The 71,443-nt window shown below is 42.4% G+C and overlaps 3 protein-coding genes, 1 non-coding gene and 1 pseudogene across 4 annotated transcripts; 3 read left to right on the top strand and 2 right to left on the bottom strand.

The window, feature by feature from the left end:
• Nucleotides 1–2,346: 2,346 nt before the first annotated feature.
• LOC115894634 lies at nucleotides 2,347–2,418 on the bottom strand. The gene has a single exon (XR_004054779.1). It is a non-coding gene; the product is annotated as a small nucleolar RNA SNORD27 (small nucleolar RNA).
• A 553-nt stretch (nucleotides 2,419–2,971) lies between these two features.
• SAP18 (Sin3A associated protein 18) lies at nucleotides 2,972–10,676 on the top strand. The gene is made up of 4 exons (XM_010361259.2): nucleotides 2,972–3,139; nucleotides 3,342–3,451; nucleotides 9,689–9,811; nucleotides 10,258–10,676. The coding sequence occupies exons 1-4, from the start codon at nucleotides 3,011–3,013 to the stop codon at nucleotides 10,412–10,414; spliced, it is 519 nt and encodes a 172-aa protein (XP_010359561.1). The 5' UTR covers nucleotides 2,972–3,010; the 3' UTR covers nucleotides 10,415–10,676.
• A 6,886-nt stretch (nucleotides 10,677–17,562) lies between these two features.
• On the bottom strand, nucleotides 17,563–43,568 carry SKA3 (spindle and kinetochore associated complex subunit 3). Its single transcript, XM_030922402.1, has 9 exons — nucleotides 43,266–43,568; nucleotides 36,794–36,855; nucleotides 36,512–36,677; nucleotides 32,203–32,614; nucleotides 26,078–26,163; nucleotides 24,222–24,307; nucleotides 21,879–22,082; nucleotides 19,985–20,103; nucleotides 17,563–19,451 (listed from the first exon to the last, which is right to left on the bottom strand). Coding segments are annotated over exons 1-9 (1,239 nt in total). The 5' UTR covers nucleotides 43,369–43,568; the 3' UTR covers nucleotides 17,563–19,450.
• On the top strand, nucleotides 43,504–44,886 carry MRPL57 (mitochondrial ribosomal protein L57). Its single transcript, XM_010361261.2, has 2 exons — nucleotides 43,504–43,597; nucleotides 43,792–44,886. Exon 2 carries the CDS (start codon nucleotides 43,797–43,799, stop codon nucleotides 44,103–44,105), a length of 309 nt encoding a protein of 102 aa, XP_010359563.1. The 5' UTR covers nucleotides 43,504–43,597; nucleotides 43,792–43,796; the 3' UTR covers nucleotides 44,106–44,886.
• A 25,608-nt stretch (nucleotides 44,887–70,494) lies between these two features.
• On the top strand, nucleotides 70,495–70,961 carry LOC104672412 (annotated as a pseudogene).
• The last annotated feature ends 482 nt before the right edge of the window (nucleotides 70,962–71,443 follow it).

Raw genomic sequence — 71,443 nt, 5'->3', positions numbered from 1 at the left:
CCCAGCTACCCAGGAGGCTAAGGTGGGAGGATCGCTGAGCCGGGACGTCAGGGTTGCAGTGAGTCATGATTGCATCACTGGACTCCAACCTGGGTGACAGAGCAAGACCATCTCAATAATAATAACATAAATGTACTCTTTGAAAGAGTAATTTTAATTCAGGCCAGGTGTGGTGGCTCATGCCTGTAATCTCAGCACTTTGGGAGGCTGAGGCAGGTGGATCACGAAGTCAGGAGTTCAATACCAGCCTGGCCAAGAGAGGGAAACCCCATCTCTACTAAAAATACAAAAAAATTAGCTGGGCATGGTGGTGGGCGCCTGTAATCCCAGCTACTGGGGAGGCTGAGGCAGAGAATTGCTTGAACCCAGGAGATAGAGGTTGCAGTGAGCCGAGATTGTGCCACTGCACTGCACTCCAGCCTGGCGACAGAGCGAGACTGTCTCAAAAAAAAAAAAAAATAGTATTTTAATTCAAACAGCTATGTAACCACCACCCAAGTTAAAAAAAAAAAATGGAACGTTGCCAACACTCTAGAAGCGTTCCATTTTCCCCTGCCTTATTACAATTCCCTTCTATACTCAGAGGTCATTACTACTCAGACTTTTTGGTAATTATAATTCTCCATTTTCTTTATAATTTTGTCACCTGAATTCTCCTGAACAATATATTTTAGTATTGCCTGCTTTTGAATGTTTCGAAAATGAATTCACACAGTAAATACGTTGTCATCTTTGGTTTCTTATACTTACCATCATGTTTGTGAGATTCACATTGTTTCATATGACTGTAGTTTGTAAATTTGTGTTGCTTTATAGTATCCCATTGTTGATTGTTAGTGTTATTGCTGTCTAGTACAACACAATTCACTGAAGTGTCCTACTGTTGATGGACACGTGGGCTGTTTCCAGCTTTTTGTTATAGCTAAGAACATTCTTGTAATGTCTCTGGATACACTTGAGCAAGATTTTCTCTAGGGTAGGTACTACTTTCCAAAGCAGGTGTTCCAGTTTACATTCTTACCAGCAGTATATCAGAATTCCCAGTAGCCTACAAACACTTGCTACTGTCAGAGATCCTAGATTTTTTGTTTTAAGATGGAGTTTCGCTATTGCCCAGACTGGAGTACAATGGCGTGATCTTGGCTCACTATAGCCTCTGCCTCCGGGTTCAAGCAATTGTCCTGCCTCAGCCTCCCAAGTAGCTGGGATTACAGGCTTGCGACACCACGAGTGGTTAGTATTTTTTAGTAGAGACGGGGCTTCACCATGTTGGTTAGGCTGGTCTCAAACTTCTGACTTCAAGTGATCCACCTGTCTTGGCCTCCCAAAGTGCTGGGATTACTGGGGTGAGCCACTGTGCCCGGCCGTATTTTTTTTTTTTTTTTGAGATGGAGTCTTACTCTGTGGCCTAGGTTGCTGGACTGCAGTGGCACAATTTCCACTCACTGTAACCTGTAACCTCTGCCTCCCCGTTCAAGCAGTTCTCCTGCCTCCGCCTTCCCAGTAGCTGGGATCACAGGCGCTTGCCACCACTCTTGGCTAATATATATATTTTTGGATTTATTTATTTCTTCATTTATTTATTGAGACGGAGTCTCGCTCTGTAGCCCAGACTGGAGTGCAGTTGTGCGATCTCGGCCCACTGCAACCTCCGCCTCCCGCCTCCCGGGTTCACACCATTCTCCTGCCTCAGCCTCCCGAGTAGCTGGGACTACAGGACCCCACCACCATGCCTGGCTAATTTTTTTTTTTTTTTTTTGTATTTTTAGTAGAGACGGGGTTTCACCGTGTTAGCCAGGATGGTCTGGATCTCCTGACCTCGTGATCCGCCCCCCTCGGCCTCCCAAAGTGCTGGGATTACAGCCATGAGCCACCGCGCCTGGCCGTTTTTTTTTTTTTTTTTTTTGTATTTATAGTGGAGCCGGGCTCTCATCCTGTTGGCCAGGCTTGTTTCAAACTCCTGACCTCAAGTTGGGAGTCAGGAGGTCAGGTGATCCGCCTGATCCTTCCAAAATGCTGGGATTACAGGCGTGAGCCACCACCACGCCTGGCCAGAGTTCCTAATTTTTGCCAATCTAGTGGGTGTGGCTTAAAAACCAATCAACTGAAACTCATCATGGTTTTAATGCATTGCCCTGATTTGTAATGCGCTTGTGCACCTTACATGTTCGTTGACTCTGGATTTTGTCATTTCCAAAGCACCTGTTCAGTAATTTCATCCATTTTTCGATTGGGTTGTCTGTTTAGATCCTATATATTCTGGATAATTGCCTTTGTCAATCATATGTGTAACAAATTTCTCCCACTCTGTGGCTTTTTTCTCTCTTATGATGTATTTTTTTTTCCACTTTTCAGTCGTAAGATGATATCACTTTTAAGTTCAGTCATATACTTGGCATTTTGGGTTCATCATGGAGTTCTGTATTTTGAAGGTCAGATTATTTTTGTCCTAACCCAGTCGAATCAATTGCTTCTCGTTAGTTCTTTTTCTATTATATATTCCCACCCATAGGTCCTGAAGATATTCTAGAACGTTATTTCCTACAAGTTCTGGGTTTGCTGTTCGCAATTTAGGTCTCTAGGCCGCCGTGTGTGCGGCTGAAAGGATCGCTCCATGACCAAGTACGCTGGCGGCGCCTCTTCCGGCTTACCTCAGGGGCGGGTATGGCGGACCTGTTCTTTTATCAGAAAGATCTATATTTTGCTAATAAAGGAACGTTTTGTGTCCAATAAGATTTTCGTCATTACGCGTGAAAACGCCACCTTAAGCTTATTTCGCCTGTGAATATTTAAGGAAAAAAAAACACCCCGGCAACCAACTGCCAGACGACGGAGGCTAAGCCGCTCCTCCTCGCGGAGGCCAGCACCCGCCTTTTCCCGAAGTCGCAACACGCAGGCGCGCCCGGCTCTCACGCCACGAACGGAAGTGCGCCTGCGCCAGGAGACGCCCCGCCCAGCCCCTGGCCGACTATAAAGTGTCGAGCTTCTCCTCGCGAGAGACTTCGTGCTCATGCTCGCTGCAGGGGTCGGAGGTCAGGGCGAGCGTCTCGCGGGCCGTAGGAGGAAGATGGCGGTGGAGTCGCGCGTTACCCAGGAGGAAATTAAGAAGGAGCCAGAGAAACCGATCGACCGCGAGAAGGTGAAGGTCCCCTCCGCTTTGGGGTCCGGGAAGAGATTGGGGGTGGGCCCGGCAGGGTGCAGAGGCGCGGCCTGTGTGCGGGAGGAGACGGCGTTTTTGGTATCCGGGCGGCTCGGAGGCCTCAACGCCTCGGGAAGAGAGGTGAGGTCCGGGGCTCGCAGCTGGTGTCTTTAACTTCTGCCCTTCCGTTTTTCTCTCTCAGACATGCCCACTGTTGCTGCGGGTCTTCACCACCAATAACGGCCGCCACCACCGAATGGACGAGTTCTCCCGGGGAAATGTACCGTCCAGCGAGTTGCAGATCTACACTTGGTGAGGAGGGCGGGGGCGGGCTCGAACCTGGGCTGGGAACCTGGAACAACAGTTAATTGCCTTTGCCAGTGTAGGGTTATTCTCCTTGATTTAAATTTCATTCCTCCACTTGGGGCCTTCGGGCTCGGCTTTCGGGAAGTTAGAAGTTTTTGTTGTTAGGTGAAAGGAGATTTGCCTGTATTGTAACGCTTTTGTGATTAATGTTGCAACTTTTGGGCGGTTAAGAATGCACAGACCCAAGATTGCTAGCACTGTTGTGGCTGCTAGGTACAAAAGTGATAGATAATTAAGTGGTAGTATCCTCCTTAAAGGGACTCATAGTCAAATAAATTGCACTAGGACAGCATGGTAAGGGAGAGTGATGCTGTCGAGTGGTGTTTGTTTTTCTCAAAGAGCATTTAGGTACCAAAGCACCAAAAGTGAAAAATAAACTACCAAAACCCGAGTTATTATTTAAGGGTTAATGGAAAAGCTTTTGGTATGTGTTTAGTGAAGATTGTTCCTGAGTGTTCATCTCTTGGGTGTATCTCCCTACAAACTACTGCCGGCTTGTCTTTAGCACTGCACATAACTCCTTGGATTGACACCATAATGGGTTTTTAATATAAGTAAAAGGTGTGTAACTGAAAAATACATGTATATGCTATATATGTGTATGTGTATATATATATATATTTTTTCAGACGGAATCTTGCTCTGTCGTCCAGGCTGGAGTGCAGTGGCGCCATCTCCACTCACTGCAGGCTCCGCCTCCTGGGTTCACGCCATTCTCCTGCCTCAGCCTCCCGAGTAGGTTGGATTACAGGTGCCCACCACCACACCTGGCTAATTTTTGTATTTTTAGTAGAGATGGGGTTTCACCATATTGACCAGGCTGGTCTCGAACTCCTGACCTCAGGTTATCTGCCTGCCTCGGCCTCCCAAAGTGCTGGGATTACAGGTGTGTGAGCTACCGCGCCTGGCCTAAAATAAATTTTTTATTGTGATAAAAAATTATATAACAAGCCATGCACGGTGGCTCATGCCTGCAGTCCCAGCACTTTGGGAAACTGAGGCTGGCGGATCACTTTAGGTCAGGAGTTCAAGACCAGTCTGGCCAGCGTGATGAAACTCTGTGTCTACCAAAAATGCAAAAATTAGCCTTGTGTGGTGGCACAGAATTGTGATCACAGCTACTTGGGAGACTGAGGCAGGAGGATCACTTGAACCTGGAAAGTGGAGGTTGCATTGAGCTGAGGTCGCGCCACTGTACTCCAGCCTGGGCGACAGAGCGAGATTCCGTCTCAAAATATATATGTGTGTGCATATGTAACAAAATTTGCCATGGTAACCATTTCTTATTTCTTGAGTCTCACTCTGTCGCCCAGGCTGGAGTGCAGTGGCACCGATCTCGGCTCACTGCAGCCGCTGCCTCCCGGGTTCAAGGGATTCTCACGCCTCAGCCTCCCCAGTAGTTGGGATTACAGGCGCCCACCGCCACACCTGGCTAATTTTTGTATTTTTAGTAGAGACAGTGTTTCACCATGTTGGCCAGGCTGGTCTCGAACTCCTGACCTCAAGTGATCCGCCTGCCTCGGCCTCCCAAAGTGGTAGGATTACGGTGTGAGCCAGCACGCGGTCATTAGCCTTTTTTTTTTTTTTTTTTTTTTTTGAGACGGAGTCTGGCTCTGTCGCCCAGGCTGGAGTGCCGTGGCCGGATCTCAGCTCACTGCAAGCTCCGCCTCTCAGGTTTACGCCATTCTCCTGCCTCCGCCTCCCAAGTAGCTGGGACTACAAGCGCCCGCCTCGTCGCCCGGCTAGTTTTTTGTATTCTTTAGTAGAGACGGGGTTTCACCGTATTAGCCAGGATGGTCTCAATCTCCTGACCTTGTGATCCGCTCGTCTCGGCCTCCCAAAGTGCTGGGATTACAGGCTTGAGCCACCGCGCCCGGCCCCTTTTTTTAATTTTTAAAGAGACGGAGTCTTGCACTGTTTCCCAAGCTGGATTCAGTGTGCTGGTACCCTTTTAAGGACACACCGTGCCTATTAAACAATAATTTCCCATTCCTCCATCCCCTGGTAGCCTCTAATGTATTATCTGTCTATATATGAATTTGTCTATTCTGGATATTTCATTTCAGTGAACTCATTACAGTGTTTGTCATTTTGTGACTGGCTTATTTCATGGTGTTTTCAGCATTGAGGTAGCATCCATTCAGCCTTGTCAAGACTGAATAATATTTCATTGTATGTGTGCATCACATATATACTCATCTGTTGATGGACACTTGGATTGTTTCCCCTTTTTTGCCATTGTGAATAATGCTGCTGTGAACATTGGCATACAAATGTGTTTGTGTTCCTGCTTTCAGTTATTTTGGGTATGTACCTAGGAGTGGATTACTGGGTCATATGTTAATTTTGTTTAAGTTGTGAGGAACCATCAAACTTTTTCACAGCAGCTGCACTATTTTATATTCCCCAGAATGTGTATTATTTTATTTTATTTTATTTTATTTTATTTTTGAGACAGAGCCTTGCTCTGTCGCCCAGGCTGGAGTGCAGTGGCCGGATCTCAGCTCACTGCAAGCTCCGCCTCCGGGTTTACGCCGTTCTCCTGCCTTAGCCTCCCGAGTAGCTGGGACTACAGGCGCCGCTGGGACTACAGGCGCCGCCACCTCGCCCGGCTAGTTTTTTGTATTTTTAGTAGAGACGGGGTTTCGCCGTGTTAGCCAGGATGGTCTCGATCTCCTGATCTCGTGATCCGCCCGTCTCGGCCTCCCAAAGTGCTGGGATTACAGGCTTGAGCCACCGCGCCCGGCCTGAATGTGTATAATTTTAAACTGTTTAAGCCCTGTACACTAGAGCTAATCCCTTGAATATTGGGACCTTATTTATCTTATTTGGAGGTGCTTGTTAAATTTATGTAGTAGTATGATACTTGTATTTAAGCATCACTCAAGGGTAAGTGTTCCAGGAAGGTTGATTTAGCTTATATGGAAGAACTGTTGAATGACTTGATGAAAATTTCTTTTCAGAAATTGAAGTGTATGTTTCTTCCAACAAATAAGAGTTCCTATTTGCCGGGTGCTGTGTGTGCTTAGATCCTGAGGGTATAAAGTCAAGAAGGTACTGCTCCTCCCTGTAGTCCTTTTATCAGGGAAAGCGGATGAATAGAGTGATTTTTAGGGTTAAGATGGCAGGGTGAGGTTGTTCCACAGACCTTCTCCTCTGAATCAAGAAAAAAAAATTACAAAAAAAATCCTGTCCTGAACTGCCTGTCCATAAATTGCAACCAAACAAAGAAGGAACAACCTTAAGTTATATCTCAAAATGGTGGCCAAAGAAGAGATTCTGAAAGACTGGATGATTGGTAATGGGGGTAACACAAAGGCCTGCCCTCACTCCCAGAAATAGTAATGAGGGAAAATTAGTTAACATATGCTGGAAATTCTCAATAGAAGTAGACTGTGAGGTTAAAGTAGGCAGCCCCGACAAGCTATGGAAAAAGGAGTGGGATTCCAGAGGAGCCCAGTGGAGGCAGGCTGTGCTTGCCAAAGTCAGTCATGGCTCAGCCAGAAAAACAGAATTGGGAGAGATGTGTTAAGAGATTGATTTCCGCTGGGCGCGGTGGCACTTTGGGAGGCAGAGGTGGGCAGATCATGAGGTCAGGAGTTGGAGACCAGCCTGGTCAACATGGCAAAACCCTGTCTCTACTAAAAATACAAAAATTAGCCAAGTGTGGTGGTGGGTGCCTGTAATCCCAACTACGTGGGAGGCTGAGGCAGGAGAATTGCTTGAATCCAGGTGGCAGAGGTTGCAGTGAGCCGAGATCGGCGCCACGTCCTCCAGCCTGGGCGACAGAGCAGACTCCATCCCCCCCCAAAAAAGAGAGCTTTATTGCAAAGAATTGGCCTACGTGATTGTGGGGGCTGTCTAGGTACTTTAATTGTCAAATCTGTAGGGCAGGTTCTCAGGAAGGAAAGGCTGCTCTTAGGGCCTTTCAACTAATAGAATCAGGCCTACCCAGATTATATAGGATAGCGCCTTGAATTTAATGTCAATTGGTGGTTGACTTTAATCACATCTATAAAGTATCTCACAGCAATACCTAGGTTAGTGTTTGGTTGAATATCTGGGGGCTGTAGCTTCGTCAAGCTGACACAAGTACTGAACCCCACCCTGTCCTCAAGCTTCTGACTAGTGATGAAAAAGCAACACTTGGCACTCCAATTGTTGGTCTGGAAAGTTAGTCCTTAGAAGGTGGGAAGCTTGTGTAGGTTTCACACTGTCAGAACTGATAAAAGGTGTGATATAAATCCCCCAAATTCATTAAGAGCAAGACAATATTGAAAATATTTTTAGAAGGAAAAAATTATTTCTGGTATATATCATCATAAGTATGTACTGTGTATCAGAATATAGATTGAGCATTGCAAATGCAAAATCTGAAATGCCACAAAATCTGAAACTTTGAGAGCTGACATGACACCGGTGGAAAATTGCACACATAAGTTCTTGACACAAACTTTTTTTTTTTTTGAGAGAGAGACTTGCTCTGTCCCCCAGGCTGGAGGGCAGTGGTGCAATCTTGGCTCACTGCAACTTCTGCCTCCCAGGTTCAAGCGATTCTCCTGCCTCAGCCTCCTGAATAGCTAGGATTACAGGCGTGCACCAAACTTCCTTTCATGCACAAAATTACTTAAAATGATGTATAAAATTATATTCCGGCCGTGTATAAGGTATGTTTGAAACATAAATGAGTTTCTTACTTAAACTGGGGTCACAACCCCAAGATACCTTACGTATCTGCAGAAATTCTAAAATCTGAAAAAACCCAAAGCACTTCTAGTCCCATGTATTTTGGTTAAGGGATACTCAATCTGTAATTGACACAGAATAACATCAAAATATCAGGTTAAAAAAAAAAAAACTCACCTCTGAGACAGATAAACCAGTGTGACCTCAGGTTTTTTTGTTTTTGTTTTTGAGACAGTCTCACTGTCGCCCAGGCTGGAATACAGTGGCACAATCTTGGCTCACTGCAGCCTCTGCCTCCCAGGTCAAGCGATTCTCTTGCCTCAGCCTCTCGAGTAGCTGGGATTATAGGCTACAGATGTGTGCCACCACGCCTGGCTAATTTTTGTAATTTTAGTAAACGGGGTTTCACCATGTTGGCCAGGCTGGTCTCAAACTTCAGCTCCTGGCCTCAGGTGATCCACCCACCTTGGCCTCCCAAAGTGCTGGGATGACAGGCATGAGCCACCGCACCTGGCAAAAAAATGTATACTAGGTTATTTCTAAGATGCTTATATTTTAAAATATTTTTTCAGATTGTGCCCTATTAGCTCAGGGGACTATATGAAAGTTGCATTCAAATCAGTATTTGCAGGGTAAGAGACTTTATTGTGACAAGAGCCTGTGCTTCATCCTAAGAAAAATTTGTATATTTCATTGGCTCTAGGACTCTTATTTGTCGTAAAACTTAAGATTCCATCTAAGAAAGAAGAAACACATCTGGCGGGGCACAGTGGCTCACGCCTGTAATCAATCCCAGCACTTTGGGAGGCCAAGATAGGTGGATCAGTTGAAGTCAGGAGTTCGAGACCAGCATGGCCAACATGGTGAAACCCTGTCTCTACTAAAAATACGAAAAAAAAGCTGGGCGTGGTGCCGCGCACCTGTCATCCCGGCTACTCAGGAGGCTGAGGCAGGAGAATTGCTTGAACCTAGGAGGCGGAGGTTGCAGTGAGCCAAGGTCAGGCCACTGCACTGCAACCTGGGCGACAGAGCGAGATTCTCAAAAACAAAACGTGTCAGTATGAAAATGCTTTCCTAGTACATTGATTCTAAGATACACTCCAATTTCAGAGATGCTAAAATGTGGAAGAGTACATGTCTTAGAACTAATGGGATACATGTATTTTGCATATTTGGGTTTATTTGGACTAGTTACCTTTAGGTAAATCACTGGGCCATAGGGTGTTGTGTAGCAACAGAAGATAGCATATAGAATCTCTGAAGTCCCTTTTAGCACTAAGAGTCTAATTAATTGAAATTTCCAGCAGTAAGGCTGGTACACGGAGTTTTTGGAGGCAAATAGTATTTTTAGCTGCTTTAAAATTCAACTCTAGTATAAGACCCTGGCAGTTTCTAACGTAAGTCACAACTCATATGTGTGATTAACTCATTGTCAGTATCCTTTTAATAATATTGCTGATTAAACAAATGTAAATGTCTTCTTTTAAAAAAATCCAGGATGGATGCAACCTTGAAAGAACTGACAAGCTTAGTAAAGGAAGTCTACCCAGAAGCTAGAAAGAAGGGCACTCACTTCAATTTTGCAATTGTTTTTACTGATGTGAAAAGACCCGGCTATCGGTAGGTAACTTCTCATTTGTAAGTCCTGTTAATCTCTGTGTTTTTAGTATGTTTTAACTGATAGAGATCACTCCTTCAGTGAGTCTTTTTTTTTTTTTTTTTTTTTTTTTGTGACGGAGTCTCACTCTGTCCACCAGGCTGGAGTGCAGTGGCGCGATCTCGGCCCAGTGCAAGCTCCGCCTCCTGGGTTCACGCCGTTCTCCTGCCTCAGCCTCCCTAGTAGCTGGGACTACAGGCGCCCGCCACCGCGCCAGGCTAATTTTTCAGTGAGTCTTATTAGTGGGAGAACAGGGTTTATACTCAGACCTGGTTTGGCTTAATAAAGTTCTTAAGTTTTGGAGCCGTGTTATAAAGTGATGGAGCAGATCCGGTGCCGGATTCACTTCGTAGCACATGCTGGGATTCCCTGGTTTTGATCCATTAACAGTTGATTTTCCTTCTTGCAGAGTTAAGGAGATTGGCAGCACCATGTCTGGCAGAAAGGGGACTGATGATTCCATGACCCTGCAGTCGCAGAAGTTCCAGATAGGAGATTACTTGGACATAGCAATTACCCCTCCAAATCGGGCACCACCTCCTTCAGGGCGCATGAGACCATATTAAATTCTATTTACAATTTCTTGAATTTATTTTTCCGTCAGTTATGTAAAATAAACTTACTCTTTTTCCTCCCCTGATTATTGCCATTAAGCCTTTAAATTCTAAAATTATAATGCATCATCTATTTAGGAATTAGATTCAGATGTGCTATTGTATGATTACTAATGGAAAGTCTGTATGTTTCAAGCCCTTCTGTAAAATATGAAGAAAAGTGCTCTTAGCATTCTGTGTAAAACTGTACTGTTAAATATATGTGTGTAATCAGCCTGAGTGTGAAAGTTAATGGAGGCCTGGGTACAGGGTTTATACTAAGTAGTGGAGGAGGGTATGGTTAAGCCCAAAGGGGCAGAACAAGAAAGCCACGGGATTGTATGAAATCAAACGTGTTTGTGTAGACGGCTGTATGCAGTTGGAAAGGACGTGAGATTGAGCTCAAGTGGCAGCAGAGGCAGTTTGGAATAGTATAAGCTGAGGCAAGGTGAAGAAGCTGTGTTGGAAGAGATTGCCCTGCCTTGATCAGGGTACCATGACATAAAAGGCTGAAGAACAGGCACCACAATGAGGACTTATATATATATATATATATTTTTTTTTTTTTTTTTTTTTTTGAGACGGAGTCTTGCTCTGTCGCCCAGGCTGGAGTGCGGTGGCCGGATCTCAGCTCACTGCAAGCTCCGCCTCCCAGGTTCACGCCATTCTCCTGCCTCCGCCTCCCAAGTAGCTGGGACTACAGGCGCCCGCCTCGTCGCCCGGCTAGTTTTTTGTATTTTTTAGTGGAGACGGGGTTTCACCATGTTAGCCAGGATGGTCTCGATCTCCTGACCTCGGGATCCGCCCATCTTGGCCTCCCAAAGTGCTGGGATTACAGGCTTGAGCCACCGCGCCCAGCCGAGGACTTATATTTTTAACGTGGGGAATAGGGCATTTTGAAGGCTGGAAAACGAGTTCAGAGGAAACAAGGGTTTCGGTAGAGGTAGAAAGGTTTACCCTGGAGATCTGCATATGGAGGGAGGGGTGAAGGAAAAATCTTAAGACCGAGGGAGAAGAGCCAGGGACAAGGTCAGGTTGAGTGAGTAGGAGGTATTCACACATCCTCTTGTGTGCTAGGCACTGGCATGCATCCGATTAGAGAGGCAGTAAAGCAATGATGCAGACCAGTGCAGCAAAACATTTAAATCCTGCCTGCAGCGGTGGCTCTGCAAACTTGGATAAATTATTTGAATCTTTATTTTGTAAAATGGAGATAATGGCCTATAGGATTGTCAAGATTGAATATTTTAAAAGAGCTTAGAATAGTGCCTGGCAAATGAGAAAACAATAAATACTGGTTATCGGCCGTAAAGTGGTGTTAAAACTGGAACTCTTCCATGGCACTATTCTCATTTTGAAGTTTATGAACGGTATGACTATACTGTAAATTCCATTTAGTTTGTTACAGTAGCCAAGTAAAAATGTATATCCCAAAATTTAAAAAAAAGTACTAGCAGCAATTAAATTGCACTAGTTTTATCTGGTACCTAGAAAAACAGCCATTTAAAAATCTAATGATTCTGTGGAACTGGTGTCCCTGTTAGCAGTGGCAGAGACCAACCTGGAGCCGAGATCTGGTGCCTCTTCTGTGCTGGGGTTTACCCCAAACCTTTAGGTTGTTTATTCATTCAGATTAGATAGAGTGGAGCCATAAAGTTAATTTACACCTAGCTTTTTGGAGAATAGCCATGATTAACTTCCTATTCGTGGGGGGAAGATCCCTATGATTTACTATGCAGATGAAGAGGGTAGGAACTAAATAAAGGACTTTGTACGCCAAAGTGGTTGAGCTGGTTTGTCACATTCCACCCTTTGCTTGGTTCCAACATGGAATTTTTCCTTTAAAGATTTCAATATTCCATTAAAAGTACAGTTAGAGAATATCTAGTAGAATTTATTGAATATAATGCTAAGAATCAAAAGACTTCTTTATTTCGGGCTTTGGTAAGTAAGTGTGGCTTTAAGTAATAACTGAGCTGTTTCCCCACATATAAAATAGAAATAGTCGTCATGACAGTGTCTTGCTCAGTGCTTTAGTGTCTGCCCTGGTTGCCTCACTGGCTCATAGGTATTTTGGAATTGATGTTTTCCCTTTGGAATATGTGTTACAGTACATGACATTGCCTATGTCTTTTTAGTTTTTCACGGTATACAAAAACTGGGACGGTTATGCCCAGCTGATCATTGACTCAGGTAATGCTTTAGGTATCGGTTGTATGCATATGAGAGGCAGGTGTGAATGGGGGTAGAAAGAAACATTAGGCTAGGTTTAAGATTCTCCAAAATTGAACATACTAAATAAAGAGCTGAACTCGATATATCTCTTTTTCAATTAAACACATTTCAGACTTGTTTTTGTGAAACTGAGAAAGCAACACTAAATCAAGTTTATGACTTAAGTGTTTACTTGTGCCAAACACAGATGGCTCCCAAGTTATGATAGTTCAACTTTAGATTTTTCAGCTTTGCGATGGAGCGTAAGTGATAAGCCATTCACTACGGTCCTCAGCTCATTATGGCGCTACATCCCGATAAACCCGCTGTGAACTGAACACATTTTAAGTAGAAAGGGCACTTCTGACAGGATATTTTCAACTCATGATGAGTTCATCCAGACATGACCCCGTAAGTAAGGAACACTGATACTGTGCTGAGGAACAACTTTACCAGCATTATCTCATGCAACCACAACTGAGATACAGTGACTACAGTGGTCATTTATAGGTGACAATGAGGCTGAGATTGAGGGGCTACTTTAACAGCTCAAAAATGGGTCATTGGACCTAGGTAGCCAAAAATAGAGGACTAGTTGAAACATTTCCAGAAATAATGTTCTTTCATACTCAGTTTCTTATAGTCTGGCATCCACCCACACTACACTGACACACTATTACTGCAGTAATGTTATCCCCTACAATTAGCAATTTTTGCCTAGTTATCTACAGTAGACCTATTCAGTTTTTATACAAACTCAAAATGCCTCTCTTAAAAAAAAAATGACATGGTCATAGTTTCCACTTTGAATGTGTTAAGAGCAGCCAGATGTCTGCCTGTTCTGGTTTGTCTTCTATTAAATATAGGTTGCTTTTGCAAATAACTAATTTCCTGGAGTCTGCAAGGCACAAGCTTGAAGGAAGTTATGTTTATTGTGTTAGAAAGGATTAATCATGGCTAGGCAACTATTCTGTGAAGACAAAATCATGGATTCTCCCCCTTAAGACATCCTTAGGGGAAATAAGCTAAACATAAAAGTAATTTTAATACTAAAAAGTACTTGTAATAAGCAAAAGTCCTTAGCCTGGGAATGTTAATACAGACTTTATTATAGGAAGGTGTAATGATATCCCTACCTCATAAAACTTGGGAGAAGTCAGTGAAACTAGGGGAGAGCCTGGTGGGCAGTGAATATTCAGTAAAGGTAAGCTATTCTAAAAAGAGGAAAAAGGTATTTCTAGCCTCTTCAATTTGCACCTTCAGCTGTTCAGAATTTCTTGCTCTACCCACGGTAGTATGTCAACCCAGTTACAACCAACTCACAAGAAAATTTAACCAGAATTTGGCCAGGTGCAGTAGCTCACACCTGTAATCTCAGCACTTTGGGAGGCCGAGGTGGGCAGATGACCTGAGGTCAGGAGTTCAAAACCAGCCTGGGTAACACAGTGAAACCCCATATCTACTAAAAATACAAAAATTAGCCAGGCGTGGTGGAGGGCGCCTGTAGTCCCAGCTACTTGGGAGGCTGAGGCAGAATGGTGGGAACCCAGGAGGTGGAGCTTGCAGTGAGCTGAACTAGCACCAATGCACTCCAGCCTGGGCAACAGAACAAGACTCCGTCTCAAAAAAAAAAAAAAAAAAAAAAAAAAAAAAAAATTAATGGAATTTGATGAAATTAGAGCAATTTAAGAATGAAGTGGGCCAGGCTCAGTGGCTCATGCCTGTAATCCCAGCACTTTGGGAGGCTGAGGTGGGCAGATCACGAGGTCAGGAGTTCGAGACCAGCCTGACCAACATGGTGAAACCTAGTCTCCTCTACTAAAAATACAAAAACTAGCCAGATGTGGTAGCAGGCGCCTATAATCCTAGCTACTTGGGAGGCTGAGGCAGGAGAATCGCTTGAACCTGGGAGGCAGAGGTTGCAGTGAGGCAAGATCTTGCTACTGCACTCCAGCCTGGGTGAGAGGGAGGCATTAAAAAAAAAAAAGAAAAAAAGAATGAAGTGAACCTCCTGAGGGATATTCAAAAATCCTTGAAAATTTTAGATGAGTGCCTATTGTATGTACCAGATGCTGTGAACCTGGCAATACCAAGATTTGACACAGATACGGATCCTTCCTCAAAATCTTACAGTCTAGTAAGGAGGAAAAGGTGCAAATATTGATAAAAGGTGGACAGAAAAATGTCACAAGAAAGAACTGCTACTGAAACTGTGGTAGGATAATGGAAGGTTTTCTACAGATGGCATTTAAGCTTGTTCAACTCCTTCAAGGTTTTCTACAGATGGCATTTAAGCTTGTTCAACTCCTTCAAGTGGAGTGCTCCAGTAAAGGGCACAGCACGAACAAGAGGAAATGATGAACTCACATTCAGTAAAGCACTTACCTACTGACCTTTGGCAGGAGTTCCAGACTATTCTAAAGAATTGTAATAATCGGCCGGGCGTGGTGGCTCAAGCCTGTAATCCCAGCACTTTGGGAGGTCGAGATGGGCGGATCACGATGTCAGGAGATCGAGACCATCCTGGCTAACACGGTGAAACCCCGTCTCTACTAAAAACTACAAAAATCTAGCCGGGCGAGGTGGCGGCGCCTGTAGTCCCAGCTACTCGGGAGGCTGAGGCAGGAGAATGGCATGAACCCGGGAGGCGGAGCTTGCAGTGAGCTGAGATCCGGCCACAGCACTCCAGCCTGGGTGACAGAGCGAGACTCCGTCTCAAAAAAAAAAAAAAAAAAGAATTGTAATAATCTAGTTGAGAAACAGGGTAGTGGTAGAAAGATGTTAAAAGACCCTCTGTAGGGCTTGGCAACCAAGACTTGGGATGGGAAATCGGACATGGAAAGTTAATCATTAAAGCCTCAATTTCCTCATTTGAAAAATTGGGTACCTACCTCAAAGAGTTAATTGCACACATTAATAAGTATATATAGCATTTAGAACCATGCCTGGCATTGTAAGATCTCAACTCTTTAATGTAATCACTAATTCACACAATAAACCTTTTAACCCTAGGTGCCTGGGTAATGGACAAAGTAAGCAAACAAGGTCCTTGCCCTCATTGAGCTTTTGTGGTCCAGTGGGGGAGACAAATATTAAATCAATGTATACCCAAATATTTTATTACATCGAATTTGTTAAATTCTACCAAATACTATGAAAGACGAGAATAAGGTGCTGAGAAAGAACTAAGGGGGAAGATCTCTTTTAAACCAGGAAGATAGGTAAAGTCTTTGATAAAATGATACTTAATCGGAGAGCGTATTAGCCAGGGCTCAAAGTCTGAAGTAACAGAAAACTCCAGCTAGCTCAAGGGCAAGGAATTTATGCATCATTTAACAGAAGAGTCCAGGGTGGAGCTAGCTTACTTCAGGCCCAGCTGATCCTTGAGCTCCACCACCACCTCAACTCTGTGGCAAGGGCTCCTCCACTCCGGCCAGCCCTCCCTTCACGGCTCCAGCTGTACCTCTGCATCTCCAGAAGTGTGCTGCTCTCTCTCGGTACTTCCCCGGTCCCAGAATGGGCTTGCATTGACCTACTTGACTGCTGTGGTCGGAAGTTGTGATGCTGCTTGGTTGAGCCTGGAGCTGGCCTGTAAGTTCTTAAGGGCAGTAGTGCGGGGCAGACAAAAACATCAAGTATACACCAATTAAGGATGAGGGAGTGTTAGCAGAGTGGGTGGGAAAAAGTATTCCAGGATGAGAGCAGCCTATGTAAGGCCTGGGGGTAGGAAGAACGGAGGAGTGGAAGAGGGTGGTGTGTGGCTGGAGCACAAGGGGCAGGAGAGAGAAGCAAGCTGCGGTCAAATCACATAGGGTCATGTAAGCCAAAATAAAGATCTTGGATTTCATTTGAACAGCAGTGGGAAGACACACTTGAAAGATCCCAATGTCTGAAGCTTGACAAGCTGGAAGCATCAGTTCTAAGAAACAGAAACTAGGATCATAGGAGGGAGGTGGTAAGGGTTAGGGAAATATGACTTGGACAAACTGAGGAGCCACCACTAAACAAGTGTGCTCCCTTGCAGATAATCAGAAATGCTTAAGTCATTATTGCCCACTGATGTGGTTTGACTGGGTCCTCACCCAAATGTCACCTGAATTGTAGCTCCCATAATTCCCACAAGTCGTGGGAAGGATGCAGTGGGAGGTAACTGAATCATGGGGGTGGGTCTTTCCTATGCTGTTCTCATGATAGTATGTCTCCCGAGAAATGATGGTTTTATAAAGGGGAGTTCCCCTGCACATGCCCTCTTGCCTGCCACCATGTTAAGACGCATCTCGCTTCCCACTTCGCCTTCTGCCATGATTGTGAGGCCTCCCCAGCCATGTGGAACTGTGAGTCCATTAAACCTTTCCTTTATAAATTACCCAGTCTTGGGTGTCTTTATTAGCAGTGTGAGAACAGACTAATACACTCATCTTTAAAAAACCTCTTCACTACATAACCTCTTCTAGCTACTGCCCCTTCTCTTGCCTCCCTTCTTTAGCAAAACTCCTCAAAAGAGCTGTCTACAGCCACTGTTTTACCTCCTCAGCTATTTTCTCTTCCATTCACTACAGACTCCTAATACCAGCACTCCATAAAAATTAATCAATGTTGTCAACATCAACTTTGCCAAACCCAACAGTCAATTCTCAGTCGTCTTTTTACTTGAATTCTCAGCAATACTGACAGAATCGTCACTCTCCTTGAAATACTTTATTCCTACTTCACTGGCCTCTTCTCAGTCTCCTTTGCTAGATGATTTTGCCCCTTTCCATCCTCTAAAGTTGGGAGAACTCCAGGATTTGGTCTGTGGTATACTTTGAATATATTCCCTCCCTAAGCAGCTCATCCGGTTCTGAGGATTTATATACACACGGTACACAGTAAAAGGCTGGTATACATTTCAGAGTCAATGGCATACATAAAGCTGACTAGAGCTTTATTTTGAAAAACAAAACTAAATATCTTAACATTTTATTTTACATTATATTTAACAAAAATTATACTTACAACTACCCAGTAACTTCTAGAACAAGGACAAAATCAAGTTTTGTTTCGGTGACAGTTTTCTGACAAGATTAATAGAGCACAATGGACAGGTCCCCCATTTGACTTTCAAGGAACCATCATACAACAGGGTAATCTTTACTGCATCAAATCCCCAAAACTAAGCCTTTGAAGCACATTGACATAATACTTAATTGTTTCTTCTCAAATTTTTAATGGTTCTCCACAGTATGTTAGGTCCTTATTTTCTCATTGGCTGTAATTTGACAAGTTCTCCAAAAGCACTATCATGAACTTAATGAGATACTACTTTCCAGTTGTACTTAAATCAGAGGCTCGTAGGCTTGATAAGCAGGTCAGCCTGAAGCTACCAGGCAGCTCTAGGGGCTCCCGTGGCCACAGCTAACAGTGCACAGGAAGGCCCCTGGCCTAGGACGAGCCCTCAGAACCTTTTAGAGAGAGTGAGGTTCGGGGTCTACTGGGTGTCCAAGCTCGAGAGTGGAGCCTGAGAGGTCAGCTGCCATGTGATAGAAAGAGCTGACGTGAGAGAAAAGACTCCACCCAGTGAAAAGCCGGGAGAAAAGAGAAACAAACTCACAACCTGACAGCAGAGTTCCTGGTTCCAACTGCCGGGACCTGTCTCCACCTCGAGTTCCTGGTTCCAACTGTCGGGACCTGTCTCCACCTCCAGAGTTCCTGGTTCCAACTGTTGGGACCTGTCTCCACCTCCAGAGTTCCTGGTTCCAACTGTCGGGACCTGTCTCCACCTCGAGTTCCTGGTTCCAACTGTTGGGACCTGTCTCCACCTCCAGAGTTCCTGGTTCCAACTGTTGGGACCTGTCTCCACCTCCAGAGTTCCTGGTTCCAACTGTCGGGACCTGTCTCCACCTCGAGTTCCTGGTTCCAACTGTTGGGACCTGTCTCCACCTCCAGAGTTCCTGGTTCCAACTGTTGGGACCTGTCTCCACCTCGAGTTCCTGGTTCCAACTGCCGGGACCTGTCTCCACCTTGAGTTCCTGGTTCCAACTGCCGGGACCTGTCTCCACCTCGAGTTCCTGGTTCCAACTGTCGGGACCTGTCTCCACCTCCAGAGTTCCTGGTTCCAACTGTCGGGACCTGTCTCCACCTCCAGAGTTCCTGGTTCCAACTGTCGGGACCTGTCTCCACCTCCAGAGTTCCTGGTTCCAACTGTTGGGACCTGTCTCCACCTCCAGAGTTCCTGGTTCCAACTGTCGGGACCTGTCTCCACCTCCAGTGGCCACAGTATATAGTTACCCAGGCCTGGAAATCTCCCTTTTTTCCTTATTAGTTTAACTGGTGTTCATGTTGTTTGCAAACAACAGCCACTGCATCTTCAGACAGCACTGAGGAAGTAAAAGGTGTGGGACGGTCCTGAAAGGAGATGATGGGAAGGCAGAGCTGGCTGGCAGCAATGTCTCCCTGGCCAGGTCAGGGGCAGCCTCATCTGAGTAGCAAACACCTTTATATTTTTAAAATTACTTGTCCTACTTCCTGGTACTACTTAAACCATTCTGTTGATTAAGCTGGGTAATTTAGTATCAATGAAACACTAATAATCCTTAAAGAGTGAATGACCGGACTATATGTCAACAAGACTAAGGTTAAACCTTATCGAAACTTCGTAAAAAGCGTATTATGATGTTAATGTTCATGTTCCTCTTTAAAATGGGTCAATGTTTAAAAAGGGGAAAGAGGCAGGGGAATGTGAATGATAAAATCGGTCCAGCTCTGCTTTAATCTCATTCTGTTCAGTTTCTTGTAATGGATAGATCCACTAGAATTTCTGCAACAGATACAAATAAAAAATATCAATTTAATATAATTAAAAGCCATTAAGACAAATGACACAATACTGTGGCTATATATTTTACACATAAAATAATTGAGGATAGATTCCCACTGATACCATTAAACTGGATAATTTGGGTATCTGAGATTCAGGGATCACAAGTGCTGTATCAAAAGATAGAGACAGGCTATTAAGCTGGCAAATGTCAATTAAAAACCAAATTTTTACTAACATTTAAATGTTTTTTTCTTTTTTTTTTTTGAGATAGAGTCTCACTCTGTTGCCAGGCCGGAGTGAGTGAAGCCATCTCCGCTCACTGCAACCTCCGCTTCCCAGATTCAAGCGATTCTCCTGCCTCAGCCTCCCGAGTAGCTGGGACTACAGGTGTGCACCACCACACCTGGCTAATTTTTGTATTTTTAGTAGAGACAAGGTTTCACTATGTTGGCCAGGATGGTCAAATGTTAATTTTTAAATGTCCTCCTCAAATAACACACGAACTTTCTTTACAAAGGTAACATACTCACCAGTTTTCTTTGTTGCTGACATCTCGGATGTTCTGTCCATGTTTAAGGAACCTTTTACTGGGTGGCACTGCTTTAATTGCTACTGGAGTAGCTAGGTTTGAGTTGTATTTTGATAAAAGCTAAAAAAAAAAAAAAGCCAATTCCTTTTTATTGAGCCATATGAACAACATAACCTAAATTTGGAAGAAGTTATAAAATGTTCAATACAAGCTACGGGCCGGGTGTGGTGGCTCACACCTGTAGTCCTAGCACTTTGGGAGGCCAAGGCAGGTGGATCACTTGAGGTCAGGAGTTTGAGACCAGCCTGGACAACAGGTGAAACCTGTCTCTACTAAAAATACAAAAATTAGCCGGGAGTGGTGGTACACACCTGTAATCCCAGCCACTCGGGAGGCTGAGGCAGGAGAGTCACTTCAACCCTGGAGGCGGAGGCTGCAGTGAGATGAGATCATGCCACTGCACTCCAGCCTGGGAGACAGAGCAAGACTCGTTCTAAAAAAAAAAAAAAAAAAAGAAGACATGCTAACAGCAATGAAAAGATGGGGATATTAGAAATTTAAGTTGGATGTGAAGGACTGATTTTTAAAGCCTAAAATGTATTCTGACTGAGGTTAGTGAAAACAAGTAGCAATATATCCCTGAGAGCAAATTAAGCCTTAACAAAGATGTTAAAATACACAAAGGAAAGATGTAAAATGAATGCTCAAAAGGAAGGTCATCAATTACAAAATTTATGACAGGAGACCATGAAATATTAGCTAGAATGTTTTCATGCATAAAGAGATGATATATTACATATAAGCTTTCCTTCCTTTTACATAGAAATAAGGAGAGATGAAGCAACCGTTGGGAAGTGGAAACTATATAATTTTCATAAAGACAGAAGATGCTCCTTCTTCATGCAATTTATTATTTCTTCCAGAAAAGCAGAAAAGAGAAAAAAGGATAACAAGTACTTTATTGATATCCCAGCATGGGTCAGTTCTAAAGGCATCTGAGTATTTTCCTAAGTGATTCATCCTTCTCATGGGTCTTTGTAAGTCAGGAAGATTTCTAGAATGGTTATTAAGAATTCCATATGTGTAAGTAATAATTGCCAAACACTGTAACCTCTATTAAGGAGGGGGACTGTCAAAGAATCAGACTGGTTATTTAGAATTGGCAGTTGTTTTAAGTCATTAGTAGACTAATGGTAACTGCTGTTAAATACTAAAGAATCGGATACAGTCAGGCATCACTTAACAATAGGGATACATTCTGAGAAATGCATCATGAGGTGATTTCGTCGTGTGTGAACATCACAGTACTTACACAAGCCTAGATGGTATACCCTACTGCACACCCAGGCTATATGGTACAGCCTATTGCTCCTAGGCTACAAACCTCTACAGCATATAACTGTCCTGAATAGTGCAGGCACTTGCTACACAGTGATAAGTACTTGTGTATCTAAACATAGAAAATGTACAGTAAAAATACAGTATATTATCATTGCTGCGGCATATGCAGTCTGTCACTGACCAAAACGTTATGCAGCACATGACTATATTCTAATATACATCAATCAGTGTTTCCTAAACTGAGGTCGAACAAGTCTCAAGTTAAAGAAGCACTGACATGTTATTCATGATACCCTGGTTCTGGGAAATTGTAGGGTAAATGACTTTTCTGACTTTGCCAGCAACACTTCTAATGGAACCATGATCGACATGGAAACCACAGTTGAACAAGTACTAGAAAATAAGGTCCTGACAGCCTAGAATTTAGATTTTCTCATCACCAAAATTAGCACATTAGCTCAATGATAAATAAGACAGTTTACATGCAGTTTCAGGTCTTTAAGTATTTCATTTTGAAAAGAATATCAGAAAAAAAAACAGCCTGGAAAAATAACCTGGAGAATATCTTCTGGAATTTTAGTTACTTCTGGAGGCGTAGGTGTTCTGAGCAGATTCTCATAAGAAGAAATCGTAGGTGAAGAGGGATCTGTTAAATTCTCAAAGCATGTGTCTGAATTTAAAACCAACGAAGTATGATCTTTAACTTCCAAATCATTTGGTGAACTATTTGTTTTTGATAATGGGTAATTTGTGGATACCTATTGAATAAAAATAAACCATTAAATTATGGTAATATAACATAATGTAGTAAACAAAAATGGTTAATCATTTGTTAGTTCTGTTGAGGTCTCTAAGTAGGCCCCCATATGCCCCATCTTCTCTGACCAAGTTCTAAACAAAATCAAGAACAAATGGCATACAGAGGACAAAATATCACCTTCATTACCAATAAAGGCTGAGTTAAAGCTTAATGTCAGCAAGGTGCGGTGGCTCACGCCTGTAATCCCAGCACTTTGGGAGGCCGAGGTGTGCGGATCACGAGGTCAGGAGTTTGAGACCAGCCTCGCCAACATGGTGAAACCCCGTCTCTACTAAAAATATAAAAATTGAGCCAGGTGTGGTGGTGCGTGCCTGTAATCCCAGCTACTCAGGAGACTGAGGTAGGAGAATTGCTTCAACCCAGGAGGTGGAGGTTGCAGTGAGCCAAGATTGCGCCACTGCACTCCAGCCTGGGTGACAGGGTGAGACTCCATCTCACCAACAAAAAAAAAAAAAAAAAAAAAAAAAAAAAGCTTAGTGTCATGTCATAACTAAATAGAATGAACCAAAGATTTAGATGGATGCACCCACCCCATCTCAGGCAACAGTGAGTGTAGTCAGAGGAAAATCACAGCATGAATGAACAAGTGTTACCACACGCCTTCCCAAGAGGAAGACAGCAGATCAGAGGTAAGTTTAGTATGCAGACTATTCATGCTAAACCAGCCAGTTGGGTAAGTCGCTCCATCTCTCTCAGGTCAGAGTTAACAGAGAGAGAGGATAGAGTGTCACCTCAGTAGGGTACCTTCCATGTGAACATAAGGAGTAGATTAATTGTAAATGGCAGGTACTAACAGGCAGATAACCTGATACTTCAATTGCTAACACAGCCCTATGTTCATCCACAGCTGCACTGTACAATATAGTAGCCATAGCCACACGGGACTCTTTAAATTTTAAGTTGATCAAAATTAAATTAAAATTAAAGAATTAAATATTAGTTCTTCAGATATACTAGCCACATTTTCAGTGCTCAATAACGTGATTAGTGGCTACCATACTAGACAGTGCAGATTATAAAACATTTCCATCATTACAGAAAATTCTATTGGATGCCCTAACACAGTATTAGTTTTCTATAGCATTGGTTAAGTGACCATACTGACTAAAGAGGGATATGGTTTTGATTTGATGAAATCTGATTAAATTTATTCACTGGTAAAATTTAGGGGAAAAAAAGCACAAAATCACCCATAATTTTATCACCCAGAGATAACTACACTTTGCTGTTTCTATCCACTCTTTTTCCTTAAAACATATGTGTGTACATATGCATGTGTGTGTACATAGACACACGTCATTTTCCATATGATTAATATTTCTTGAAAACATTCTTTTTATATGCTCTCATCTGTTTTGAAAAACACATGATAGTATACATAACACCTGATCTTATGGATATGCCTTGCTGTGTTTTAGTTCTTCAATATCATTCGATATTTATACCGTTTCCCATGTTTTGTGCTTACAAATAATGCTGTTCCTTACTCTATAACTTGTTGTAAATCTTTGTCCCACTTTGCCTTAGAAAAAATTCTGAGATATGGTTTAAGGGTATGAAAAATATTTTTTAGCCGGGTGTGGTGGCTCACGCCTATAATCCCAGCACTTTGGGAGGCCCAGGCGGGCGGATCACAAGGTCAGTAGATCAAGACCATCCTGGCTAACAAGGTGAAACCCCGTCTCTACTAAAAATAAAAAAAACCAGCCGGGTGTGGTGGCAGGCGCCTGTAGTCCCAGCTACTCGGGAGGGCAAGACAGCTTGATTCTAGACAAGCTAGAATCGCTTGAACCTGGGAGGCGGAGGTTGCAGGGAGCTGAGATTGCGCCACTGCACTCCAGCTTGGGTGATAGAGCGAGACCCGGTCTCAAAAACAAAAACAAAAGAAAAAAAAGAAAAATATTTGTTAGAGCAATTGACTTATGCTGCCAAGCTACCCTCCAGAAATGCACTGTAAATACACTCCTAAAAGCTGGATTCATCCATGTCTTCTAAATAGCCTCTTTGAGTCTGCAAGCAGTAGTGTATCTGAGTCTTTAGGAGAAAGATTGTGGCTTTCAATTTTACGGCAAGTTACCAAAGCTATGCTGTTCTTTGTAGATGGAATTTTCAAACCAGGAGTACAGAATGTAGGCACCAAAGGAGAATTGGTATACTCGGCATCTGAAAGACACATAAAATGGTCACAAAAAATTGTAACTATAGTATACTTAACTGGACAGGAAAAAAATCTCATATTCACATATGTAATTACCATTAGCACTATAGAATTCAGCAAGGATGCAAGAGCAATACACAATAACAAACAGTTGTAATATATACTAAACATAAAAGCAACAAACTATTACACATATAATTTGAAGAAAGATACTTTTCACAGTAGCAACAAAGACAAGATACCTACAAATATATCTATTAAAAATGGTGTAAAACCTTTATGGAGAAAATTATCAAACTTCTGACAAAGGAGGAGGAACAGAGAGAACAGGTCACTTGCCTTCCAAGATGGCAGGACTTACTCCAAAGGTACAGTAGTTAAAAACAGTGTAATATTAACCAGGGATGGAAAAATTAAAGATAAGAACAAGAGAGACCCATGCATATAGAGAAAATTGCTATCTAGGACACATAGTATCATCGAGGCAACCTTAAAAAACAACAAAGAAAAGGTAAATGTTAGAAAAACAATCTAACTGGCAAAATATTTTAAGTCTAAAAATCATCAAGTGCTGAAAAAGATGGAGAAACAGGAACTCAACACCACTAGTGAGAAGATAAATCTTAACAGCCACTCTTAGCTGACTAGTCAGCATTTTCTAGAATCAGTAAAAATGTGCATGCCCTCTGACCTGGCAATTCTACTCCTAGATGAGAAATACATATGCACTATGGAAAATTTCCTTAGGGCACTGCCTATAACAATAAAAAATGAAAACATTACCTCTTAATCAGCAAATGAATATGGCTCATATATACAGTAGAATACTATTTATCAATTAAAAAGGATGAAGTGCTTTGGGAGGTCAAGGTGGGCAGATCACTTGAGTCCAGGAGTTTGAGATTAGCCTGGGTAACATGGTGAAACCCCTCTACCAAAAAAATACAAAAATTAGCTGGGCATGGTGGTGTATGCCTATAGTCCCTGCTACGTTGGGGGCTGAGGTGGGAGGATTGGTTGAGTCCAAGAGGCAGAGGTTGCAATGAGTAGTCTACAACTGTGACCAGCCTGGGCAACATGGCAAATCCCCATCTATACAAAAAATATAAAAATTAGCTGGACGTCGTGGTGTGTGCCTGTAGTCCCAGCTACTTGAGAGGACTGCTTGAGCCTGAGAAGCTGAGGCTGCAGTGAGCCAAGATCATGCCACTACACTCCAGCCTGGGCAAGAGTAAGACCCTATCTCAAAGAAAACAAAACAAAAAAAATCATAAAACTCTAGGATTTTTTAATCTTGCTTTTTCATGAACATCAATGTTTTCATGTTTGTTGGAACAAATATGAAAACAATGTATGAAAAATTTCTTTAAGTTACTGAGCTATTCAAAAGAAACCAAAATTTAAAATGACAGCTGAGGTTTTCTCTGCATGGTTTATATAAGAAAGATAATGTACAACTCTAATCAATAGGTTAAAAGAAAAAGTACCATGGCTCTACATCAAAAGATTGGTGAATAACTATATAGGTTTCAAATTAAAATGTTAAAAACAAGCTGACAAATACTGAATATAATCAATAGTATTAAAAACATACCAGAAAATTTTCTTTCTCTTGGACAAAATCATGCTGAATGAAATGGTACTTAATGTAATCCAACATTAGGAATTAAACAGATGAAGAAAACTATTAGAATGTCTAAGATGATGAAATCAATTTTGTTCAAAGATGGTTTGGGAAAAATGTTCCTGAGAAGTAACTTGATTCTTATACTTACCACTTTTTTCCAGCTGCTGGATAGTGGAGCCGGGAGTGGCAAAAACATTATCATTGGGCCTGGATTCTGTATCTATGGCCTCCTCACTGGTGTGATTCATAGGGAAATTACAAGGTTAAAAAAGTTAATGTTCAATCTCTGGGAAAAAATTTAACCTTACTAAATATCAAGTTTGGACAAACATTCAGTTATGCTTTATGGTATAGAAGTCCCATGAAACAAATTCATATATATCCACGGTATAAAATGGTTAAGGACCATTAACTTCAACTTATTAGTTCAAAAAAGGAACTATGTAGCTCATGGGGCTTCAGAATCTTAAAGTGGAATTTTATAACCGGTATACATATATAGATTAAAAACTTGCCATTTTTTTTAAGACTAAAATGACTGATCCTGTCATCTGATTATCATTGTCCTAGACAATTACACAGATGTCCGTAAAATAGTTATAAAGAGAATATCACTGAATACAAGATAGTTCAGGATTTTCACTTATAAGTTTCCAGTTTTGAATTTAAACATAATGACCCATGCTGTCTTTAACATCTTGTGCAAACATTTTTTTTTTTTCTGAGACAGGGTCTCGATCTGTTCCCAGGCTGAAGTGCAGTGGTGCAATCTCAGCTCATTGCAACCTCCACCTCCCAGTTTCAAGTGATTCTCCCACCTAAGCCTCCCCAGTAGCTGGGACTATAGGCGCACACCACTGTGCCTGGCTAATGTTTTTGTATTTTTTTGGTAGAGACAGGGTTTCACCATGTTGGCCAGGCTGGTCTCAAACTCCTGACCTCAGGTGTTCCACCTACCCTGACCTCCCAAAGTGCTGGGATTACAGGTGTGGATTACAGGTGTGAGCCACCACGCCTGGTCATTGTGTAAACATTTTTTTAAAGTGTATACACAGTATGGCAAAAGAATATATGTTGTATAAAATCTCTAAAAATAAAAGGGCTGGGCATAGTGGCTTATGCATGTTGTGGGGCCAAAGTGGGAGGATCTCTTCAGGCTAGGAGTTGGAGACCAGGCTGCGCAACATAGCAAGACCCCATCTCTACAAAAAATAAAAAATATTAAAATTAGCTGGGAGTTGCAGCACATAACTGTAACCTCAGCTACAAAGGAGGCCCAGGTGGAAGAACCACTCGAACCCAGTTCATGGTTGCGGTGAGCCACCATCCTGCCACTGCACTCTAGCCTGGGTGTTGGGAATGTTTCATGGAAAGAGGTGGTTTCCAAATGTCTAAAACCTTTTACCCAGTCATTTTACCTCTAGGAAAACTCAGCAAACATTTTGGCACAGTAGTATTTATTACAGCTTATTTATAATAGGGGAAAATTTGAAAGAACCAAAATAGGACAGTGAGAACCTGTCTCTAAAAATAAAAGAGAGAAAGAAAAACTACTACTAGTACCTGTGTAGTCCCCTGTGGAAGCTTCCCAACTTGGTACCCATCTCTGCCCTACAGAAGTAAATTTCTGTCTAGATTTGCTTGGTACTTTAACTACTTATTTGTGTACTCTAAATATAATTTTTGTGCTTTTGAACTATAAATGAAATAATAGTGTTTTATATCTATATAACTGCACACTTTGATTATTTTCCTTGAATTTGTTCATTTAAGTAAAATTTCATAGAGGCTTTTATATACACTGGCAACTTTCCCTAAGATTGATTCACCAATGGCCACCAGCATTATAAAAGCATTTTCTTATGTCTTTATCAATACTGAATATAACCTGTCTTTTTTGGTATTCTCTCTCTTAACATTAACAAACCTAGTTAAAACTTGGAAATAAAAACGTGCATCTGGATAGTTGAAAAATGACATCTTATTTTTGTATTTGAATTTCCTTCATTACCTGCAAGGCTAAAAGTGTTCATATGCTTATTGGTCAATTGTATCTTTTTTTTTTTTTTTTTTTTATCTAGAGATGGAGTCTCACTCTGTCACCCAGATTGGAGTGCAGTGGCAGGATCTCGGCTCACTGCAGCCTCTGCCTCCAGAGTTCAAGTGATTCTCCTGCCTCAGTCAACTGAGTATTTGGGACTGCAGGTGCCCAGCTAATTTGTGTATTTTTAGTAGAGCCAGGGTTTCACCATGTTGGCCAGGCTGGTCTCAAACCCCTGACCTCAAGTGATCCACCCACTTCGGCCTCCCAAAGTGTTGGGATTACAGGCGTGAGCCACTGTGCCCGGCCTCTTCTTTTGTTAATTCATGTCTTTGCTCGTTTTAAAAATGGGATGTCTTTCACCAATTACTGCATATGGGTTTTTAAAACGCTATGTATATATATAACATACATATGCACATATATTATATCATGTTATAAAACTTTTCCTGCTTTGTCATTGGTCAAATATTTTATGATACAGTAGTTTAAATTTGTATGTGATCAAATCTATCCATATTCTTTACTATGATTTCCAGCTTTGATGTCATGCCATAATTTAACTACTTCCTACTGTTACCTATTTTGGTTCTTTCCAATTTTCCCCATTTAAAATAAGGCTGTAATAAATACTACTGTGCCAAAATGTTTGTCAAGTTTTCCTAGAGGTAAAATGACTAGGTAAAAGGTTTTAAACACTTAAGAATCAACTCTTTCCATGAAACATTCCTGACAATGATATATGAACACACGTTTCATTGTACTCTTCTAACAGTTAAAACAAATATTCTTTGTACTATTTTGATAGACAAAACTGTTTTTAAAATATTTATTAGTCATATCTATTCCTGTCCATTGCCTAGGTAGCTTTTGGTGTGTTAGTGGTTTCTTATCAGTATGTGTGTAACATAGTCCTCAATGCAATTATTTTCTTGGTTTATTTTTTATGCTTTATATGCTTCATGTTCCAGTCTATTTATTTTATTTTTATTCTTTTAGAGGTGGGATCTAGCTATGTTGCCCAGTCTGGTTTCAAACTCCCAGGCTCATGTGATTCTCCTACCTCAGTCTCCCAAGCAGGTGGGACTAAGGCATGAATCACTATGCCTGACTCATGTTCCCTTCCATATTTCTGAATAGAACAAACAAATATTGTTAAGATGTCTAATCACTACCACTTTCTTGCAATTACAAACATATTGATAGTTGCAGTATACCCTTTCACTGTTTAAACAGCTAATTTATCTATATTTTCTTTTACTTTTTAAATAATTTATCTAAATATTTATCTTTTTTATCTATCTATATTTCATATTTACTCGAGGTAGAGACGACTTGATTTTTTTCCAGTTAACTAATTGTTTCTGTATAATTTACTGAATCATCTTTACTTCAAAAATACCTTCAGGATCACTTGAGGCCAAGACTTAAGAGACTAGCCTAGACAACATAGTGAGACCCTGTCTCTACAGAAAGTTAAAAAAAAAAAATTAGTCAGGCCTGGTGGTCCACACCTGTCATCCCACCTACTACTTGGGAAGCTGAGGCAGGAGGACTGCTTGAATCTAGGAAGTCGAAGCTGCAGTGAGCTATGGCCATGCCTCTGCACTCCAACCTGGGTGACAGACTAAGAACCTATCGAAAGAAAGAAAAGAAAAGAAAACAAAGAAAGAAAAGAAATAGTTGCCTTATGTAATTATATGAAATATATATCTTCTATCAGCCTCTTACTTGAATTTTATTAATTCTATAAGTTTTTCATGTGATTTTCTTGAGTTGCCTAGGTACAAAATGGCCTAGAAGTGCAACACAGAAATATTTCTTATTTCCTATCTCATTACACTGGCCAGAGCATCAAGAATGATGTTAGGCTGTGCATGGTAGCTCACACCTATAATCCCAGCACTCTGGGAAGCTGAGGCAGGTGGATTACTTGAGCCCAGGAGTTCAAGAGCAGCCTGGGCAACATGGCAAAACCCCATCTCTACTAAAAAGAGAAAAATTAGCCAGGCGTGGTGGCTCATGCCTGTAGTCACAGCTACTCGGGTGGCTGAGGCTCAAGAATCACTTGAACTCAGGAGGTGGAGGTTGCAGTGAGCTGAGATTGCCCCAGGGCACTCCAGCCTGGGAACAGAGACCTTATCTCAAAACAATGACAACAGCATGACATGACATGACATAACATTCGAAAGGATTCATCCAGAACACCATCCATGCTCAGAGCTTTTTGGAGCTTGTTATCTGATAACTCTTTTTTTTCTTTTTTCTTTTTGGAGAGAGTTTTGCTCTTGTTGTCTAGGATGGAGTGCAGTGGCTTGATCTCAGCTTACTGCAACCTCCACCTCCTGGGTTCAAACAATTCTCCTGCTTCAGCCTTCCAAGTAGTTGGGATTACAGGTGCCCACCACCAAACCCAGCTATTTTTTTGTATTTTTAATACAGACAGGGTTTCATCCTGTTGGCCAGGCTGGTCTTGAACTCCTAACCTCAAGTGATCCACTGTGCCTGTCCTGTTATCTGATAACTTTTTCAGTTTTCTTCTGTGATTACTGCTCTACGCAGGTTTTCTTTTTCTTTTTTTTTTTTTTTGAGGCGGAGTCTGGCTCTGTCGCCCGGACTGGAGTGCAGTGGCCGGATCTCAGCTCACTGCAAGCTCCGCCTCCTGGGTTTACGCCATTCTCCTGCCTCAGCCTCCCGAGTAGCTGGGACTACAGGCGCCGCCACCTCGCCCGGCTAGTTTTTTTGTATTTTTAGTAGCGACGGGGTTTCACCGTGTTAGCCAGGATGGTCTCGATCTCCTGACCTCGTGATCCGCCCGTCTCGGCCTCCCAAAGTGCTGGGATTACAGGCTTGAGCCACCGCGCCCGGCCCAGCTTTTCTACTTCAAGTCAATTTTTATCACTTTGTATTATTTTCCAAAACTTTATCTGAAATTTTCAAATTTCCCAATACTATACCCTATGATATTTTCTGATAGCTTAGAAAAATAAAAACATAGGTCAGGCACAGTGGCTCACGCCTGTAAACCCAGCACTTTGGGAGGCTGAGGCAGGTGGATCACTTGAGGCTAGGAGTTCAAGACTAGCCAATATGGTGAAACCCTGTCTCTACTAAAAATACAAAAATTAGCCAAATGTGGTGGCATGCCCCTGCAATTCCAGCTACTTAGGTGGCTGAGGCACGAGAATCACTTGAACCCAGTAGTGGAGGTTGCAGTGAGCTGAGATTGAGCCATTGCACTCCTGCCTGGGCGACAGAACAAGACCATCTCAAAAACAAAACAAAACAAAACAAAACAAAACACACAACACAGTCCTTAGTTCTTCGTTCTGTTATTTGTATTTATGTTTAGATAAGGACCAGTTCTTACGTTTATCAATTCAACTCTTTTAAAAATCTTTTGAATTAAAATTTTATGTTATCTTTAGTGTTTCCTCTTTCCCCCAGAGTTGTGGGATTTTTTTCTGACTCTTTGACATGAATGTTTATTTTCTTTCTTTAATAGTAACAGTTTTTAATGATAAGTATTTATCTTTAGACACTGCTTGGCTACTTTGATAAGTGGTACTTTCATTGTAACTCTCGCGGTTTTCATCACCGTTTCCATGCTAATGGCTCCCAAATCTAGTTTAGCACTGACTTCTTCACTGAGCTTTAAACTGGTATTAGAATGCCTAAGCATGAAGAGGCACTACCAATGTCAAAACCAACATGTAAACACATCACCTATCCCCTCGTACTCCAGGTATTCTTTTCCTGTTCTCTCTAACATCATCCCAAGCAAGAAAACAGAAAGTCGGGGTTTATCCTAGATCATCCTCTTTTCCCAAGTCTCCACAGCAAATCAATCACAAGTTCTTACTAATTTTACCCCTTTAATTTTATTCCCTCTTTTCTATCCCTACAAATACCATCTTTTTTTTCAGGCCCTTATCACTTCTTCTATAGTCTCTCACCTGAAGAAACCGACAGCTCACACTTTATTGACAGTATTGGTGATTCGAGAAGATCTGTAATACAAAGTATCTGAAAACCTTACCACTGAAGAACTTATTGATGTAACCAAACACCACCTGTTCCCCTAAAACCTACTGAAATAAAATTAAAAAAATCTGAAAACTTTTTAAAGGAAAAATGTTGTCTGAAACATTATATTTCTTCTGGAAGAAAATCAATAAATACAAAAGGTTTAGAAAGCTAGAGAAAAGATGCCTTTTAACAGAGCTGCTTACCGTTTATTATTCCTCCCATTTTTAAGTCCCATTGTGTAATCTTCATTTAAACACATAGTATATTCAGAGATACCAAAGTGTTCTAATTTAGGAGTTACACACTCAAAATCATCCATTTTTAGTGCACATTTTGGAGTTTTTAGTACTTTTACTAGTGATTGCTTGGTAGGTGGAGTTACAATTACAAGCTCTTCCTTATAGTTGTTCACCGCCTGCGGAGGGTTTGGTGGAGCTTGGGATACCATGTACCGCTCAAGTCCAAAATCTGAAAGTTGTGGACTACGTGGAGACTTCTCAGAAATACAACTACTTGCAACAGGAGGATCAGACAGATCATCTTTCACATCAGGCTTCTGAACATTTTCACAATTAGACAACTCTGGGTCAGAGTTAATGGCTTCTTGCTCGTGTACTAGGAGGAAAAATCAGAATATTCTGGTCAAACATCAAAACGGAAAATTTCATGTTTACAAAAACAACAGAAAACAGCTTATCTGAAATTTCCCAAATCAGCAAAAGTTCTGATTGTCTAAACATTTTATTTATTATTTATTGAGACAGGGTCTCACTCTGCCACCCAGGCTGGAGTACAGAGGTGTGATCACAGCTCACTGCAGACTTGACCTCCTGGGCTCAAGTGATCGTCCCATCTCAGCCCCTGGGGTAGCTGGGACTGTAGGTGTGCCACCATGCTCAGCTAAGTTTTAAATTTTTTTGTGGAAATGGGGTCTTATCATGTTGCCCAGGCTGGTGTCAAACTCCTGGGCTCAAATGATCCTCCTGCCTTGGCCCCCAGAATGATGGCATTTCGGGCATGAGCCACCACACTCAGCTGAAATGCTATTTCAATTGTCCCTTTAATAAAGTTCCGACATGTATCTCTTGTGCACCCATATCCCATTGTGATTATACATTAGAGGAGGAAAGCAAGTTAAAGTGTTATAAGATGAAAAATTAATATTCACAAATAAAAGTCCAATTTTCTTATATCCTTAATGTGATTTACTAGTTTTTCTTAATATTTCCTTTTTTTCTCTCAGACTTTAGTGATCATCAGAATATATTTTCTGTAGCTTTGACTGTTGTCCAGGCTGGAGTGCAGTGGCACTATCACAGATCCGGATGTAGGCAACAATGGGGAAGGGCCCCAGGTTGGGGAGAACAATGAACAATTGTTCTGAGAAAAGGCCAATCACAAAGGACCTGTAGGTACTTTTTTTTTTTTTTTTAATTTTTGAGTCGGGGTCTCACTTTGTCCCCCAGGCTGGAGTGCAGTGGCAATCTTGGCTCACTGCAGTCTCAACTTCCAAAGCTGGGACTACAGGCATACACCACCATGCCCAGCTAATTTTTTGTATTTTTGGTAGAGACAGGGTTTCACCATGTTGCCCAGACTGGTCTAGAACTCCTGAGCTCAAGTGATCCGCCCATCTCGGCCTCCCAATGTGCTGGGATTATACATGTGAGCCACCATGCCTGGTCACAACCACCTTGCTCTGTGCCTGGCCCGCCTCCAGCATGACCCCATAAAACTTCCCTTCAGCCTCTGCCTCTTTGCAGACAGCCTCTTCTCTGCTGTGCTGCCCACTGCCACCTTGCAATGTATTTTTTTTTTTTTTTTTTTTGAGACGGAGTCTCGCTCTGTCGCCCGGGCTGGAGTGCAGTGGCCGGATCTCAGCTCACTGCAAGCTCCGCCTCCTGGGTTTACGCCATTCTCTTGCCTCAGCCTCCCGAGTAGCTGGGACTACAGGCGCCCGCCACCTCACCCGGCTAGTTTTTTGTATTTTTTAGTAGAGACGGGGTTTCACCATGTTAGCCAGGATGGTCTCGATCTTCTGACCTCGTGATCCGCCCGTCTCGGCCTCCCAAAGCGCTGGGATTACAGGCTTGAGCCACCGGTATTTTCATACTTTAATAAATCTGCCTTTCTCTACCTACCACTGTCCTGGTAAATTCCTTTACCACTGTGACACTAGCCCCAACTAGTCGCACACACAACACTGGGCTCAGGTGATTCTCCTACCTCATCCTCCCAGGCAGCTGGTACTACAGGCGTGTGCCACCATGCCCAGATAATTTTTTGTACTTTTTGTAGAGATAGGGTTTCGCCATGTTGCCCAGGCTGGTCTTGAACTCCTGGGCTCAAGTGATCCACCCGCCTCAGCCTCCCAAAGTGTTGAGATTACAGGCGTGAGCCACTGCACCTGGCCTGAAACTATATTTTAAAATTTCATGACAGTATGCAATCAACTGTGTTCCATATTTAACACAGAATATGATATTATTTTAGATTCGTAACTTCCAGATGTCCAAGCTAAACAGCAAAGACTGCTATATAAAGATAAGTTTTTATCCTAAGTTAGTCTGGAACACCTATATCAAACACCTAGCTGAGAAAAATAATAGGGGAGCATTTCAAAGATATACAGTTTCTCAACCATTAATAGGTTATATACTTTTTTTTTTTTTTTTTTTCTGAGATGGAGTCTTGCTCTGTCACCCAGGCTGGAGTGTGGCGGTGCAATCTCAGCTCACTGCAACCTTTGCCTCCTGGGTTCAAACAATTCTCCTATATGAGCCTAACGAGTAGCTGGGATTACAGGCACACACCACCACACCCAGCTAATTTTTGTATTTTTAGTAGAGACGGGGTCTCACCATGTTGGCCAGGATGGTCTTGAACTCCTGACCTCAGGTGATCTGCCCGCCTTGGCCTCCCAAAGTGCTGGGATTACAGGCATGAACCACAGTGCCTGGTCAGTTATATACTTTCTTGTTTGTTTTGTTTGGTTTTAAAAGCCTTGAGTTTAAATCTCTGAGGTTTCATATTTTGATTTCATAGTTTTTGTTCCTTTGAAGAGATTCTGAGTCACTGAGTTGTTTTGGCATTATGCTTTCTGTAAATTTTGAGAAATGTTACAAGAGTTGCCAAAAACCTACTGATGTATTTATCACAGGACTGTCATTTAAGAGATTAATAAATCATCATTATCAGTACTCCATAGGGAGATATTATCCCCATCTTATAAATGAGGAAAAAGCAACTTACAGAAATTACCCAAGGTCACACATGTAATAACTGGTGGAGCCAGTATTTGAATCTATGGCTCTTTCACACCAAAGTCAACAAAATTCTATGATACCATGTTGGGGTGGTGGTGGTGGTATGGGTTGTTTGTAAGTATGTATGTATGTATGTGTGTATGTATTTTATTTATTGAGGCAGGGTCTCGCTCTGTCATGCAGGTTGGAGTATAGTGGCGTGATAGTAGCTTACTGCGGCCTTGAACTCCTGGGCGTAAGGGATCCCTTCTGCCTCAGCCTCCCAAATAACTAGGTCTCCAAGTATGCACCATCATGCCCAACTAATTTTGTAAAACAATTTTTTGTAGAGACAAGAGTCTCATTATGCAGCCCTGGCCTCAAGTGATCCACTTGCCTCAGTCTCCCACACTGCTGGAATAACAGGCATGAGCCAGTGTGCCCGTCTCACATGGACTGTTTAACTTACCTGCCACACACATCCTCAATATATACTTGTTCAATTTAATAACAGAAATGAAGACACTGAAGTTAGTCATTCAGAGGTATGGGCATAACAATAGCAGTTAATAATTAACCTTGAGTGACTGACATGCTAGGCACTGCTCTAAGCAAACTTTATCTTATTTAATCCTTAAACAATCTCATGAGATAGATACTCTTGATTTTACAAATGAGAAGGTAAGGCACAAGATTAAGTAACTTGACAAAGATAATAATACAGCTATTAAGTGGTGGAATACAGATTTGAACTCAGGCATTTTGGCTCCAAATTCTAAACCACTATGATAGACTGCCCTTCATTAAAATTTTAGAACCAAAAAATGACTCTGTCAAATTTTTATAGCCAACATCTCTTTCTACAGAAGAGAAAACTGTGAACAAGAAAAATGAAATAACATGCCTTGAGGTCTCTCAGCTTTTATTGGCAGGGCTAACTAGAAACCACCTATCCCAAGTTACGAAGATTTATCTTGTAGTTTTTCATTTAAATAGGCCATCTAGCCTAAATGTGCTAAATATAGCACTGTGCTAGCTTTCATTTGGCATTTTGGAAAGGAAAGCAAGGACTGTCTTTATATTGCACCCCTGATTAGCACTCCAAAAGCATACTACACAGTGAGAGCTGACTAAATGTTTACCAAATAAGCATCAGATAACGACAGAGCTAGAATTAAAAACCATGGCCAAGCCTACAGTTGTCTTAATCATGCTGCCTTGTTTCTTCAATACTAAAACAAATGCTATGAAATGAAGTTATTCAAACCTGAATTTTTCTTGACACGTGGACTATATCCATACTTCTGGAAATACTCTCTTATTTTCATAATATCCATTGAATTTTTTTCCATTAGTACTTTTGTTGCCTTTATGAAATCAATGCCTTCTTGATTTTCCAATCTTGCTTTATCAAGAAGAATATTAACATCATCCTTTTATGAATAAAGAAAATATATTTTAATTTCTCTAACTTCTGACTAAATCTATTTAGGATAAAAAAAATTACTCGCCACAGAGAAATCATAAATTAATATTGTAGGAGTGATACCTTTAGAGTCTGAACTTCTGAATGAAGGTCATATAAAATTCTCATTGGATAATCTTCAAAGTCTTCAATACGAATATTGAAAGAAAAAAAGTCCAATAAGTGTAAGGAAAAGGAGAAAGAAAAAGAATACTTAGTATACAATCATATACCTTATAATGACATTTTGTTCAATGACAGGTCACATATGACAGTGGTACCATAAGATAATACCATATTTTTTACTGTACCTTTTATATGTTTAGATACACAAATACTTACCATAATCTTACAGTTGCCTACAGTATTCAGTGCAGTCGCATGCTATATAGGTTTGTGGTCTGGGAACAATAGGCTACACCATATAGCCTAGGTGTGCAGTAGGTCATATCATGTACGTTTGTGTTACATATGCTCTATGTTTGCACAATAACGAAATTGCCTAACATTGCTCAGAACGCATCCCCATTAAGTAACGTGACTGTATAACATACATACTGAAAAGCATACAAATCCTAAGTACGTAGCTTAATGAACTTTATAAAATGAGCATACCTGCATAACTGGCCCTCAGCTCAAGAAACAGAAGTAGAGGCCAGGCGCGGTGGCTCACGCCTGTAATCCCAGCACTTTGGGAGGCCAAGGCGGGTGGATCTCGACGAGGTCAGGAGATCGAGACCATCCTGGCTAACACAGTGAAACCCCGTCTCTACTAAAGAATACAAAAAATTAGCCGGGTGTAGTGGCGAGCGCCTATAGTCCCAGCTACTCGGGAGGCTGAGGCAGGAGAATGGCATGAACCCAGGAGGCAGAGGTTGCAGTGAGCCGAGATTGCGCCACTGCACTCCAGCCTGGGTGACACAGCAAGACTCCATCTCAAAAAAAAAAAAAGAAAAAAAAAAAAAGAAACATAAGTAGAAACAGAGCCTTATTAGAACTCTAGAAGCCCTCTTATAGCCTCTTCCTTCCCCACAAGGGTAAACTTTACCCTGATTTCTTTTTCTTTTTTTGAGACAGAGTTTTGCTCTTGTTGCCCAGGCTGGAGTGCAATGGTGCGATCTTGGCTCACTGTAACCTTTACCTCCTGGGTCCAAGCTATTCTCCTGCCTCAGTCTCCCAAGAAGCTGGGGCTACAGGTGTGCGCCACCACGTCTGGCTAGTTTTATATTTTTAGTAGAGACAGGGTCTCACCATGTTGGTCAGGCTGGTCTTGAACTCCTGACCTCAAGTGATCCACTCACCTCAGCCTCCCAAAGTGCTGGGATTATAGGTGTGAGCCACTGCACCTGGCCACCTTACCCTGATTTCTAACACCATGAAGCAGTTTTACCACTTACTAATTTGATGTAATGGACTCATACAATACGCACTCTTTTGCGACTGGCTTCTTTCACTCAACTGTTACATTCTTCCAAGTTCAAATCTAATCCATGTTCATTACTGTGTAGTATTTCCACTGCGTGATGCCAAATTTATTTATTCTACTGTTGAAACACTTTGGATTGTGCCTAGTTTGGAACTATTATGAATACTCTTGGTTTGAACTTTCTAGAACATGTCTTTGGTACCAATGTATTCATATTTCTGTATGTTAAGAGACTTAGAAAAAGTGATGGATTACATGTTACGCATATGTTCAACTTCAGTAAATACTGCTAGTTTTCCAACGTGATTTTGACAGTTTGCACTCCCACCAGCAGTGCATAAGAAGTGCATTTGTTCCACATCTTTCCAAACACTTGTAATTTTCTCTTTTTCATTTTAGCTTTCCTGGTGGGTATGCAACTATACTACATTGAGACTTAATTTTCATTTCCTTGATTACTAATGAAATTAATGTCTTTTCACATTCCTAATGGCCTGAATTTTTTTTTTTTTCTGAGATGGAGTCTCACTCTGTCGCTCGGGCTGGAGTGCAGTAGCTGATCTCAGGTCACTGCAACCTCCACCTCCAGGGTTCAAGTGATTCTCCCACCTCAGCCTCCTGAGTAGCTGGGATTACAGGCGCCCACTACTATGCCCAGTTAATTTTTTTGTATTTTTAGTAGAGACGAGGTTTCACCACGTTGGCTAGGCTGGTCTTGAACTCCTGACCTCGGGTGATCCACCCACCTCGGCCTCCCAAAATGCTGGGATTACAGGTGTGCGCCACTGTGCACAGCCGAATCTTTTATTTTATTTTTTTCTGGGACGGCGTCTTGCTCTGTGGAGGAGGCTGGAGTGCAGTAGCATGATCTCGGCTCACTGCAAGCTCCGCCTCCCGGGTTCATGCCATTCTCCCACCTCAGCCTCCTGAGTAGCTGGGACTACAGGCGTCCACCACCACGCCCGGCTAATTTTTTGTATTTTTAGTAGAGACGGGGTTTCACCGTGTTAGCCAGGATGGTCTCGATCTCCCGACCTTGCGATCCGCCCGTCTTGGCCTTCCACAGTGCTGGGATTATAGGCGTGAGCCACTGCGCCCGGCCCAAATCTTCTAATTTTAAGGCAGTCCTATTACCCATTTTTTCCCTTATGACAAGCACTTTTTGGTTTCTATTTTTTAAATCTTTGCCAATGACAAGATATGTGTCTCTCTCACGTTTTCTTCTAAGAGCTTTATGGTTTTAACTTTTGCATTTAGAGCTACACCCATCTGGAATTGATTTCTGTACACGGCAAGTCGTAAGAATCAAGATCCACTCTTTTTCTCCATACGGATATTCAATTGACCTGGCATAACTTACTGAAAAGGCATCCTTTACCCACTGCATGTCACCTTTGTCATTAATCAGTGGGTGTTACATATGATGTAAAAGTAGTTTTTTCGTTTAACTTTTTTGAGACAGGTTCTCACTCTGTCACCCAGGCTGGAGTATAGTGGTGCGGTCATGGCTCACTGCAGCCTTGACTTCCTGGACTCAAGCAATCCTCGCACCTCAGATTCCCAAGTAGCTGGGGACTACAGGCATGCACCACCCCACCCAGCTAATTTAAAAGAAGTGGAGTTGGCCGGGCGCGGTGGCTCAAGCCTGTAATCCCAGCACTTTGGGAGTACGAGACGGGCGGATCACGAGGTCAGGATATCGAGACCATCCTGGCTAACACGGTGAAACCCCGTCTCTACTAAAAAATACAAAAAACTAGCCGGGCGAGGTGGCGGCGCCTGTAGTCCCAGCTACTCCGGAGGCTGAGGCAGGAGAATGGCGTAAACCCGGGAGGCAGAGCTTGCAGTGAGCTGAGATCCGGCCACTGCACTCCAGCCTGGGCAAGAGCGAGACTCCGTCTCAAAAAAAAAAAAAAAAAAAAAAAAAAAAAAAAAAAGTGGAGTTACTTTTTGTTTCTTTTTTGGGACAGAGTCTCACTGTCACCCAGGCTGGAGTGCAGTGCCCTTATCTCAGCTCACTGCAACTGCTGCCTCCCAGGTTCAAGTGATTCTTGTGCCTCAGCACTGCCCCCACCCAGTAGCTGGGATTACAGGTGTGTACCACTACACACTCTTAATTCTCAAGAGAATTGAAAACACGTTAACACAAAAACTTACATGTGAATATTTACAGTAGCATTATTCACAATAGCCAAAAAGTAGAAACAACTCAAATGTCTATCAGCTAGTGAATAACGAAAATGTAGTAGGACCATACAATGGAATATAAACAGCAATAAAATGGAATGAAGTGATGACACATGCGACAACAGAGGAACACTGAGACATTACACTAAGTGAAATAAGTTAGTCGCAAGACTATAAATTCTATAATTCCATTTATATGAAATGTCCAGAATAGACAAATCTATAGAGACAGAAAGTGGATTCATGGTTGCTTATAGCTGGTGTGGTGGGTGGGGTTAAGGGGAGTGACCATTAAGGGGCACAGGGATCTCTTCTAGGAGTGATGAAAATCTAAACTTTTTGTTGTGATAATTGCACAACTCTGAATATCTTAATAACCACTAAATTGTATCCTTTAAATGGTTTTATGGCATGTGAATTATATCTCAAAGACATTTAGAAGCCAACCAACTGAATTATTCATCATTGTGATAATAAAAGGCGAGATTGTTTGTGACCATTTTCTCTAATTACAATTCCATATTTTCTATAACGCATATGGGACAGGAATTGAATGATTATTCCAAGTTTTCCTTGTAAACACAGAAGAAAATGCAGATTATGCAGAGTCAATATGTCGGTAGGAAAATAAATTAGGATGAGCTTTATGGAAAATGTCTCATATATACGAGAAATTATATATATATATAATGCATATAAATATATATAAAAATAAACAAATATAAATATATATTAAAATATATAAAAATATATAGATGAAAATATAAATATATTATATAGCTATATTATATAAATACATATAAATATATGTGATACATAAATATAAATATAAAAAATATATATTATATAAATATATAAAATATATTAAAATATAATATATAAAAATATAAATATATAAAAATATATAGAATGTATAACTATATAAAATATATTAAAATTGAGATTTTATACATTTTATATATAGATGTTATATATATTATATATGTATATTTTATATATATATAAAATCTCCAGGCTAGGCCCAGTGGCTCACACCTGTAATCTCAGCACTTTGGGAGGCCGAAGCGGATCACTTGAGGTCAGGGGTTTCAGACCAGCCTCGCCAACATGGTCAAACCCTATCTCTACTAAAACCACAAAAATTAGCTGGGCGTGGTGGCGTGAGTCAGTAATCCTAGCTACTTGGGAGGCTGACGCAGGAGAATCGCTTGAACCTGGGAGGTGGAGGTTGGAGGAGCCGAGAGATTGCGCCACTGTACTCTAGCCTGAGCAACAGCGAGACTCCATCTCAGGAAAAAAAAAAAAAGAAAAAGCATCCAAAAATGTTAATGCAATTTTGTGTCTATTATAGCACTATCACAAAATCAAATAAAAACAAAAAAGCTCTAAAATAAGAATGGTAGAAAAGCTACTAAAATATTAATAGTGGTGTGGCATGACCCATGGATACGGGGTATTTTCTTTCTACTTTTCCATACCTTAAATTTCCTACAATGCACATATGTTGATTTTACAGTCACAGAAATAGACTTTTTTTTTTTTTTTTTTTTTTTTTTTTTTGAGACGGAGTCTCGCTCTGCCGCCCAGGCTGGAGTGCAGTGGCCGAATCTCAGCTCACTGCAAGCTCCGCCTCCCGGGTTCCTGCCATTCTCCTGCCTCAGCCTCCCGAGTAGCTGGGACTACAGGCGCCCGCCTACTCGCCCGGCTAGTTTTTTGTATTTTTTAGTAGAGACGGGGTTTCACCGTGTTAGCCAGGATGGTCTCGATCTCCTGACCTCGTGATCCGCCCGTCTCGGCCTCCCAAAGTGCTGGGATTACAGGCTTGAGCCACCGCGCCCGGCCGACCTTTTTTTTCTTTTTCCTTTTTTTTTGAGACAAGAGTCTCGCTCTGTCGCCCAGGCTGGAGTGCAGTGGCCGGATCTCGGCTCACTGCAAGCTCCACCTCCCGGGTTCCCGCCATTCTCCTGCCTCAGCTTCTCGAGTAGCTGGGACTGCAGGCGCCCGCCAGGCCCGGCGAATTTTTTTTGTATTTTCAGTAGAGACGGGCTTTAACCGTGTCATCCAGGATGGTCTCGATCTCCTGACCTCGTGATCCGCCCGCCTCGGCCTCCCAAAGTGCTGGGATTACAGGTGTGAGCCACCGTGCCCGGCAGAAATAGGCATTTTCAAGTGACTGGAGATCATTCATTACATAATTAAAGTAAAAGTCTCCAGGGTGTAATATTTTAAAGCACATTACAATTATGACATTTATGAAATAATTCCAAAATCTGAACTACTTTTTCAATAATTAAAAAAATCTCCAATAAAAAGGTGAATGGTGAAGTCTGCTTTATTTATACACATTTTTTTTAAACCCCAGCACTGTCGAGTACTAGTGTTTGTGTTGGTAATACGATTTAGTGGGAAAAACACAGAGGTTTACTGCAACTGTTGACCACCTGGGTGAGAAAAAAATCACTATATGTGTAAAGTATCGTGTAAAGAACAACGCTAAATAGCTTGATTCTAAGAGAATCTGTTTAGGTTTACATGGTATTTTATTGACAAGCACATATATTGTATGTGACGAAAGCATATCTCACATATAAGTTAGTATATGTATTATGAGCTCAATCTGTCAACTTAGGTTCTTATTCTTAAGTGCTGCTGTCTCTGTTCCCAATATAAATAGTGCTACTTTCAATAGAGCCCTGGGGTTGTACCTGGGACTAAAACGGACACGCGATAAGGGTTCCTAGGAATAAACCATAACCAGGCCCGGGAGCTACGCTAACGCCAAACGCCGAGCATTGAGACACTCAGCACCCACTCCGCGCCTTGGTGGCAGCCGTCCACGCCGTCAGTGCCTGGCGGTTTCCGCGGGGCTCACCCTCCACTCGCCACGTCCCTCCGCCCGCCGCGCACCCCGCGCACCGTGCCCGGGCAGCCCGCCTCACGCACCGCTTTCCTCTCCGTCCAGCGCTCGCTGCAGCCGGGCCGTCTCGCAGTCCAGCGTGCTGGCCAGAGACCGCAGCTTCCCACAGAAGCTCCGGATAGGGTCCATGCTGAGCACACCCGGGAAGGACTCCAGGCGTACGCGAACAACACCGCTCACCTCACAGCCTCCCGCCACTAGTTTGAATCGGCGCCGGACGCGTCCTCGGCTCTGCGCAGACGCAGTTCTCTCTCGCGAGAGCTGAAGTCTCTCACCGAGGCGCCAGGAGACCCCGCGAGACGGGTGCGCTTACGCCGCAGCGTCTTCCGGCGGCCGCGGAGTCCTGAGCAACCGGCGGGTGAGTACTTGTGCGAATTCAGTCCTGTAGGAAGCGCCTTCTTCGCCTGCTGGCCTTAGCTGGGCTCCCCGCTTCTCTGGAGGGGAGGCGGTGCGGGAACTCCCGTAGGCGTGAGCTGGAGCGCGCGCCCGCTGCTCTCTCCAGGTCCGGCCGCGCCAGTTCGCGTCCGCAAAGCCCGTCCCTCTGTTCCGCAGGCACCATGTTCCTGACTGCGCTCCTCTGCCGCAACCGCATTCCTGGCCGTCAGTTCATCGGGAAGCACCGGCGGCCGCGGTTCGTGTCGTTGCGCGCCAAGCAGAACATGATCCGCCGCCTGGAGATCGAGGCGGAGAACCACTACTGGCTGAGCATGCCCTACATGACCAGGGAGCAGGAGCGCGGCCACGCCGCGGTGCGCAGGAGGGAGGCCTTCGAGGCCTTAAAGGCGGCCGCCACTTCCAAGTTCCCCCCGCATAGATTCATTGCGGACCAGCTCGACCATCTCAATGTTACCAAGAAATGGTCCTAACCCTTGGATTTTATGGATCACGGGGCTGCCCATCTTTACCTGGTCCTGGAACTGAAAAGCTGTAGTACTGTGAAAATGAGCCTTTGGACCAGTCTTTATTAAAACAAACAACATGAGTAGTCTGCATATAGAATATCTAGGGCTCTAAACCCTCTAATACTTAAACGTGTAATCGCTGTCCTGTCGTTTCTTTAGTCTGATAGGAAGATAGGGATTTTCTCAGTCACATGATATTTTGAAGGAAAGCTGCAATAAAGCCACAGACTACGATTTGAGGTCTTTGCTTAAGTGTGAGATACTTGATGGGGGTTTATCATGCAACATTAGTTTGCTTACCTTAAGAATTGCCCCAAAATAAAAGGAAATATGAGCTTTTTAGTTAAACATACTCCCACAAACATTTTCTGGGATTTTACTACTGAAAGTGGACATTTAAGCGAAGTAAAAGAGGCCGGGTGTGGTGGCTCACGCCTGTAATCCCAACACTTTGGGAGGCCAAGGCGGGCGGATCACTTGAGGTCAGGAGTTCAAGACCAGCCTGGCCAAGGTGGTAAAACCCTGTCTCTACTAATACAAAAAAAAAATTAGCTGGGCATGTTGGTGCAGGCTTGTAATCTCAGCTACTTGGGAGGCTGAGGTGGGAAGATCGCCTGAATGAACCTCATGCCTCAGAGGCAGAGGTTGCAGTGAGGTGGAGGTTGCAGTGAGCCAAGATCATGCTACTGCACTCCAGCCTGGGAGACTGCATCTGAAAAAAGGAAAATAAACGAAGTAAAAGATATTTATCAGAACTGTTACAGGAAGGTGTATTTTGTAGCTATTTAAGGCGGGGTGCTGTAGTGCCTGCATGTAGTCCCAGGTATTCAGGAAGATTGCTTGAGTCCAACTTGGGCGACATAGCGAGACCCTATCTAAAATAATAATAATATACGGCCAGTCGGGTGGCTCACGCCTGTAATCCCAGCACTTTGGGAGGCTGAGGCGGGCAGATCACTTGAGGCCAGAAGTTCAAGACAAGCCCGGCCAACATGGGGAAACCCTGTCTCCACTGAAAATACGCAAAATTAGCTAGGTGTGGTGGCGAGGCCTGTAATCCGAGCTACGCAGGAGGCTGAGGCAAGAGAATCGATTGCACCCAGGAGGTGGAGGCTGCAGTGAGCCGAGATTGTGTCACTGCACACCAGCCTGGGCGACAGAGCAAGACTCCGTCTGAAAAAGAAAATTTAGGCGGGGAAAAAAATCAGAACTGCCTCTGGGAACAAGAATAAAGGAGAAACCAGGATTAACTGAGAAGAGACACAAAGAACTTTGTCAAAATTGTATGGCTGAGGCCCACACGGTGGCTCACTTCTGTAAACCCATCACTTTGGGAGGCTTAAGCTCTTGGATCACCTGAGGGCAGGAGTTCGAGACCAGCCTGGCCAACATGGTGAAACCCCGTTTCTACTAAAAATATAAATATTAGCAAAAAAAAAAAAAAAAAAAAAAAAAATTAGCCAGGTGTAGTCATGCACGCCTGTAATCCCAGCTACTCGGGAGGCTGAGGAAGGAGAATCGCTCGAATCCAGGTGAAGGCAGTAAGCCAAGATCGTGCCACTGCTCTCCAGCCTGCATGATGGGAGTGAGACGCCATCTCAAAGGAAAAAAATTATATAAATAAAAATATCTTTTTTGAAAATAGTATGCCATATAATTTACCAGTTGAAGTTGTTTGCTTTCTGAATATAATAAAAATAGTCAAATACTTTGTTACTAAATACATACTGTATATAGCAGTGTAATATAGCACCCTGTACAATATGCATTTGGTAACACAGTATACAGCACTCTGTATAAAAAAAAATTTTTGACACCAAGTCTCACTATGTTGCCCAGGCTGAAGTGCAGTGGCAATTTACAAGCACAATAATAGCTTGCTATAATCTGGAACTCCTGGACTCAAGCAATCCTTCTGCCTCAGCCTCCCAAGTAGCTGAGACTACAGGCCCACTACCACGCCTGGTTAATTTTTTTTATTTTAATTTTTTTGTGGAGACAGGATCTAGTTATGTTGCCCAGGCTGGTCTCAAACCCCTGATCCTCCTGCCTTGGCCTCCCACAGTGCTGAAAGTACCAGTGTAAACCACCGTGCCTAGCCCCCAGCAATCTTATCATGTGTATTAGTTTGCTAGGGCTGCCATAACAGTACCACAGTCTAGGTGGCTTAAACAACAGACATTTATTTTTCCACAGTTCTGAAGGGTGGATTGGTTTCCTTGATTCTTTGGTAAGAATCTGTTACACACCTCTCTGCTTTCAGATGACCATCTCACTCTCTTCCCATGGTTGTCTGTGTTCATGCACCAGTCTAGTGTCAATTTGTATTTCCAAATTTCCTCTTAAAAGGCTACCAGCCATATTCGATTAAGGACCACCACACCTGTCTAATTACCACCTTTTAGACCTGTTTTAACTTAATTTTTACTTAACTTAATTACCACCTTTAAAGACCTGTTTCCAAAGACAGTTACATTCTGAGGTAATGGAGGTTAGGACTTCAACATACTATAGAATTTTGTGGAACACAGTTCAGCTCATAACACCATGCTATATTGATTGAATTGGTGTAATTTCCTATTCATCGAGATAACTCATACCTTTTCCTCCCTGCAGTAGCCTTCTGCTCTCAGGTCCTCCTCCATCATCATCCCCATCTGTGACCTAGCCTCATATACCCTGATAACATGGAATCTCATCACTGTGGATCCCCTTCACCTTCACAACACCTAAGCTGCTGTCTGTCCTCATCTTCAATCCTTTGTTGAAATCAAGGATATGCCCCTCCTTTCAAATGCCATGCCTGGGTTCCTGTTGAAAACAATGAATTGGGCTGGTGCGGTCACTCATGTCTGTAATCCTAGCACTTTGGAAAGCTGAGGCGGGCAGATCACCAAAGGTCAGGAGCTCAAGACCAGTCTGACCAACATGGCGAAACCCTGTCTCCACTAAAAATACAAAAATTAGCCAGGTGCAGTGGTGCACACCTGTAATCCCAGCTACTTGGGAGGCTGAGGCAGGAGAATCGCTTGAACTCAAGAGGCAGAGGTTACAGTGAGCCGAGATTGAGCCACTGCATTCCAGCCTGGGCAACAGAGCAAGACTTGGTCTCAAAAAAAAAAAAAAAAAAAAAAAGAATATTGTAAAGGAGATGGAGAAAAAGATAAGTGTACAGGAAGTCCAAGGAAGGAGTGACAACAAACTTCTTGACATAAAGCATGCAAGTGAAAAGGGGAACATGACCTTTTTTTTTTTTTTTTGAGACGGAGTTTCGCTCTTGTTACCCAGGCTGGAGTGCAATGGCGCAATCTCAGCTCACTGCAACCTCTGCCTCCTGGATTCAAGTGATTCTCCTGCCTCAGCCTCCCAAGTAGCTGGGATTACAGGCATGCGCCACCATGCCTGGCTAATTTTGTATTTTTAGTAGAGACGGGGGTTTCTCCATGTTGGTCAGGCTGGTCTCGAACTCCTGACCTCAGTTGATGCACCTGCATCAGCCTCCCGAAGTGCTGGGATTACAGATGTGAGCCACTGTGCCTGGCCTGAAAGTTTTTTAAAAAGCTGTCTGCCTTAAAGTAAGGTGGGGTTGGGAGAAGCAATAAAGATTAGAGCAGAAACCAATGATATTAGAAACGTAAAACAATAGGAAAAAAAGGATATATCTGAACATCAATAAAATTGATAAATCTCTGGCCAGAATAATCAGGAAGCAAGAAGACATGAATTACCGTGATCAGAAATTAGTAAAATGGCATTATTAAAATGTTTACAGATTTTAAAAATATAACAAAATATTAATGACTTTACTCCAATAAATTGGACAACTTAGATAAAATAGACAAATTCCTTGAAAAACACAAACTACCAAAGGCCACTGAAGAAACATAAACTGAATGGACTTATATGTTAAATAATCGGATTTGTAGTTAAAAACCTTCCCACAAGGAAGACTCCAGGCCCAGACAGTTTCATTAGTGAATTTTACCAAACATTTCTGGAATAACACCAATTCTATATCAACTCAACAGAAAACTGAAGAGGAGAGAATGCTGCCCGTAAGAAGCCACTATTATCCTGATATGAAAACTTTAAAAAGACTACAAGAAAAATCTATAGAACAATATCCTTTATGAACATAGATGCAAAACTTTAAACAAAGTTTTGTTTGAATCCCTACAATATATAGCAACATTACAACATCATGATCAAATGGAGTTTATCCCTTGAATGCAAGGTTGGGTTAGCATTTGCAAATCACTCTAATTGACCTTATTACCCCCGCCCCCCAACACACACACACACAAAATCATGATCATCTCAGTAGATGTAGATAAAAGCATCTGACAAAATCCGACCTCCAATCCTAATAAAAACTCTCAGCAAAGTAGGGATAAAAGGAAACTTCGTTGACCTGACAAAGTACACCTATGAAAAACCTACTGCTAAAATCATATTTAATGGTAAAAAACCTAATTCTTGCCTCCCTAAAATCAAGAACAAGGCTAAGATGACTGTTTTGGGTTTGTTTGGTTGTTGGTTTGAGACAGAGTCTCACTCTGTCACCCAGGCTGGAGTGCATTGGGGGCCCTCCCACCTCAGCTTCTTGAGTAGCTGGAACTACAGGTGCATTCTACCACGACCGGCTAATTTTTGTATTTTTGGTAGAGATGGGGTTTCTCCGAGTTGGTCAGGTTGGTCTTGAACTCGCAGCAGAGCGAGACTCTGTCTCAAAAAAAAAAAAGAGTAAGTGTTCAGGCTTAGTGGATTGGACTCCTCTCACTGTTAGGGCAGGATGGTGAAAGAAATACACAGAATTCCATTACAGGAGGCACACACGATCACAGATACAGTTTTGATTACTTTCGTTGTTTTTTTTTCCGGGTTCAACTTCTCGTCTTGTTCTTCTTCTTATACTATAGGCTGTTTGCTGTGGTTTAGTCAGAAAGTCATGTAGAATGCCTGCCTTTTGAAGACCAATTTTTTTTTTTTTTTTGAGACGGAGTCTTGCTCTGTCGCCCAGGCTGGAGTGCAGTGGTGCAATCTCCGCTCACTGCAAGCTCTGCTGCCTCCCAGATTCACGCCATTCCCCTGCCTCAGCCTCCCTAGAAGCTGGGACTACAGGCGCCCGCCACCACACCTGGCTAATTTTTTTTGTATTTTTGGTAGAGACGGGGTTTCACCGTGTTCGCCAGGATGGTCTCGATCTCCTGACCTCGTGATCCGCCTGCCTTGGCCTCCCAAAGTGCTGGGATTACAGGAGTGAGCCACCGCGCCCGGCCAGAAGAGCAATTTTAAGGTGTCTAGTAAGACAGCAGGTAAGTCTAGTAGGGAAAGCATGGTTAGGAGAATATTTTATGGGGAGAAAATTAAAAAAAAAATACTTGGAGTTCTTGAGGAAAATCTCTAAAATTATACACGCCCTCATGGATATAACGTGTGATGTGCGCTAGATATACATAATTTGGGATGTGAGAAGTGAATTCTGTAGCATTCTTTTTAGGTTTAAGTATGAGATTGGCCTGAAGAGCTGGTGGTAGGCAGCGGGAAGAGGATGGGTGGCTGGGAGGGATGGGGAATGGCAGGTGAGTCTGACTCAAACCCAGCACACCTGAGCTCTTAGTCTCTGTTGTAATTACAATATGTAGTATAGTTCTCTTTCATGTTAGCTTGGCTGTTCATTATTGCCAGTTATAGCTGCATGGGATTATTGAGACTTATCCTCCGGTTTCCCTTGAAGTCTTCTAGTTTTATTTAACAATGGGCTCTGAGACGGATGGTTAACCCATTATTTCTACATGTATTCAATTACGTTTGTAAGTTAAAGATCATTTTTAGAGATTTTTCTTCAGTACTAGATTATTTATTTTTCTTTTGTTACAGTCTTAGCTCTAAAAACAATATTGTAAAATACAGGATAACTGCTGGGCAATGCAGAAAGAGTAAATAGTTTCCAAAGAAAAGTCTTTATTTCCTCAAATATCTGTCACCTTTGTAGCTTTAGACCAAAAAATAAAAAAGGCAAATGATATACCATGGATAAAAGTGTTAGGAAACAGTATTGTCAGTGAGAACATCTTTAAAAACAAGTTATCAAAGTTAGAAATATTATACTTTTTTTTTTTTTTTGAGACGCAGTCTCGCTCTGTCACCAGGCTGGAGTGCAGTGGCATAATCGCAGTTCACTGCAACCTCCAACTCCCTGGTTCAAGCGATTCTCCTTCCTCAGCCTCCAAAGTAGCTGGGACTACAGGCACACACCACCATGCCTGGCTAATTTTTGTATTTTTAGTAGAGACAGGGTTTCACCATGTTGGCCACGATGGTCTTGATCTCCCGACCTTGTGATCCACCCACCCAGCCTCCCAAGTGCTGAGATTACAGGCGTGAGCCACTGCCCCCGGCCTATACATTTTTTTAAATTAATGGATTTGTAATTAATAAAGGGAGAGCCTGAGTTTCTGATCTGTACCATTCTTTGAGAAGCAGTAAATATCATTACCATCAATAAGGGAAAGTGTTCAGTCTTTCTCATTAAGAGAAGCACATTAACACAGTACTGAAATACTGGCTTTCACCTAGGTTGTAGCAAGGATTAGGAATTTATAGGAAATTGTCTGTCATATATACACTGTTGTTATGCAGTAATATAAGTTTTTGAGAGTTTGGTAAAATGTATCAATTGTAAACACAAATAGCTAAGTAATCCATTTCTAGGAATTTTCCCTGCAGAAATAGCCTCACATGCAACGATAAGTACAAGGAAAGTCAGTGCTTACTCCATATGTAAAAATGTCTTAGAGATAAATTCTAAATGAGAGTAAGTTGCCAGATAATATGTTTAATATCCCATTTATGTAAAGCATGTGTGTTGTATATGCCTAGGACATTTCTTCCAGGACACACGAGTATACTGGCTACCCCGGGGACTGACACTCCGTATCTTGTACTGTGTGAATATGTTTTTTTGTTTTGTTTTATTATTATACTTTAAGTTCTAGGGTACATGTGCACAACGTGCAGGTTTGTAACATATGTATACATGTGCCATGTTGGTGTGCTGCACCCGTTAACTCATCATTTACATTAGGTATATCTCCTAATGCTATCCCTCCCCCTCCCCCCTCCCCACAATAGGCCCCAGTGTGTGATGTTCCCCTTCCTGTGTCAAAGTGATCTCATTGTTCAGTTCTCACCTATGAGTGAGAACATGCGGTGTTTGGTTTTATGTTCTTGCAATAGTTTGCTGAGAATGATGGTTTCCAGCTGCATCCATGTCCCTACAAAGGACACGAAGTCATCCTTTTTTATGGCTGCATAGTATTCCATGGTGTATATGTGCCACATTTTCTTTTTTTTTTTTTTTTGAGACAGAGTCTCGCTCTGTCGCCCAGGCTGGAGTGCAGTGGCGCAATTTCGGCTCACTGCAAGCTCCGCCTCCCGGGTTCACGCCATTCTCCTGCCTCAGCCTCCCAAGTAGCTGGGACTACAGGCGCCCGCCACCTCGCCCGGCTAGTTTTTTTTTTTTTGTATTTTTTAGTAGAGACGGGGTTTCACCGTGTTAGCCAGGATGGTCTCGATCTCCTGACCTCGTGATCCGCCCGTCTCGGCCTCCCAAAGTGCTGGGATTACAGGCTTGAGACACCGCGCCCGGCCTGTGCCACATTTTCTTAATCCAGTCTGTCACTGATGGACATTTGGGTTGATTCCAAGTCTTTGCTATTGTGAATAGTGCCGCAATAAACGTACGTGTGCACGTGTCTTTATAGCAGCATGATTTATAATCCTTTGGGTATATACCCAGTAATGGTATGGCTGGGTCAAATGGTATTTCTAGTTCTAGATCTTTGAGGAATCACCACACTGTTTTCCACAATGGTTGAACTAGTTTACAGTCCCACCAACAGTGTAAAAGTGTTTGTATTTCTCCACATCCTCTCCAGTGCCTGTTGTTTCCTGACTTTTTAATGATTGCCATTGGAACTGGTGTGAGATGGTATCTCATTGTGGATTTGATTTGCATTTCTGTGATAGTGAGTGATGATGAGCATTTTTTTCATGTGTCTGTTGGCTGTATGAATGTCTTCTTTTGAGAAGTGTCTGTTCATATCCTTTGCCCACTTTTTGATGGGGTTGTTTTTTTCTTGTAAATTTGTTTGAGTTCTTTGTAGGTTCTGGATATTAGCCCTTTGTCAGATGAGTAGATTGCAAAAATTTTCTCCCATTCTGTATGTTGCCTGTTCACTCTGATGGTAGTTTCTTTTGCTGTGCAGAAGCTCTTTAGTTTAATTAGATCCCATTTGTCAATTTTGGCTTTTGTTGCTGTTGCTTTTGGTGTTTTAGACATGAAGTCCTTGCCCATGCCTATGTCCTGAATGGTATTACCTAGGTTTTCTTCTAGGGTTTTTATGGTTTTAGGTCTAACATTTAATTCTCCAATCCATCTTGAATTAATTTTCGTGTAAGGAGTGAGGAAAAAAAAAATTCTGAGTACATTTTAAAACATAAGGCTTCCAATGGAATTTTTTTTTGTTTTTGTTTTTGTTTTGAGACGGAGTCTCGCTCTGTCGCCCAGGCTGGAGTGCAGTGGCACGATCTCGGCTCACTGTAACCTCCACCTCCTGGGTTCACACCAGCTTCAGCCTCCTGAGTAGCTGGGACTACAGGCGCCTGCCACCACGCCCGGCTAATTTTTTTGTATTCTTTAGTAGAGACGGGGTTTCACTGTGTTAGCCAGGATGGTCTCGATCTCCCGATCTCGTAATCCACCCGCCTCGGCCTCCCAAAGTGCTGGGGTTACAGGCATGAGCCGCCGCGCCTGGCCCAATGGAATTTTTTAAACCCTTATATGGAGAATTTTAAACATATATGTAAATAAACAATGAATATAACAAACTCCTGTATGTCTAGAACCCTGCAGAATAACCAGAAACACATGGCCAATTCTGTTCCGTCTATATTCCCAAATAAAATTCATACATTGTGATTAGCTGATGTGTTTTTAAGTCTGTATAATTTATGCATTTCCCCTATATCTCCTATATATCATTTTCTTGTAATGTATTTATTGAAGAAGGTGCATTGATTTTCCTGATTCATCTTCAGAGTTTAAAATAGAATTTCACAAAAAGAAAGAAATAAAAGCAGACAGAAGGAATAAAAATATCAGAAAAGAAATCGATGGGATTTAAATGGTACAGCTGCTTTGGAAAACAGTCTGGCAGTTCCTCAAAAAGTAAGACCTAGAATTACTCTTTGACCCATCAGTTCTACTGAAGTCTTCATACTGAAGAGAATTAAAAACATGTCCACACAGAAACTTGGACACAGATTTCCATAGCAACATTATCCATAATAGCCGAAAGGTAGAAACAACCGAAATGTCCACCAATTGATGAGCGGATAAATAATATGAAGTATTCCCACACAATGGAATATTACTCAGCCTCAAAAGGGAATGGTTGCCAGAGGTTGGAGGAGGAAAAAATGGAAAATACAGTGTTTCTTTCTTGGGTGCTGAAAATATGTTAGAATTAAATAGTGGTAAAGTCTGCTACTTCCAGAAAGTGCTAAATTGTACACTTTAAATGAGTAAAATGGAGTATGTGAATTACGTCTCTTAAAAATCAAGACCATTTTCCAGAAATAAAGTTTAAGAATTTTCAGATTTAAAAGATCTATTGAGTTCCCTTCAAGATGAATTTCAAGGTTCTTCTACACTAAAGCACACTATTGTGAAATTTGATAACATCAGAGATAAAGATCTGGAAAACTTCCAGAGAGGTGAAAGAAAAAGATCACCTGCAAAAAATCAAGAACCAAAATGGCACTGAAACTTTTCATTGAAATTTTAGATATAATAGGAAAATGAAATTTGGCCTTCACATTCTGAGAGAAATATGTACATTTTAAACTCAACTAAACCGTCAACCCAGTGTGAGAACAGGGCTCAGGCATTTTGGGACATGCACAGCATCAAAGCTTTACCTTAGATCAGGAAGCTACAGTAAAGTGCAGCCTAAGAAATGTGAGAATAAATTCCAGGAACAGGTGATCCATGCAGGAGAGAGGAGCAGCATTGCTGAGAGCCAGGGGTGAAGCAATTCAAGCTGGAGACACTAAGACAAACACAGGAGCGCCTGGCATTCTATGAGAGGCAGTGCAGTGGTTCTCACAACTCAGTAAATGTGGTAATTACCTCTTATCTGGTTACAATGCACCTTCCCAGGCCTGCCAGCAGGGATTCTAAATCCTGATGCAAATGATATGGCAGCGCTTGTGGTTATAGACATGAGTGTTTGAATCACAGATCACAGGTCAAACCCAAATCCCCTCAGTAATTAACTGTATGCTGTCATTTAATTGCTTAATCTCTCCAGCACACCACTTCCTCAGGCCAATTCATATGGGAATATTAATTCATCGGAGTGTTTTAAAGGGTAGTTTGTACAATGAGCTCGTGACTATGAAATGCTTAGTATGGCATCCAAAAAGTTCTCAATAAGTGGTGCAACAATACCTTTCTATTACAGAAAACACACCCAACCTAGAAAACAGTGTTCCTAGGGGATTAAGAGAAGTAAGTACAGTTGGGTGAGCAGAGGGAACCAGCGTGGCAAGGGCGTTTCCTAGGTGAGGTGCCCATCACATTTGAAAGTGGGATGCAGGGGCAGAGCTGAACATCAACCAGGACAGGCAGGAATGAAGTAAACAGCTCACACCTGCTCCTTCATGGGTCAGTTCCTTTCATTTTCACTTTCGACTCTGATGCAAAATTAGAACTCTTCTCTGCTCAAATGTCACTATTCTTAATAAAGTAAAGTAAATAAGTAGGATTCAAAAACTTCAATTGCGTAAAATACATGCTCTTGTTATTGCAAGGCAAATGGGAAATATTTTGCAGCTGGTTATCGCCATCACAATAACACAAATTCTAAAACTTACACTGTTTACAACTGAACCACACCCTCAAATAATCAAAAACCAGTCCCTCCCTAGCCTCTCTCCCCAGCAAGAGAAGGTCTTTGGCTGCCCCAACCTAAGCAGGAGAGCAAGTGGAGAGTGGGAGCCCACAGCTGCAGTGGCAAGAAGCCTCAAGGCTGATGGCTTTGACCAAATAATAGGGAATTGGGTTGAGTTGTTTGAATCATTTTCCAAAAACTGATTTATAAAATAGATCAGACTCACAGAAGGAGCTGGGGAATGGGAGCCCACCCCTCAGTCTCCAGCCTCCCAAAACTAAATGTTTCTGCAGAGTAACCTTAAGGCTCTCCCAGCATGGATTAAAACCCATGGCTCTTCCAGATCTAAAATCTGAGGCTCTACAATTTAAGTCAGAGTTAGGCACTTCCATACCTGTGATGGCAGCATGCTTACATACTCAGTCTATCATTGTTTAATATTGAATGAAAGACACACATTTTGTTTACTTATTATGCAGCAGATAATCTGCGTTCACCTGCATTGTCTCAGGGTCAGCTCTTTATTTCCAAGAATCCTGTCCCATTTCCTGGAGCCTAGTGACTGGGGGAAAGATGTGGTCAAAAGTTAAAGCTATGTTGGGCAAAGCCTTAGAAACAGCTTTTCTGACAAAAACAAGCAATGGGGAAAAGACTCCCTATTCAATAAATCATGCTGGGACAACTGGCTAGCTATGTGCTGAAGATTGAGCTGGGCCCCTTTCTTACACCATACACAAAAATCAACTCAGGATGGATTAATGACTCAAGTGTAAAACCCAAAAATATAAAAACCTTGGAAGACAACCTAGGCAATACCATCCTGGACATAAGAACAGGCAAAGATTTCGTGACAGACACTAAAAGCAATAGCCACAAAAGCAAAAATTGACAAGTGGGATCTAATTAAACTAAAGAGCTTCTACGCAGTGAAAGAAACTATCAACAAAGTAAACAGGCAACTTACAGATTGAGAGAAAATATTTACAAACCATGCATCTGACAGAGGTCTAATATCCAGCATCTATAAGGAACTGAAATAAATTTACAAGAGTAAAACAACCCCATTAAAAAGTGGACCAAGGACATGAAGAGACACTTCTCCAAAGAAGACAAACATGTGGGCCGGGTGCGGTGGCTTGGCTCATGCCTGTAATCCCTACATTTTGGGAGGCCGAGGTGGGTGGATCACAAGGTCAGGAGATTGAGACCATCCTGGCTAACATGGTGAAACCTCATCTCTACTAAAAATACAAAAAATTATCCGGGTGTGGTGGCAGGTGCCTGTAGTCTGAGCTACTTGGGTGGCTGAGGCAGGAGAATGGCATGAACCCAGGAGGCAGAACTTGCAGTGAGCTGAGATCGCGCCACTGCACTCCAGCCTGGGCAACAGAGCGAGACACCGTCTCAAAACAAACAAACAAACAAACAAACAAACAAAAAACATGTGGCAAACAAGCATATGGAAAAAAGCTCTACATCACTGATCACTAGAGAAATGCTCATCAAAACCACAGTGAGGCACCATCTCACACCAGTCAGAATGACTATTACTAAAAAGTAAAAAACTAGCAGATGCTGGCAAGGTTGCAGGGAAAAGTGAACACTTATACACTGTTGGTGGGAGTGTAAGTTAGTCCAACCATGGTGGAAAGCAGTATGGTGATTCCTCAAAGAGCTAAAAGGAGAACTACCATTCAACCTAGCAATCCCATTACTGGATATATACCCAGATGGATATAAATCCTTCTACCATGAAGATACATGCATGCAAATGTTCATTGTAGCACTATGCACAATAGCAAAGACATAGAATCAACCCAAATGCCCATCAGTCACGGATTGGATAAAGAAAATGTGCTACATATACACCATGGAATACTATGCAGCCACAAAAAAGAACAAGATTATGTATTTTACATGAGTATGGATGAAGCTGAAGGGTATTATCCTTAGCAAACTGACACAGGAACAGAAAACCAAATACCGCATGTTCTCACTTATAAGTGGGAGCTAAATGATAAGAATTGTGAACACAAAGAATGAGACAAAAGACACTGGGGTCTACTTGAGGGGCGAGGGTGGGGGGAGGGAGGGGAGCAGAAAAGATAACTATTGGGTACTGGGCTTAATACCTGGATGATGAAATAACATGTACAACAAACCCCTGTGACACGTGTTTACCTATATAAGAAACCCTCCCATGTACCCCCAAACCTAAAATAAAAGTTAAAAAAAAAAGAAACACAGCTTTTTATTTTTTTCTCTTTAATACCATAAAGGTCATGGGCATTTGCCACCTGAACAGTCAGTAACACATGAGTGCAAAGAAACTGAACACCCAGGGACACCAGAGACTGTTCACTGTAGAGGAAGGAGGCAGGCATAACTCATAAGGTGAACTTCCTCCAGTCCCAAAGTGGTTCCCGTCTCCTTAAATGCAGGTCCCATGGAATGCAGACTAGGAAGTAAAGCAAATGAGAATGGCCCACAGGGGAGCAGTTCAAATGTGCCGAAAAGGATAGAGCAGCCCCAATGAGGAAGGAAGACTGAACAAGAAATGGATTTGTAGGGAGGGTAGTGTGCACCTATCAGAGCTCTGATTCCTTCTCTTCCACTAACCTCCCCTGCTCACTAACATTGAAAAAGTATTGATGGCAAATGTTGGGCCGTAAGCATTTCCTTGCTTTATAATCTGGATTTGAGGGGTTGAATTTCAGAGATAATGAAAACATCCCCCTTTAGTTAACTTTTAATTTCATAATTTTACTTTTTTTTTTTTTTTTTACAGATTTGTGAACATGTGAAACAAAGAAAAGAGTATGCGAGTAATTTATAATCAACAAATATGTGTTCACTGAGTGACACTCACATGGCATATGGCATACGAGCATCCTGAGAGTAGGACCGTGGGGCATTCAATGGTGATTATCCTTAGAGCTGGTCGGGGCCCAGCCTCCCGCTGTCTATGCACTGCTGCATGTAGTCTGTGTCTCCTTTAACTTCACAGCAATGCCACGAGGCAAACAGCATTGTCTTCACTTTCTGTGTAAGAAAACTAAGGCTGTGTGAGAGTGTGCAGAGCTGGATCGTGGATTTGTGTTTGGCTCCTTCTAGTTTCAAAACCTGTGAATATTTTCCTGTCTTTAGTGCTAATCTTAGCACTATATTTGGAATAAGCATATAAACATATAACCGCAGTCCACTCAGGTAATGTGCAATTAAATTATAAATAAATGCTCAATGAGATTATAAGTGATTGAATGAGCTATATATAAGAATAATAACTGATTGAAGTGTTATTCACAGGATAAAGTAGAAATCATTTAAATGGCTAACAGTATAAGGAGGGTTAAATCAAGCATCCAGATGTGGAAATAGCTGATTTACATATATAGTTTATGCCATGTAGAATGTTTATAATCTAATATTGGATGAAAAAACAGATACAATATTTTATGTACAGTATAAGCTAAAATTTCTACATTTAGTTAAAAATGCAGGAATATAATTATCAAAATTTGAGTGATAAAATTATGAATAATTTTCTTTCTTTTACGACTCATATTTACCAAAGATCCTCCAAAGAGATTATACACTTTTTTAATTGGAAAAAAAGTTATTTGTTAAAGAGATCATAAATGACATAATATGTTACAGAAGTTAAAAGCTGAGGTTGTGAGAATTTCCAGGGACTCCTGCCACCAGCCCACCTCACATCATTGTTTACATGGAAATGTTGGGACTCAGGTGACCTCATGCCTCTCAATTCCCAGCCAGCTTTCTTTCCCTCTGGCTCTTAACCAACCTGTTAAACAGAAAATAATCAGTGAGACAAATAAAAAACAAATAAAAAACACTTGTTCTAACAAGTTACACATAATTGCTTGCTTACCAATTGTCTACCTCAGAACTTCCTTTTCCTCATAGAGTCAATAGAGTCAATCTATTTTAAATTCGGCTTTTGCCATTTTACAGTCCGAGATGCAGGACTTTGCATGGTGCATGGAGGGGTTTCCACAGTTAGCACCAGGATGGGAGGAGAACAGGGCAGATCCAGCCCCACTCAGTGAGAGTTCTGGCTGGAGTTACTTAGCTGGACCTCACTCCAGAGAGAGGAGACCTTCCTCTGGACCAGCTACCAAGACAGCCTCTAGTTGGAAAATCTTTTCTTCTAAGGTGAGATGCAGCCCCCACTGGAGAGGAAAACACCAGAGAGTTTTAAAAAGGAAAAACCAAGGTAAGCTGAGGAGCTTCTTGACAGGAGACACAGTAGAGTCCACCCAGCTGAGGTGAATCTCTGCAGTTCCCCAACAGGACAGCGAGCAGGACCCCCCAAGTCACTGGTCCCTGCAGCGTGGGAGCAGCATGAGCCATCTGTGGTCACATTGTCTTCTCTGGCAGCAGCCTCCAACCAGAAATCCGTCTCAGGGTCTGTCCTCACAGGAACCTGATGCCAGAGCTGTGCGCTGAAAGGATTTGGACACAGGTATTTTGTGGAACTGAACATTTTCCAGGTCTTGCTGGAGGTCATTCTGTGTGAACTTGATGGAGCTCTTTCTCACGGGCTTCTTTTCTTTTCTTTTTTTTTTTTGAGACGGAGTCTCGCTCTGTGGCCCAGGCTGGAGTGCAGTGGCCGGATCTCAGCTCACTGCAAGCTCCGCCTCCCGGGTTCACGCCATTCTCCTGCCTCAGCCTCCCGAGTAGCTGGGACTACAGGCGTCTGCAACCACGCCTGGCTAATTTTTTGTATTTTTTTAGTAGAGACGGGGTTTCACCGTGTTAGCCAGGATGGTCTCGATCTCCTGACCTCGTGATCCACCCGTCTCGGCCTCCCAAAGTGCTGGGATTACAGGCTTGAGCCACCGCGCCCAGCCCTCATGGGCTTTTTTTCTAAGTGTGGGAGAGCATGGCTTGCATGACTGCTGGCTTCTAGCACGTAGTGTGCAAACCCAAGCCAGGGTGTGTAATTCACTGTAGCCCTTGACAAAATAGCAGGGGATAAAAGTCATTTTTTAATCTTCTGTTTATTACTCTCAGCCAATTAACTTCTATCTATAGTAGAAGATATTTTACCATTTTATTTCAAAATGGAGAAATACCATGCTCTTTAAAAAGTCTTTTAGAGGCACGGACTTCTCAATTTCATTACATTAAAATCACCAAAAGATAGAAAAAAGTGAAATTTACATATCAAAGGAATTTTCTCTTGGCAAAATACTCTATTTTGTGTTTTTGTGTTTGTGAATTTTCCATGCATGTGTCCAGATGCATAGGGAGTTTATTCATTCAATTAAGTTAAAACATTAGATAACATGGTATGTTCAAAAAGTAGTGAGGACATATTTTGTTTCTGTCCCTAACTGAGAGAACTGGCTGATGCCTCTGGTGTGAGAGCGCTGTGTAGCTGATGCAGATATGGAAACCGAGGTTTTCTTACTTGGTGCCGCTGGCCTGGGCACTGGAGGTTGGCTCCGGGAGGGCAGGGTGTCTGTTTTTATTACCACTCAGCAAGAGCCACACAAATACACACGGGTGTGCCTGCCCTCTAGTGGATGCTGGCAGGCACTGTTCTTATTACCACTCAGCAAGCGGCAAAAATACACAGGGGTGTCTCTGCCCCCTAGTGGATCCTGGCACGCACTGTTCTTATTACCACTCTGCAAGCGCCGCACAAATACACACGGGTGTGTCTGCCCTCTAGTGGATGCTGGCAGGAACTGGGAGCAAATGTGACCATAAAAAAAAGAACGATTTTAAAAATACCCATTATTTCCAGAGGGGATTTAATTCTAACAGGTCTTGGGGCCCGTGCCGGGGGTAGTGGAGAATGAACAGACACAGACACGAAAGACAAAGACAAACAGAGAACATGGCGGCCGCCCCTAGGGCCTCCGCCTCACTTTATTTATACCCCACAAATCCCACGTCAGCAAAAATGACATAATACAAAACAAACTTTCTGCACCCAAATATAACCTACTGCTTAGTTCTTTGTTTCTAAGTTCTTTCTTATTTTGTCTGCCTTCTTGGCGCCTACTAGAGTTCATTAAAAGTTCAACTAGAGATAGTATCCTTGACTACTGAAGTTCATGGAAAGTGCAACTAGCTGGAGATACTGTCCTTGAGCCTTATCCATTCTCAGCATATTATTTTCAATGGCCCCTGCAAACAGGAAGCCTTTTTTTTCCTTTTTTCAAATGGGCTGATGGGTAAAAATAATACAAGACTGGAGATGTTGGAAAAACGCACACTGCGTTTGCCTTTAGGCATCTGTGATGACTGAGTCCTTAGCGCTGCCACAGGGAGCACATTCACACACATGTCACACAAATACCAGGGTTAGGTCAAAAAACCAAGTGTTACTTGGAGGAAGTCACAAAGTCTATGAGACCAAGCCTTCACCTGGAAGACACTTGGCAGTTCAGAAGCTGAGATCCTGCGAGGTGTCTCGGAGAGCTCAGCTGTGACCCTGCACTGTATGGAAGGGTGGGCAGTGGGGCCCAGGCAGGTGAAGAGAATTGTCCACTGTTGAGCATCATCAGCCTAAAACCCACATGCAATGCTGTTGCTGCAAAACCACCGACTGTTGAAGCCACAAACCACAGAAACAGACTCCCTTTATGGTCCTCACTATGCAACTGGTGACTTTTCAGAAGATGAAGATTAAACATATTAATCATAAATTCAAAGTATCAGAAGAAATACTAGGAGATTCTCTAACCTCTGCTACCATGATTTTTTGTTTTGTTTTGTTTTTTTTTTGCAAGATTAGTGAATTATTGTAAATAAACTCACAGAGGCCAAAGTGCTCACCTGAAGTCATCCAGAAAGAGGAAGACTGCTACTCCCCACGTCTGAGACATCTGTGTTTTCTTCAGATAATACAAAAATTAAAGATAAGGGAGAGAGAGAGAGAGACAGAAAGAGACAGAGAGATAGAGAGTTGGAGCTAAGAGGAAACACTTTCACGTTTTGCCCCCCAAAATTCCCAGTAAACATTACCATTGCCAGCGGGTGAAATCCAAGGCCCTGGCTCCAGGATCCTGCTCTTTCCTTTGGTGACTCCTGTTCAGATTTCATGTAGAAACAACATGGAACTTGTTACACTTCTCTGGACAAGTCATATGCTCATACTTTTGGCTCACAGGCTCCACTTCCCTGGACACCCCATCACCCTAAGCTTCAAGTAATTCAGCTTAACCCTTCAGAGAAGAGCTCAGCTGTCATTTCTTCTAAGGATCCTCCCAGGCCACCTCTCCAGCAGAAGGGCCCCCACTTTGCTCTTTGCACATCTGTCCCTCGAGGTGCTGCTGTCCTCTGTGGAGGGTGGGACCCCGGGAACTAGAGCCCCTCTCATGCTGGGCACTCAGTAAGTGTGTGCTGAGTGTATACAAGTGTGGCGAGCTTGCATAGTCTTACAATGTGTACTTTCATGTCTGGAATAGATCCCCATTTTCATTCTTGGTAAAATGAGTAAGTGGGGCTGGGTGACCCATACTCTCTTTTCAACTCAGAAGTCCACATTGAGCCTGACATCAAATAGCTTCCCAGCCAGTGCCAGGCCAGGACCCAGGTTGTTCAATGTGCCTGTGTCCCCCACAGAGTGGGGAAAACATGGAGAAATGGGACCAGCTCTGCTGCCTGCTGCCCAGTGCAAGCCAGCAACTCCAGGCTCACAGAGCCAAGGCAAAGGCACCTGCAGGAGATCTTGGTTATTTATTAGCTGTGTTTGGGCTGGAAGGGGAGTATGTTCACTTTTAATTTTTCAGGGAGTAGCATGAGACAGTAAAGTTTGAAATGTGTTTTTGTGTCTTGGCCAAAAAGAAAAAAAAAAAAAAAAAGAAAAAGGCCTTTTTACCTTCTCATCCTTGGAGCCACTGGCATTAGCTATGGGCCTGATAGTTTAAGAAAACTTGAACTATGTGAACCAGTGTTCTTCAAAGTAATATTTTGATAAACAGTGTAATTCTTTTTTTTTTTTTTGAGACGGAGTCTTGCTCTATCGCCCAGGCTGGAGTGCAGTGGTGCAGTCTCCACTCACTGCAAGCTCTGCTTCCTGGGTTCACGCCATTCTCCTGCCTCAGGCTGGGACTACAGGTGCCCGCCACCGTGCCTGGCTAATTTTTTTTGTATTTTTAGTAGAGACGGGATTTCACTGTGTTAGCCATGATGGTCTTGATCTCCTGACCTCGTGATCCGACCGTTTCGGCCTCCCAAAGTGCTGGGATTACAGGCTTGAGCCACCGCGCCTGGCCAATAGTGTAATTCTTTATTACAGCAAAACCATTGCTTAAGTGGGCAAAACTCTAGAGGACAGGAAAAGACACTCTTGAAAAAAGGTGGTGATGCCCTGAAATTCAGCAATCTACAGGGGTACATGTTGTTCTATCCCAGATCAGAGTGTCAGTCATCACTCGATGCCACTCACAGACCACCAACTTCAGAATACCTGCGTGTAAAGGTCTGTACAAAAGTCATAACATAATAATGTAAATAATTTAACAGTATTATTAATAATAAATTATTATTTATATTACACTATTACATAATGTAAAGACTATTAAAACATGTTTGTCTTCAAAGAATGGCCTTGGTTTCTGTGGGCACTGTCTCCTCATGGAAAGGTAGTGCATTCCTGCTAAATCATGGACAAAACCGGCCTCCAGGAGCTGCAGGCTGCAGCAGCAGCTTCTCATCTACGTCGTTCACTGGATGATACTGTTGTTGACTTTGAAAGCTTCTTTCGGTCTAGTTTTATCAACAGAGCTAGTATTTCATGAGGATCTACTACATACCAGCTTCCAGAAAGCTGAATGCCTTTTGTTTGTTATTATTCACTAAATACAAATCACAACTCTCTTCTCATTACTCACACAACAAAAGTTAGCTGAGGGAGATTGAGTGACTTTCCCAGGGTCACACAGCTGCTAAGAGTAGAGTCGTGTTTAGATTCATGTGGCAATGCTGAACACAGAAATGAACCAGTGAAAATATCATACATTCCAAAAGCCTACTCAAGTAATTTGTTCTTATTTTAAGGAAAATCTTTATGCTAATTTTAAACTCCAAATACGTATGAATGGCAGAGATTTACAGATTTGATTCTGATGTAAGAAATGATGCTCACCAGCTGGTTACTGCTACCACCCCACAACCCCGAGCATAGTGGACAAATGTCTAAGCCTCGTGGTTAGTGGGGACAATGCTGGTGGAGTCTGAAGTTGTCATGCAGTGACTGACGCAAGCTTAGGCAGATTTGGTGATATGTGACACAGAGATGCAAAGAAATGCCGCAGCTGACACACACAGGGTGGCTCTGGGAGATGCAGAAGGAACATGTTACCCAAAATAGAGTCAGACAGGCATCCTTAAGGAAGGAGCAAAGGGGCTGCATCTTAAAGAATGAAGAAGAGATCTGTCATGACAGATGAGACAGGAAGTGCTTGAGAGGCAGACGGACAGCATGAGAATGTCGGGAAGGGAGGAGAGATTCTCGCACATCTGGGAAGCTGACAATCCATCACCATGGCCAGAAGGAAAATAAAGAGGAGTAGCAGAAATAATAGATGAGGCTGGATGTAGAAGCAGGGCTGAAGTTGTGTCGATTGTGGTAAAGAGCTGTGATTATATCCAGAAGGCAATGGGTAGCATTATAAACAGAGATCTTTTAAAACAAGAGTCAGCAAATATTTTCTGCAAAGGGCTAAATGTTAAATATTTTAAGTTTTCCAAGCCTTATGGTCTCTCTCTCTCTCAATGACTCAGCTCTTCCATTGTACCATGAAAGCAGCCAGAGACGTCATATAACACATGTATGTGTCTGTGTCCCAGTAAAACTTTACTTACAAATGCAGACTGCGTCAGACATGGGCCATGCATGGTAGTTTGCCACACCCTGTTTTAGAAAGCTCAGGTTTGTGATATGGAGAATGCCTATGAGACCTCTTGTTTTAAATGGTAGAGTGAACATACACTGCAATTCTATCCTGCTTGACCCAAGCTCTTGATAGTGAAAGGTAGAAAAGATAGATAGTAAATAGATAGATGATAGGCAGGTAGATAGATGATAGATAAAGAAAACACATAGCTGTTCCAGAAAACAGAAAGGGATAACTTCATGAACCAAAAACAAAGTAATATACGTTAGAAAGGAAGTAGGCTGGAAAACCCACAGTTGAAAAGTGAATAAAATTTCCAGTTGCCTCTTTGAGTCCCTTCTTGGAAGTAGTCACAGCCGACTTCCTCCTCTGTTTTTTGTTTGTTTGTTGTTTGCTTTTTTGTGGGGTTTTTGTTGTTGTTGTTTGCTTTTTTAAAAAAAATCCCTTTCCCTGCTTTTTTGTCACAGAAGCCTTTGTCACTTCAAACACTGCAAGTGTTCTGTCTTACTGTGACCCAGGATCCCATCCAGAATCCCACATGACATGTAGTCTTCATGTCCCTGTGGTCTCTTCCTGGCTGTGACAGTGCGTCAGGCTTTCCATGTCATGATGACCTTGATAGTACTGAGGAGGATTGGTCAGGAATTTTGTAGAATGTCCCCCATTGTCACTGCATGTTCTCAAGGTGAACTGTCACCTTTGATGTTCACTGGGATCATTTGGCAGAGCTACTGTTTGTCAGGTTTCTCCACTGTGAAGTTATTTTTCCTCCTTGCCCATACTGCATGTGTTCTTTTGGAGCAAGTCACTGTACGGAGCCCACACTTACGGAGTGAGGAGTTGGCTCCACATTACTGATGGCTGAGTGTCTACATCAATTACTTGGAATTCTTTTGCAAAGGAGATTTCTATGCAACTCCGTTTTCTTATTCTCCTGTGTATACAAATACAGACACCTAGATAATTACTTTCAGCTTTAGTTATTATTCAACACTACAATTCATTCCTGTGTTGGCCATCGGTAGCTGTTTTTATTGGCTATTCTTTTTCTTTGATATATTTTATTTTATTTTTTTTTAGTACTTACTTACTTTCTGATACTTCAAGATTATCCCGACTCCTATATTTATTGTCCCAGTTCTAGTATCAGACATTTCTTCAAAGAGCCTGATTCCTTTCAGAATGGTAGGAAAACTTACATCTGGCTGCTGAATGAGCACATTGTTGAATGAGCACTTGTTCCTCATTAGCACTGCTAGGAAGTATATGTGTGTGTCTAACCTACCTATACACACCTAATTATAAAGTTTTCTATGTAGAACTGTGTATCCATATTAAACTAAACGTAAGCTTACGTTCATGTCTCCACCTCTGATCTACTATCACATGAATCATTCTAGCCTTCTCCCCTTGCTAATTTGTAACCTCCCACTTCAACAGTGAGAGACCTGGCTCCTACCATCTGCGACTTATGTAAGTCATTGTTTTATTCCAGACACAGATACTGTGGTTTTACAATTGTTCACAATTGCTTCTGTTGGAAAGAACTTGATAAAATAGAATCCAGTGATGAAGTATAGTTCGTTTGCCTTCAGCATATGGATTCTATTCACTTTCAAAGTGACTTAGGTCAACACCATTTTCCCTACACCTTCAGTGAGTTTTTTCCTACATTTGTGGCTTTGTCTGTTTTGTGCTTCTGTAACAGAATACCTGAGGCTGGGTAATTTATAAGTAAAAAAGGTCCTTTGGCTCACAATACTGGTGGCTGGAATGTCTAAGATTGGGCAGTTGCATCTGGTGGAGTCCCAGCCTTTTTCACCTCATGGTGGAAAGTGGAAGGGGAGCAAGGGGTGCACCAGAGATCACATAGCAAGAACGAAAGCAAGAGGGAAGCCAAGGAACCCAGACTCTTGTTAACTACCTACTCCTGCAGGAATTAATCCATTCCTGTGAGAGCAGAACTCACTCATCCCCACGGAGGACGTTAATCTATTCATGAGGGATCCGTCCCCATGACCCAAACACCTTCCACTAGGCCCCACCGCCCCACACTGCCACATTGGGGGTCAAATTTCAACACGAGTTTTTGCAGGGACAAACAACATCCAAACCATAGTAATTTGTAGCATAGTTAAATTATTTTTCACATGATGTATTCTGTCCTGGGATACTCTACATCCTCAGTAATTTTATTTAATTTGAATAGAATTTGATTTACCCATTTGGTTGTAAAATTCTGCATGTTTTGACCAATGCATTGTGGTAGGTATCCCGCTATTAAAGTATCCTATGGAATGCTTCAAACCCCCACCCCATGGAGCCAATGGCTTCCCATCTGTGTAGTCTGCCTTCTGCAGTGTCTCATTAAATGAGGTCACACTGTGTGTATTCTCCTCAGACTGTCTTCTTCCACTTAGCAATGTGCATGCAAGATTCACTCATGTCTTTGTGTGAGTTGATAGCTTGTTCTTTTCTACGGCTAAATAGTATTCCATTGCATGAATGTACCACAGTTTTTTTTTTTTTTTTTTTTTGAGACGGAGTCTCGCTCTGTCGCCCGGGCTGGAGTGCAGTGGCCGGATCTCAGCTCACTGCAAGCTCCGCCTCCCGGGTTCATGCCATTCTCCTGCCTCAGCCTCCCGAGTAGCTGGGACTACAGGCGCCCGCCACCTCGCCCAGCTAATTTTTTTGTATTTTTAGTAGAGACGGGGTTTCACCGTGTTAGCCAGGATGGTTTCGATCTCCTGACCTCGTGATTCGCCCGTCTCGGCCTCCCAAAGTGCTGGGATTACAGGCTTGAGCCACCGTGCCCGGCCTGTACCACAGTTTTGTTATGCATTTGGGGGAGCAAAATCTTCCCCTTCTAACTTTGTTCCAGGGTTGGAGACCTTCAAATTAACTGACAATAGATACATTAATAGGAGAGACAATATTTGGCTTCTTATTCCACAAGTATCATTGTAGGACAAAATTCATCAGATGACAGGATCCAGTTTACAAACAGGTAAAACTAGCCCAAAGACAAGAAACTAGACTAGAATCTGATAACCCGCAAGGGCTATAGATTTCCTTTTATTTAAATTTTTTATTATACTTTAAGTTCTAGGGTACATGTGCACAACGTGCAGGTTTATTAAGTAGGTATACATGTGCCATGTTGATTTGCTGCACCCATCTACTCGTCATTTACGTTACGTATAGTTTTCCTCAAAAAAGTTTTTTTTGAGACAGGGTCTGGCTCTGTCTCCCAGGCTGGAGTGCAAAGATGCAATCTCAGCTCACTGTAACCTCTACCTCCTGGGTACAAGTGATCCTCCCTCCTCAGCCTCCTGATTAGCTGGGACTATAGGCACATGCCATCATGCCCATCTAATTTTTTTATTTTTAGTAGACACGAGGTTTCACCATGTTGCCCAGGCTGGTCTTGAACTCCTGGCCTCCCAAAGTGCTGGAATTATAGGCATGTGCCATCATGCCCATCTGACTTATAGTTTTCCATTGAAACAAAATTTATCTCTGTAGCAACCATCATTTTTGATCATAGATAATCAGAGTAAGATTATTCTTGTTTCAAAAATAAGTCTAGCTTTGTTAGATTTTGCCTGATCATTTATGTAAGTGCAGCAAGAACAAGAGCTGACCACACAGGTGCTTTCAAGCTTCGTTGCTGCAAGTTTTCTTACAGAATCTCAGGTTGGACTTTTAAAGGCCTTATTGAAGCTAAAAGCCAAGCCAAGAACATACTTTCAAATTTCAGCTGCAGTCCTTATAGCTTTGTGTGAATTCCTCTCTGCTTGAGGCCCTCAAAATAGCCCCAAATTCCTGGGCCTACAAGGAAATGACCTTCCTTACTAATCTGTAAGGTTGTGAACCCCAAAATTCAGGTATCAGACTGGCTTTTCTCAGAGTGCTTTGTAAGCATTGGCTCCATAAAAGTCAACCTTAGTTCCTTACAATTGCTTGTCATAACTGGTCTAAGGTACACTTCCTAAATATGATATTTCAGTAAAAGCCTTGATAATATAACCAAAGTTTCCAATTCTGTCCTGTTACAAGGTGAACAGATACTTACTGGACTTTTGCTAACAACTATATTGTCCTAAAAGTAAGAGTATTCAGTAAGAATTTCAAAATTCTAGAGAAATCAGGTGGGGAAAAAAGATAAATGCTCCATTTCTGTTTACAAAAACATAATCTACTAAATTTTTGTGAGTTAGAGATAGCTTAAGAGTTTGCCAGGCACGGTGGCTCAAACCTGTAATCCCAGCACTTTGGGAGGCCAAGACGGGTGGATCACGAGGTCAGGAGATCGAGACCATCCTGGCTAACACGGTGAAACCCTGTCTTTACTAAAAAAAAAAATACAAAACACTAGCCAGGCGAGGTGGCGGCGCCTGTAGTCCCAGCTACTAGGGAGGCTGAGGCAGGAGAATGGTGTAAACCCAGGAGGCGGAGCTTGCAGTGAGCTGAGATCCGGCCACTGCACTCCAGCCTGGGGCGACAGAAGGAGACTCGGTCTCAAAAAAAAAAAAAGATTTGGACCGGGCGCGGTGGCTCACGCCTGTAATCCCAGCACTTTGGGAGGCCGAGGCGGGCGGATCACGAGATCAGGAGATCGAGACCATCCTGGCTAACCCGGTGAAACCCCGTCTCTACCAAAAACACAAAAAATTAGCCGGGCGTTGTGGCGGGCGCCTGTAGTCCCAGCTACTCGGCAGGAGAATGGAGTGAACCCGGGAGGCGGAGATTGCAGTGAGTCGAGATCGCACCACTGCCCTCCAGCCTGGGCGACGGATATAGGCTCTGTCTCAAAAAAAAAAAAAAAAAAAAAAGATATGGAGGCTGGGCGTGGTGGCTCATGCCTGTAATCCCAGCACTTTGGGAGGCCGAGATGGGCAGATCACGAGGTCAGGAGACCAAGACCACCCTGGCTAACACGGTGAAACCCCATTTCTACTAAAAAATACAAGAAATTAGCCGGCGTGGTGGCAGGCACCTGTAGTCCCAGCTACTCGGGAGGCTGAGGCAGGAGAAAGGCATCAACCCAGGAGGCAGAGCTTGCAGTGAGCTGAGATTGCACCACTGCACTCCAGCCTGGGTGACAGAGCGAGACTCTGTCTCAAAAAAAAAAAAAAAAAAAAAAAAAAAAGAGTTAGCTTAAGAGAAAGAGATTTCTTTTTTCTTCTTCTTCTTTTTTTTTTTTTTTGAGACTGAGTGTCACTCCGTCTCAATTTCTCAGTGTGGTAGGCAAAAACATGTTTATTAACAGGCCAAAATATCTAGTTTCTCTGTAAAAATAAGAAGCCAAAAGTATATAAACTTGAATTACTTATGTTCAGTAATTAATGTTTTAGTATTGTATCTTGTTTATAAATGATCTAGATATTTAATGGAAATATTTTACTTAGCTTAATTTTAAGGTTAAAAATTACCAAAAGTATTTTGGAAACTACTATTAGGCAGATTTACTGTAAAAAACTTATTATTGAAATAATGTTTTTCGCTTTTCACAAGATGGTACCAAAAGTGAAGAAGGAAGCTCCTGCCCCTCCTAAAGCCGAAGCCAAAGCAAAGGCTTTAAAGGCCAAGAAGGCAGTGTTGAAATGTGTCCATAGCCCCCAAAAAAGATCTACACCTCCCCCACCTTCCAGCATCCCAAGACACTGCGACTCCGGAGGCAGCCCAGATATCCTAGGAAGAGTGCCCCCCAGAGAAACAAGCTTGACCACCATGCTATCATCAAGTTTCCACTGACCACTGAGTCAGCCATGAAGAAGACAGAAGACAACAACACGCTTGTGTTCACTGTCGATGTTAAAGCCAAAAAGCACCAGATCAAACAGACTGTGAAGAAGCTCTGGGACATGGATGTGGCCACGGTCAACATCCTGATTCGGCCTGATGGAGAGAAGAAGGCATATGTTCAACTGGCTCCTGATTACAATGCTTTGGATGTTGCCAACAAACTTGGGATCATCTAAACTGAGTCCAGCTGGCTGATTCTAAATAGATGTATATCTTTTCACCAAAAAAAAGGGAAATAATGTTTTTCATAAGAATGACGACTTAAAATCTTAAAGCTTATAGATTTGATTCTAATTATCTAGTAAGTATAATATTAGCTTCTTGTAAGCACTCAAGGAGAATAGAAACTTGTTTGTTGGCCGGGCACGGTGGCTCACACCTGTAATCCCAGCACTTTGGGAGGCCGAGGTGGGGGGATCACAAGGTCAGGAGATCAGGACCATCCTGGCGAACACGGTGAAACCCCGTCTCTACTGAAAACACAAAAAATTAGCCAGGCGTGGTGGTGGGTGCTTGTAGTCCCAGCTTCTAGGGAGGCTGAGGCAGCAGAATGGCATTAACCCGGGAGGCAGCGGAGCTTGCAGTGAGCGGAGATTGAACCACTGCACTCCAGCCTGGGCGACAGAGTGAGACTCCGTCTCAAAAAAAAAAAAAAACA

This window comes from Rhinopithecus roxellana, chromosome 18, assembly GCF_007565055.1.
Source record: "Rhinopithecus roxellana isolate Shanxi Qingling chromosome 18, ASM756505v1, whole genome shotgun sequence".
Lineage (NCBI taxonomy): Eukaryota > Metazoa > Chordata > Mammalia > Primates > Cercopithecidae > Rhinopithecus > Rhinopithecus roxellana.
The sequence above is the reverse complement of the archived record's forward strand: the minus strand, read 5'-3'. Positions and strand labels throughout refer to the sequence as shown.

Bases quoted from the DNA above. Each gene is read 5' to 3' on its own strand.
- MRPL57 (XM_010361261.2), top strand. From the start codon at position 43,797: ATGTTCCTGACTGCGCTCCTCTGCCGCAACCGCATTCCTGGCCGTCAG.
- SAP18 (XM_010361259.2), top strand. From the start codon at position 3,011: ATGCTCGCTGCAGGGGTCGGAGGTCAGGGCGAGCGTCTCGCGGGCCGT. The intron at 3,140-3,341 runs GTGAAGGTCCCC...TTTCTCTCTCAG, and splicing joins AACCGATCGACCGCGAGAAG to ACATGCCCACTGTTGCTGCG. The intron at 9,812-10,257 runs GTAGGTAACTTC...TCCTTCTTGCAG, and splicing joins GTGAAAAGACCCGGCTATCG to AGTTAAGGAGATTGGCAGCA.
- SKA3 (XM_030922402.1), bottom strand. From the start codon at position 43,368: ATGGACCCTATCCGGAGCTTCTGTGGGAAGCTGCGGTCTCTGGCCAGC. The intron at 36,856-43,265 runs GTGCGTGAGGCG...TTCGTATTGAAG, and splicing joins GCTGGACGGAGAGGAAAGCG to ACTTTGAAGATTATCCAATG. The intron at 36,678-36,793 runs GTATCACTCCTA...TATTCATAAAAG, and splicing joins CAGAAGTTCAGACTCTAAAG to GATGATGTTAATATTCTTCT.